Consider the following 72,089-nt stretch of genomic DNA (forward strand, 5'->3'; position numbering starts at 1 on the left):
TTTCGGCAGAAGACGCACACCGCAGAGCACTGTGAGCGGCAGAATCGTCTTTGCGCGAAGAAGCAGCTTCTTCGTCTCCGGGAGCCGGAGAGAGCTGCAGCTTCGCAAAGGTGATGAAACAAGCTGTACAACACTGCGATTGTGTGCGCAGCTTGCCAACTGAGAGAAAACAGTACCTGACCACTCTCCTGCCTTTTCTATTCACATGAACATTCGATTGCAAGCTGTTTTGGACAACTTTCTTTCTCTTCTTGCAAAACACTCGGCAGACCTCCGTGCAGCCTCTAGAACACGATGGGAGATGTTTTCTGTGCTGGCACAGTTTCTCCTTGCCAGACAGAGTGGAAAAGCTTTTTGCTAAGATGTAGATGAGAAGAGAGGCTAAAGACGAAGGTACGCTGCTCTGCAGAGCTAAGAACCGCTCCCGGACCTCTTTCGGCAGAAGACACACACTGCAGAGCACTGTGAGCGGCAGAATCGTCTTTGCGCGAGAAGCAGCTTCTTCGTCTCCGGGAGCCGGAGAGAGCGGCAACTTCGCAAAGGTGATGAAACAAGCTGTACAACACTGCGATTGTGTGCGCAGCTTGCCAACTGAGAGAAAACAGTACCTGACCACTCTCCTGCCTTTTCTATTCACATGAACATTCGATTGCAAGCTGTTTTGGACAACTTTCTTTCTCTTCTTGCAAAACACTCGGCAGACCTCCGTGCAGCCTCTAGAGCACGATGGGAGATGGTTTTTGTGCTGGCACAGTTTCTCCTTGCCAGTCAGATTGGAAAAGCTTTTTGCTAAGATGTAGATGAGAAGAGAGGCTAAAGACGAAGGTACGGTGCTCTGCAGAGCTAAGCACCGCTCCCGGGCCTCTTTCGGCAGAATACGCACACCGCAGAGCACTGTGAGCGGCAGAATCGTCTTTGCGCGAAGAAGCAGCTTCTTCGTCTCCGGGAGCCGGAGAGAGCGGCAGCTTCGCAAAGGTGATGAAACAAGCTGTACAACACTGCGATTGTGTGCGCAGTTTGCCAACTGAGAGAAAACAGTACCTGACAACTCTCCTGCCTTTTCTATTCACATGAACATTCGATTGCAAGCTGTTTTGGACAACTTTCTTTCTCTTCTTGCAAAACACTCGGCAGACCTCCGTGCAGCCTCTAGAACACGATGGGAGATTTTTTTTGTGCTGGCACAGTTTCTCCTTGCCAGACAGAGTGGAAAAGCCTTTTGCTAACATGTAGACGAGAAGAGAGGCTAAAGACGAAGGTACGGTGCTCTGCAGAGCTAAGCACCGTTCCCGGGCCTCTTTCGGCAGAAGACGCACACCGCAGAGCACTGTGAGCGGCAGAATCGTCTTTGCGCGAAGAAGCAGCTTCTTCGTCTCCGGGAGCCGGAGAGAGCGGCAACTTCGCAAAGGTGATGAAACAAGCTGTACAACACTGCGATTGTGTGCGCAGCTTGCCAACTGAGACAAAACAGTACCTGACCACTCTCCTGCCTTTTCTATTCACATGAACATTCGATTGCAAGCTGTTTTGGACAACTTTCTTTCTCTTCTTGCAAAACACTCGGCAGACCTCTGTGCAGCCTCTAGAACACGATGGGAGATGTTTTCTGTGCTGGCACAGTTTCTACTTGCCAGACAGAGTGGAAAAGCTTTTTGCTAAGATGTAGACGAGAAGAGAGGCTAAAGACGAAGGTACGGTGCTCTGCAGAGCTAAGCACCGCTCCCGGGCCTCTTTCGGCAGAAGGCGCACACCGCAGAGCACTGTGAGCGGCAGAATCGTCTTTGCGCGAAGAAGCAGCTTCTTCGTCTCCGGGAGCCGGAGAGAGCGGCAACTTCGCAAAGGTGATGAAACAAGCTGTACAACACTGCGATTGTGTGCGCAGCTTGCCAACTGAGAGAAAACAGTACCTGACCACTCTCCTGCCTTTTGTAATCACATGAACATTCGATTGGAAGCTGGTTTGGACAACTTTCTTTCTCTTCTTGCAAAACACTCGGCAGACCTCCGTGCAGCCTCTAGAACACGATGGGAGATGTTTTCTGTGCTGGCACAGTTTCTCCTTGCCAGACAGAGTGGAAAAGCTTTTTGCTAAGATGTAGACGAGAAGAGAGGCTAAAGACGAAGGTACGGTGCTCTGCAGAGCTAAGCACCGTTCCCGGGCCTCTTTCGGCAGAAGGCGCACACCGCAGAGCACTGTGAGCGGCAGAATCGTCTTTGCGCGAAGAAGCAGCTTCTTCGTCTCCGGGAGCCGGAGAGAGCGGCAACTTCGCAAAGGTGATGAAACAAGCTGTACAACACTGCGATTGTGTGCGCAGCTTGCCAACTGAGAGAAAACAGTACCTGACCACTCTCCTGCCTTTTCTATTCACATGAACATTCGATTGCAAGCTGTTTTGGACAACTTTCTTTCTCTTCTTGCAAAACACTCGGCAGACCTCCGTGCAGCCTCTAGAACACGATGGGAGATGTTTACTGTGCTGGCACAGTTTCTCCTTGCCAGACAGAGTGGAAAAGCTTTTTGCTAAGATGTAGACGAGAAGAGAGGCTAAAGACAAATGTACAGTGCTCTGCAGAGCTAAGCACCGCTCCCGGGCCTCTTTCAGCAGAAGGTGCACACCGCAGAGCACTGTGAGCGGCAGAATCGTCCTTGCGCGAAGAAGCAGCTTCTTCGTCTCCGGGAGCCGGAGAGAGCGGCAACTTCGCAAACGTGATGAAACAAGCAGTACAACACTGCGATTGTGTGCGCAGCATGACAACTGTGAGAAAACAGTACCTGACCACTCTCCTGCCTTTTCTATTCACATGAACATTCGATTGCAAGCTGTTTTGGACAACTTTCTTTCTCTTCTTGCAAAACACTCGGCAGACCTCCGTGCAGCCTCTAGAACACGATGGGAGATGTTTTCTGTGCTGGCACAGTTTCTCCTTGCCAGACAGAGTGGAAAAGCTTTTTGCTAAGATGTAGACGAGAAGAGAGGCTAAAGACGAAGGTACGGTGCTCTGCAGAGCTAAGCACCGCTCCCGGGCCTCTTTCGGCAGAAGGTGCACACCGCAGAGCACTGTGAGCGGCAGAATCGTCTTTGCGCGAAGAAGCAGCTTCTTCGTCTCCGGGAGCCGGAGAGAGCGGCAACTTCGCAAAGGTGATGAAACAAGCTGTACAACACTGCGATTGTGTGCGCAGTTTGCCAACTGAGAGAAAACAGTACCTGACCACTCTCCTGCCTTTTCTATTCACATGAACATTCGATTGCAAGCTGTTTTGGACAACTTTCTTTCTCTTCTTGCAAAACACTCGGCAGACCTCCGTGCAGCCTCTAGAACACGATGGGAGATGTTTTCTGTGCTGGCACAGTTTCTCCTTGCCAGACAGAGTGGAAAAGCTTTTTGCTAAGATGTAGACGAGAAGAGAGGCTAAAGACGAAGGTACGGTGCTCTGCAGAGCTAAGCACAGCTCCCGGGACTCTTTCGGCAGAAGACGCACACTGCAGAGCACTGTGAGCGGCAGAATCGTCTTTGCGCGAAGAAGCAGCTTCTTTGTCTCCGGGAGCCGGAGAGAGCGGCAGCTTCGCAAAGGTGATGAAACAAGCTGTACAACACTGCGATTGTGTGCTCAGCTTGCCAACTGAGAGAAAACAGTACCTGACCACTCTCCTGCCTTTTCTATTCACATGAACATTCGATTGCAAGCTGTTTTGGACAACTTTCTTTCTCTTCTTGCAAAACACTCGGCAGACCTCCGTGCAGCCTCTAGAACACGATGGGAGATGTTTTCTGTGCTGGCACAGTTTCTCCTTGCCAGACAGAGTGGAAAAGCTTTTTGCTAAGATGTAGATGAGAAGAGAGGCTAAAGACGAAGGTACGGTGCTGTGCAGAGCTAAGCACCGCTCCCGGACCTCTTTCGGCAGAAGGCGCACACCGCAGAGCACTGTGAGCGGCAGAATCGTCTTTGCGCGAAGAAGCAGCTTCTTCGTCTCCGGGAGCCGGAGAGAGCGGCAGCTTCGCAAAGGTGATGAAACAAGCTGTACAACACTGCGATTGTGTGCGCAGCATGACAACTATGAGAAAACAGTACCTGACCACTCTCCTGCATTTTCTATTCACATGAACATTCGATTGCAAGCTTTTTTGGACAACTTTCTTTCTCTTCTTGCAAAACACTCGGCAGACCTCCGTGCAGCCTCTAGAACACGATGGGAGATGTTTTCTGTGCTGGCACAGTTTCTCCTTGCCAGACAGAGTGGAAAAGCTTTTTGCTAAGATGTAGACGAGAAGAGAGGGTAAAGACGAAGGTACGGTTCTCTGCACAACTAAGCACCGCTCCCGAATCTCTTTCGGCAGAAGGCGCACACCGCAGAGCACTGTGAGCGGCAGAATCGTCTTTGCGTGAAGAAGCAGCTTCTTCGTCTCCGGGAGCCGGAGAGAGCGGCAACTTCGCAAAGGTGATGAAACAAGCTGTACAACACTGTGATTGTGTGCGCAGATTGCCAACTGAGAGAAAACAGTACCTGACCACTCTCCTGCCTTTTCTAATCACATGAACATTCGATTGCAAGCTGTTTTGGACAACTTTCTTTCTCTTCTTGCAAAACACTCGGCAGACCTCTGTGCAGCCTCTAGAACACGATGGGAGATGTTTTCTGTGCTGGCACAGTTTCTCCTTGCCAGACAGAGTGGAAAAGCTTTTTGCTAAGATGTAGACGAGAAGAGAGGCTAAAGACGAAGGTACGGTGCTCTGCAGAGCTAAGCACCGCTCCCGGGCCTCTTTCGGCAGAAGGCGCACACCGCAGAGCACTGTGAGCGGCAGAATCGTCTTTGCGCGAAGAAGCAGCTTCTTCGTCTCCGGGAGCCGGAGAGAGCGCCAGCTTCGCAAAGGTGATGAAACAAGCTGTACAACACTGCGATTGTGTGCGCAGTTTGCCAAGTGAGAGAAAACAGTACCTGACCACTCTCCTGCCTTTTCTATTCACATGAACATTCGATTGCAAGCTGTTTTGGACAACTTTCTTTCTCTTCTTGCAAAACACTCGGCAGACCTCCGTGCAGCCTCTAGAACACGATGGGAGATGTTTTTTGTGCTGGCACAGTTTCTCCTTGCCAGACAGAGTGGAAAAGCTTTTTGCTAAGATGTAGATGAGAAGAGAGGCTAAAGACGAAGGTACGGTGCTCTGCAGAGCTAAGCACAGCTCCCGGGCCTCTTTCTGCAGAAGACGCACACCGCAGAGCACTGTGAGCGGCAGAATCGTCTTTGCGCGAAGAAGCAGCTTCTTCGTCTCCGGGAGCCGGAGAGAGCGGCAGCTTCGCAAAGGTGATGAAAAAAGCTGTACAACACTGCGATTGTGTGCGCAGCTTGCCAACTGAGAGAAAACAGTACCTGACCACTCTCCTGCCTTTTCTATTCACATGAACATTCGATTGCAAGCTGTTTTGGACAACTTTCTTTCTCTTCTTGCAAAACACTCGGCAGACCTCCGTGCAGCCTCTAGAACACGATGGGAGATGTTTTCTGTGCTGGCACAGTTTCTCCTTGCCAGACAGAGTGGAAAAGCTTTTTGCTAAGATGTAGATGAGAAGAGAGGCTAAAGACGAAGGTACGCTGCTCTGCAGAGCTAAGAACCGCTCCCGGACCTCTTTCGGCAGAAGACACACACTGCAGAGCACTGTGAGCGGCAGAATCGTCTTTGCGCGAAGAAGCAGCTTCTTCGTCTCCGGGAGCCGGAGAGAGCGGCAACTTCGCAAAGGTGATGAAACAAGCTGTACAACACTGCGATTGTGTGCGCAGCTTGCCAACTGAGAGAAAACAGTACCTGACCACTCTCCTGCCTTTTCTATTCACATGAACATTCGATTGCAAGCTGTTTTGGACAACTTTCTTTCTCTTCTTGCAAAACACTCGGCAGACCTCCGTGCAGCCTCTAGAACACGATGGGAGATGTTTTCTGTGCTGTCACAGTTTCTCCTTGCCAGACAGAGTAGAAAAGCTTTTTGCTAACATGTAGACGAGAAGAGAGGCTAAAGACGAAGGTACGGTGCTCTGCAGAGCTAAGCACAGCTCCCGGGCCTCTTTCGGCAGAAGACACACACTGCAGAGCACTGTGAGCGGCAGAATCGTCTTTGCGCGAAGAAGCAGCTTCTTCGTCTCCGGGAGCCGGAGAGAGCGGCAACTTCGCAAAGGTGATGAAACAAGCTGTACAACACTGCGATTGTGTGCGCAGCTTGCCAACTGAGAGAAAACAGTACCTGACCACTCTCCTGCCTTTTCTATTTGCATGAACATTCGATTGCAAGCTGTTTTGGAAAACTTTTTTCTCTTCTTGCAAAACACTCGGCAGACCTCCGTGCAGCTTCTAGAACACGATGGGAGATGTTTTTTGTGCTGGCACAGTTTCTCCTTGCCAGACAGAGTGGAAAAGCTTTTTGCTAAGATGTAGACGAGAAGAGAGGCTAAAGACGAAGGTACGGTGCTCTGCAGAGCTAAGCACCGCTCCCGGACCTCTTTCGGCAGAAGGCGCACACCGCAGAGCACTGTGAGCGGCAGAATCGTCTTTGCGCGAAGAAGCAGCTTCTTCGTCTCCGGGAGCCGGAGAGAGCGGCAACTTCGCAAAGGTGATGAAACAAGCTGTACAACACTGCGATTGTGTGCGCAGCTTGCCAACTGAGAGAAAACAGTACCTGACCACTCTCCTGCCTTTTCTATTCACATGAACATTCGATTGCAAGCTGTTTTGGACAACTTTCTTTCTCTTCTTGCAAAACACTCGGCAGACCTCTGTGCAGCCTCTAGAACACGATGGGAGATGTTTTCTGTGCTGGCACAGTTTCTCCTTGCCAGACAGAGTGGAAAAGCTTTTTGCTAAGATGTAGACGAGAAGAGAGGCTAAAGACGAAGGTACGGTGCTCTGCAGAGCTAAGCACAGCTCCCGGGACTCTTTCGGCAGAAGACGCACACTGCAGAGCACTGTGAGCGGCAGAATCGTCTTTGCACGAAGAAGCAGCTTCTTCGTCTCCGGGAGCCGGAGAGAGCGGCAACTTCGCAAAGGTGATGAAACAAGCTGTACAACACTGCGATTGTGTGCGCAGCATGACAACTGTGAGAAAACAGTACCTGACCACTCTCCTGCATTTTCTATTCACATGAACATTCGATTCCAAGCTGTTTTGGACAACTTTCTTTCTCTTCTTGCAAAACACTCGGCAGACCTCCGTGCAGCCTCTAGAACACGATGGGAGATGTTTTTTGTGCTGGCACAGTTTCTCCTTGCCAGACAGAGTGGAAAAGCTTTTTGCTAAGATGTAGACGAGAAGAGAGGCTAAAGACGAAGGTACGGTTCTCTGCACAACTAAGCACCGCTCCCGAATCTCTTTCGGCAGAAGGCGCACACCGCAGAGCACTGTGAGCGGCAGAATCGTCTTTGCGTGAAGAAGCAGCTTCTTCGTCTCCGGGAGCCGGAGAGAGCGGCAGCTTCGCAAAGGTGATGAAACAAGCTGTACAACACTGTGATTGTGTGCGCAGATTGCCAACTGAGAGAAAACAGTACCTGACCACTCTCCTGCCTTTTCTAATCACATGAACATTCGATTGCAAGCTGTTTTGGACAACTTTCTTTCTCTTCTTGCAAAACACTCGGCAGACCTCTGTGCAGGCTCTAGAACACGATGGGAGATGTTTTCTGTGCTGGCACAGTTTCTCCTTGCCAGACAGAGTGGAAAAGCTTTTTGCTAAGATGTAGATGAGAAGAGAGGCTAAAGACGAAGGTACGGTGCTCTGCAGAGCTAAGCACCGCTCCCGGGCCTCTTTCGGCAGAAGGCGCACACCGCAGAGCACTGTGAGCGGCAGAATCGTCTTTGCGCGAAGAAGCAGCTTCTTCGTCTCCGGGAGCCGGAGAGAGCGGCAACTTCGCAAAGGTGATGAAACAAGCTGTACAACACTGCGATTGTGTGCGCAGTTTGCCAACTGAGAGAAAACAGTACCTGACCACTCTCCTGCCTTTTCTATTCACATGAACATTCGATTGCAAGCTGTTTTGGACAACTTTCTTTCTCTTCTTGCAAAACACTCGGCAGACCTCCGTGCAGCCTCTAGAGCACGATGGGAGATGGTTTCTGTGCTGGCACAGTTTCTCCTTGCCAGACAGAGTGGAAAAGCTTTTTGCTAACATGTAGACGAGAAGAGAGGCTAAAGACGAAGGTACGGTGCTCTGCAGAGCTAAGCACAGCTCCCGGGCCTCTTTCGGCAGAAGACACACACTGCAGAGCACTGTGAGCGGCAGAATCGTCTTTGCGCGAAGAAGCAGCTTCTTCGTCTCCGGGAGCCGGAGAGAGCGGCAACTTCGCAAAGGTGATGAAACAAGCTGTACAACACTGCGATTGTGTGCGCAGCTTGCCAACTGAGAGAAAACAGTACCTGACCACTCTCCTGCCTTTTCTATTTGCATGAACATTCGATTGCAAGCTGTTTTGGACAACTTTCTTTCTCTTCTTTCAAAACACTCGGCAGACCTCCGTGCAGCCTCTAGAACACAATGGGAGATGTTTTCTGTGCTGGCACAGTTTCTCCTTGCCAGACAGAGTGGAAAAGCTTTTTGCTAAGATGTAGACGAGAAGAGAGGCTAAAGACGAAGGTACGGTGCTCTGCAGAGCTAAGCACCGCTCCCGGACCTCTTTCGGCAGAAGGCGCACACTGCAGAGCACTGTGAGCGGCAGAATCGTCTTTGCGCGAAGAAGCAGCTTCTTCGTCTCCGGGAGCCGGAGAGAGCGGCAACTTCGCAAAGGTGATGAAACAAGCTGTACAACACTGCGATTGTGTGCGCAGCATGACAACTGTGAGAAAACAGTACCTGACCACTCTCCTGCATTTTCTATTCACATGAACATTCGATTGCAAGCTGTTTTGGACAACTTTCTTTCTCTTCTTGCAAAACACTCGGCAGACCTCCGTGCAGCCTCTAGAACACGATGGGAGATGTTTTTTGTGCTGGCACAGTTTCTCCTTGCCAGACAGAGTGGAAAAGCTTTTTGCTAAGATGTAGACGAGAAGAGAGGCTAAAGACGAAGGTACGGTTCTCTGCACAACTAAGCACCGCTCCCGAATCTCTTTCGGCAGAAGGCGCACACCGCAGAGCACTGTGAGCGGCAGAATCGTCTTTGCGTGAAGAAGCAGCTTCTTCGTCTCCGGGAGCCGGAGAGAGCGGCAACTTCGCAAAGGTGATGAAACAAGCTGTACAACACTGTGATTGTGTGCGCAGATTGCCAACTGAGAGAAAACAGTACCTGACCACTCTCCTGCCTTTTCTAATCACATGAACATTCGATTGCAAGGTGTTTTGGACAACTTTCTTTCTCTTCTTCCAAAACACTCGGCAGACCTCCGTGCAGCCTCTAGAACACGATGGGAGATGTTTTCTGTGCTGGCACAGTTTCTCCTTGCCAGACAGAGTGGAAAAGCTTTTTGCTAACATGTAGACGAGAAGAGAGGCTAAAGACGAAGGTACGGTGCTCTGCAGAGCTAAGCACAGCTCCCGGGCCTCTTTCGGCAGAAGACACACACTGGAGAGCACTGTGAGCGGCAGAATCGTCTTTGCGCGAAGAAGCAGCTTCTTCGTCTCCGGGAGCCGGAGAGAGCGGCAACTTCGCAAAGGTGATGAAACAAGCTGTACAACACTGCGATTGTGTGCGCAGCTTGCCAACTGAGAGAAAACAGTACCTGACCACTCTCCTGCCTTTTCTATTTGCATGAACATTCGATTGCAAGCTGTTTTGGACAACTTTTTTCTCTTCTTGCAAAACACTCGGCACACCTCCGTGCAGCTTCTAGAACACGATGGGAGATGTTTTTTGTGCTGGCACAGTTTCTCCTTGCCAGACACAGTGGAAAAGCTTTTTGCTAAGATGTAGACGAGAAGAGAGGCTAAAGACGAAGGTACGGTGCTCTGCAGAGCTAAGCACCGCTCCCGGACCTCTTTCGGCAGAAGGCGCACACCGCAGAGCACTGTGAGCGGCAGAATCGTCTTTGCGCGAAGAAGCAGCTTCTTCGTCTCCGGGAGCCGGAGAGAGCGGCAACTTCGCAATGGTGATGAAACAAGCTGTACAACACTGCGATTGTGTGCGCAGCTTGCCAACTGAGAGAAAACAGTACCTGACCACTCTCCTGCCTTTTCTATTCACATGAACATTCGATTGCAAGCTGTTTTGGACAACTTTCTTTCTCTTCTTGCAAAACACTCGGCAGACCTCTGTGCAGCCTCTAGAACACGATGGGAGATGTTTTCTGTGCTGGCACAGTTTCTCCTTGCCAGACAGTGTGGAAAAGCTTTTTGCTAACATGTAGACGAGAAGAGAGGCTAAAGACGAAGGTACGGTGCTCTGCAGAGCTAAGCACCGTTCCCGGGCCTCTTTCAGCAGAAGGCGCACACCGCAGAGCACTGTGAGCGGCAGAATCGTCTTTGCGCGAAGAAGCAGCTTCTTCGTCTCCGGGAGCCGGAGAGAGCGGCAACTTCGCAAAGGTGATGAAACAAGCTGTACAACACTGCGATTGTGTGTGCAGCATGACAACTGAGAGAAAACAGTACCTGACCACTCTCCTGCCTTTTCTATTCACATGAACATTCGATTGCAAGCTGTTTTGGACAACTTTCTTTCTCTTCTTGCAAAACACTCGGCAGACCTCCGTGCAGCTTCTAGAACACGATGGGAGATGTTTTCTGTGCTGGCACAGTTTCTCCTTGCCAGACAGAGTGGAAAAGCTTTTTGCTAAGATGTAGACGAGAAGAGAGGCTAAAGACGAAGGTACGGTGCTCTGCAGAGCTAAGCACCGCTCCCGGGCCTTTTTCGGCAGAAGGAGCACACCGCAGAGCACTGTGAGCGGCAGAATCGTCTTTGCGCGAAGAAGCAGCTTCTTCGTCTCCGGGAGCCGGAGAGAGCGGCAACTTCGCAAAGGTGATGAAACAAGCTGTACAACACTGCGATTGTGTGTGCAGCTTGCCAACTGAGAGAAAACAGTACCTGACCACTCTCCTGCCTTTTCTATTCACATGAATATTCGATTGCAAGCTGTTTTGGACAACTTTCTTTCTCTTCTTGCAAAACACTCGGCAGACCTCCGTGCAGCCTCTAGAACACGATGGGAGATGTTTTCTGTGCTGGCACAGTTTCTCCTTGCCAGACACAGTGGAAAAGCTTTTTGCTAAGATGTAGACGAGAAGAGAGGCTAAAGACGAAGGTACGGTGCTCTGCAGAGCTAAGCACAGCTCCCGGGCCTCTTTCGGCAGAAGGCGCACACTGCAGAGCACTGTGAGCGGCAGAATCGTCTTTGCGCGAAGAAACAGCTTCTTCGTCTCCGGGAGCCGGAGAGAGCGGTAGCTTCGCAAAGGTGATGAAACAAGCTGTACAACACTGCGATTGTGTGCGCAGCTTGCCAACTGAGAGAAAACAGTACCTGACCACTCTCCTGCCTTTTCTATTCACATGAACATTCGATTGCAAGCTGTTTTGGACAACTTTCTTTCTCTTCTTGCAAAATACTCGGCAGACCTGCGTGCAGCCTCTAGAACACGATGGGAGATGTTTTTTGTGCTGGCACAGTTTCTCCTTGCCAGACAGAGTGGAAAAGCTTTTTGCTAAGATGTAGACGAGAAGAGAAGCTAAAGAAGCAGGTACGGTGCTCTTCAGAGCTAAGCACAGCTCCCGGACCTCTTTCGGCAGAAGACACACACTGGAGAGCACTGTGAGCGGCAGAATCGTCTTTGCGCGAAGAAGCAGCTTCTTCGTCTCCGGGAGCCGGAGAGAGCGGCAACTTCGCAAAGGTGATGAAACAAGCTGTACAACACTGCGATTGTGTGCGCAGCATGACAACTAGAGAAAACAGTACCTGACCACTCTCCTGCATTTTCTAATCACATGAACATTCGATTGGAAGCTGTTTTGGACAACTTTCTTTCTCTTCTTGCAAAACACTCGGCAGACCTCCGTGCAGCTTCTAGAACTCGAGGGGAGATGTTTTTTGTGCTGGCACAGTTTCTCCTTGCCAGACAGAGTGGAAAAGCTTTTCGCTAAGATGTAGATGAGAAGAGAGGCTAAAGACGAAGGTACGGTGCTCTGCAGAGCTAAGCACCGCTCCCGGACCTCTTTCGGCAGAAGACACACACTGCAGAGCACTGTGAGCGGCAGAATCGTCTTTGCGCGAAGAAGCAGCTTCTTCGTCTCCGGGAGCCGGAGAGAGCGGCAACTTCGCAATGGTGATGAAACAAGCTGTACAACACTGCGATTGTGTGCGCAGTTTGCCAACTGAGAGAAAACAGTACCTGACCACTCTCCTGCCTTTTCTATTCACATGAACATTCGATTGCAAGCTGTTTTGGACAACTTTCTTTCTCTTCTTGCAAAACACTCGGCAGACCTCTGTGCAGCCTCTAGAACACGATGGGAGATGTTTTCTGTGCTGGCACAGTTTCTCCTTGCCAGACAGAGTGGAAAAGCTTTTTGCTAACATGTAGACGAGAAGAGAGGCTAAAGACGAAGGTACGGTGCTCTGCAGAGCTAAGCACCGCTCCCGGGCCTCTTTCGGCAGAAGGCGCACACCGCAGAGCACTGTGAGCGGCAGAATCGTCTTTGCGCGAAGAAGCAGCTTCTTCGTCTCCGGGAGCCGGAGAGAGCGGCAACTTCGCAAAGGTGATGAAACAAGCTGTACAACACTGCGATTGTGTGCGCAGCTTGCCAACTGAGAGAAAACAGTACCTGACCACTCTCCTGCCTTTTCTATTTGCATGAACATTCGATTGCAAGCTGTTTTGGACAACTTTTTTCTCTTCTTGCAAAACACTCGGCAGACCTCCGTGCAGCTTCTAGAACACGATGGGAGATGTTTTTTGTGTTGGCACAGTTTCTCCTTGCCAGACAGAGTGGAAAAGCTTTTCGCTAAGATGTAGACGAGAAGAGAGGCTAAAGACGAAGGTACGGTGCTCTGCAGAGCTAAGCACCGCTCCCGGACCTCTTTCGGCAGAAGGCGCACACCGCAGAGCACTGTGAGCGGCAGAATCGTCTTTGCGCGAAGAAGCAGCTTCTTTGTCTCCGGGAGCCGGAGAGAGCGGCAACTTCGCAAAGGTGATGAAACAAGCTGTACAACACTGCGATTGTGTGCGCAGCTTGCCAACTGAGAGAAAACAGTACCTGACCACTCTCCTGCCTTTTCTATTCACATGAACATTCGATTGCAAGCTGTTTTGGACAACTTTCTTTCTCTTCTTGCAAAACACTCGGCAGACCTCCGTGCAGCTTCTAGACCTCGAGGGGAGATGTTTTTTGTGCTGGCACAGTTTCTCCTTGCCAGACAGAGTGGAAAAGCTTTTTGCTAAGATGTAGATGAGAAGAGAGGCTAAAGACGAAGGTACGGTGCTCTGCAGAGCTAAGCACCGCTCCCGGACCTCTTTCGGCAGAAGACACACACTGCAGAGCACTGTGAGCGGCAGAATCGTCTTTGCGCGAAGAAGCAGCTTCTTCGTCTCCGGGAGCCGGAGAGAGCGGCAACTTCGCAATGGTGATGAAACAAGCTGTACAACACTGCGATTGTGTGCGCAGCTTGCCAACTGAGAGAAAACAGTACCTGACCACTCTCCTGCCTTTTCTATTCACATGAACATTCGATTGCAAGCTGTTTTGGACAACTTTCTTTCTCTTCTTGCAAAACACTCGGCAGACCTCTGTGCAGCCTCTAGAACACGATGGGAGATGTTTTCTGTGCTGGCACAGTTTCTCCTTGCCAGACAGTGTGGAAAAGCTTTTTGCTAACATGTAGACGAGAAGAGAGGCTAAAGACGAAGGTACGGTGCTCTGCAGAGCTAAGCACCATTCCCGGGCCTCTTTCGGCAGAAGGCGCACACCGCAGAGCACTGTGAGCGGCAGAATCGTCTTTGCGCGAAGAAGCAGCTTCTTCGTCTCCGGGAGCCGGAGAGAGCGGCAACTTCGCAAAGGTGATGAAACAAGCTGTACAACACTGCGATTGTGTGTGCAGCATGACAACTGAGAGAAAACAGTACCTGACCACTCTCCTGCCTTTTCTATTCACATTAACATTCGATTGCAAGCTGTTTTGGACAACTTTCTTTCTCTTCTTGCAAAACACTCGGCAGACCTCCGTGCAGCTTCTAGAACACGATGGGAGATGTTTTCTGTGCTGGCACAGTTTCTCCTTGCCAGACAGAGTGGAAAAGCTTTTTGCTAAGATGTAGACGAGAAGAGAGGCTAAAGACGAAGGTACGGTGCTCTGCAGAGCTAAGCACCGCTCCCGGGCCTTTTTCGGCAGAAGGAGCACACCGCAGAGCACTGTGAGCGGCAGAATCGTCTTTGCGCGAAGAAGCAGCTTCTTCGTCTCCGGGAGCCGGAGAGAGCGGCAACTTCGCAAAGGTGATGAAACAAGCTGTACAACACTGCGATTGTGTGTGCAGCTTGCCAACTGAGAGAAAACAGTACCTGACCACTCTCCTGCCTTTTCTATTCACATGAATATTCGATTGCAAGCTGTTTTGGACAACTTTCTTTCTCTTCTTGCAAAACACTCGGCAGACCTCCGTGCAGCCTCTAGAACACGATGGGAGATGTTTTCTGTGCTGGCACAGTTTCTCCTTGCCAGACACAGTGGAAAAGCTTTTTGCTAAGATGTAGACGAGAAGAGAGGCTAAAGACGAAGGTACGGTGCTCTGCAGAGCTAAGCACAGCTCCCGGGCCTCTTTCGGCAGAAGGCGCACACTGCAGAGCACTGTGAGCGGCAGAATCGTCTTTGCGCGAAGAAACAGCTTCTTCGTCTCCGGGAGCCGGAGAGAGCGGTAGCTTCGCAAAGGTGATGAAACAAGCTGTACAACACTGCGATTGTGTGCGCAGCTTGCCAACTGAGAGAAAACAGTACCTGACCACTCTCCTGCCTTTTCTATTCACATGAACATTCGATTGCAAGCTGTTTTGGACAACTTTCTTTCTCTTCTTGCAAAATACTCGGCAGACCTGCGTGCAGCCTCTAGAACACGATGGGAGATGTTTTTTGTGCTGGCACAGTTTCTCCTTGCCAGACAGAGTGGAAAAGCTTTTTGCTAAGATGTAGACGAGAAGAGAAGCTAAAGAAGCAGGTACGGTGCTCTTCAGAGCTAAGCACAGCTCCCGGACCTCTTTCGGCAGAAGACACACACTGCAGAGCACTGTGAGCGGCAGAATCGTCTTTGCGCGAAGAAGCAGCTTCTTCGTCTCCGGGAGCCGGAGAGAGCGGCAACTTCGCAAAGGTGATGAAACAAGCTGTACAACACTGCGATTGTGTGCGCAGCATGACAACTAGAGAAAACAGTACCTGACCACTCTCCTGCATTTTCTAATCACATGAACATTCGATTGGAAGCTGTTTTGGACAACTTTCTTTCTCTTCTTGCAAAACACTCGGCAGACCTCCGTGCAGCTTCTAGAAGACGATGGGAGATGTTTTCTGTGCTGGCACAGTTTCTCCTTGCCAGACAGAGTGGAAAAGCTTTTTGCTAAGATGTAGACGAGAAGAGAGGCTAAAGACGAAGGTACGGTGCTCTGCAGAGCTAAGCACAGCTCCCGTACCCCTTTCGGCAGAAGGCGCACACCGCAGAGCACTGTGAGCGGCAGAATCGTCTTTGCGCGAAGAAGCAGCTTCTTCGTCTCCGGGAGCCGGAGAGAGCGGCAGCTTCGCAAAGGTGATGAAACAAGCTGTACAACACTGCGATTGTGTGCGCAGTTTGCCAACTGAGACAAAACAGTACCTGACCACTCTCCTGCCTTTTCTATTCACATGAACATTCGATTGCAAGCTGTTTTGGACAACTTTCTTTCTCTTCTTGCAAAACACTCGGCAGACCTCCGTGCAGCCTCTAGAACACGATGGGAGATGGTTTTTGTGCTGGCACAGTTTCTCCTTGCCAGACAGAGTGGAAAAGCTTTTTGCTAAGATGTAGACGAGAAGAGAGGCTAAAGACGAAGGTACGGTGCTCTGCAGAGCTAAGCACAGCTCCCGGGCCTCTTTCGGCAGAAGACGCACACTGCAGAGCACTGTGAGCGGCAGAATCGTCTTTGCGCGAAGAAGCAGCTTCTTCGTCTCCGGGAGCTGGAGAGAGCGGCAGCTTCGCAAAGGTGATGAAACAAGCTGTACAACACTGCGATTGTGTGCGCAGCTTGCCAACTGAGAGAAAACAGTACCTGACCACTCTCCTGCCTTTTCTATTCACATGAACATTCGATTGCAAGCTGTTTTGGACAACTTTCTTTCTCTTCTTGCAAAACACTCGGCAGACCTCCGTGCAGCCTCTAGAACCCGATGGGAGATGTTTTCTGTGCTGGCACAGTTTCTCCTTGCCAGACAGATTGGAAAAGCTTTTTCCTAGCATGTAGACTAGAAGAGAGTGTTGCCTTCCGATGCAAGGCAGGCGACCTGGTTCAGACGAACAGCACGGCAGCCCTCTCACTAGGGCCACTCGGGCCAATGACACACGCAGACATCAATGTGATGGACAGTCAAAAGGCGTTTATTATGTCGTCTCTTGGGTTTTTATAGTCTAAGGGGTCTCTACGTCAGCATGGGTCTGTCTTTACCTTCTATGGTTAGTAAGAGGTGGACTGTTACTGGGTAGGGGATGGAAAGTTACTGGAATTTGGTTAGGCGGGTTACATTCCTATGTAAGTTTCTTATCTATGGGAGGCAGATGGTCTTATCTAAGGGGATCTGAGGGTCCTGGCTTTCCGTGACATCGCGAGATCTTCCGCAGCGCCTTTCCCTGTCTACCACATCTCCCCCCCCCTTTTCACAAATGGATGAGGTAGTCATGCCTATAGGTACTTAAGTGAGGTATAAGGTCGTAGCTTGACACGGGAAAAGGGTCTTGGGAGTCCTGAGTAAGCTTTTGTCAGACAAGCTCGGAGGATCTTGTGACTGACGGTGTTCCCTGATTGAATTCCCTGGTTGAATTCTCTGGTTGATTTCACAGCAATTGTCGTCGGCCTAAGAACAGGATGTTGGTCCGTTCCAGGCGGGTCTGAACGAACGAGACCAGTTTGTTCAGCAGGCATGGTCCGAAGGTGACTGTTAGAAACAGCATGGCCAATGGACCTATCAGGACAGAAATCAGAGTGGTTAGCCAAGGTGATTGATTGAACCAGGACTCGTACCAGCCCTGTTGGGCCTCCCTGTCTTTCTGTCTCTGAGCCAGTCGGTTCCGGAGTTCTGCCATGGAGTCCCTCACGACTCCCGTGTGATCTGCGTAGAAACAGCACTCCTCCTTCAAGGCGGCGCACAGGCCCCCTTGCTGCATGAACAGGAGGTCTAGGCCTCGCCTGTTCTGCAAGACCACTTCTGAGAGTGAGGAGACCGACTTCTCTAGAAAGGAGATGGATTTCTCGATCCTTTGCAGGTCCTCGTCAATTGTTGCTTGCAGCTGTGACAGTCCTTGGTGCTGGGTCGCTAGGGCTGAGACTCCTGTGGCCGTTCCGGCTGCTCCCAGGCCGAGCAGCATTGCGATAGTTATACCTGTCAATATTTCTCTTTTGTGGATCCGGCCGGGTCCCTCAAGAAGATGGTACATTTCTTCGTCTGAGTGGTACAGGATCCTAGGAACAATCAGAACTTGGACACAGAAGTCGTTAGGAGTCATTGAATTTGGGAAGGAACACACAAGGACTCACTCCGGATCGCTGGCAAACCCACATCCCAGATGCGGCTGGGACTGCCCATTTATTTTTTTTCCTGTTAGGCTTGACGATTTTGGTGCAGACGTTGCCTTTCCGCCTAGCTAGGGTTGCATTGCCAAAGCATCTGCCTCGGCCTGTGACTTGACTCAGGGTGATTCCCTTGCGAGGGGTGTCCCATCTGCACTGGTGAGGGGCGTCGGCTGAGGAGTAACTGAAGGGAGTGTTTAGAGCGACTCCTTCGAAAAAGGGGGGTTTGACATCGTAACAAAGCCAGCAGGATTCGGTTAGGTTAGGGTTGGATTCGTTCAGGGATACAAAGGTAGCTTCTAACATGCGAAGGATTGGGTCTGCGTCTGACTCGGTTAAGCGGCTCATCTGAAAGGTCTCCGCTTGACTGGTCGGGACTTTGCTGACCCCTGTGGGTAAGGTTTTGGGGTAGGTTACGTTTCTCCCTTTCGGCACGCTTTTAATCGCTTTGTTGGGTCCGACTGCTCGGGGTGCTGACGGTTGAAGCCTGATAATTTGCACATTCGCCCTCTCTTTTGACCCTTGAAGGACTACTGTCCACGTTCTGCCTGTGGCCCAGCTAGGGTGATCTGGCTGCAAGACCGTCATGTTGTACTCAGTGCATGCCCGAAATCTAGGGATTTTATGTTGGTTTCGATGGAAGTTCCCATGAAAGAAGAGGGGTATTTTGCAACCGATGGGTGCCCAGGTGAACTGTAGGAATTTGTCTGGCTCTTGTGGATCCCACCCAGGCCCCGATGGCCTGGCATCTGTAACTATAGTTTCGCAACCCCAGTGCCCACAGTATCCCCACCCTGGGTGATTGCAGTAACTTTTCCCAGGGTTTGAAGCTGGGCACCAGTAGGATAGGTACGAGTGTGTGACGTGTGGGGAATAGGGGTGTACCTTTGGCTGTCCTGGAAACAGGTCGGTGATGCGGAGCACGAAGGATGGGGTGTTCGGTGTGGTGATTTGTCTGAGCGCTTTGCCCCTACTAAGGTGTCGCATGACCCACCTGAAGGGCTGATGGGGGTAGTGGTCTGGGCTGGCTTGCCCCTTGGCAACAAGCCCCAACAGCAAAATCGCACAGAAACACCCTTGGTGCTTGGGTCTCACCCGTGCGGGTCTCTCGGGTGCTGCTTGGCGGCTTGGTGGTCTGTCGCTTTCGTCCGGAACTGGAAAGTACGCGTCACGAGGACGTCCCACGAGCAGGTCCTGTAAACAGATACTCGCAATTCTCGTCAGTCTCATTCTGCTCGCCCTGAAGGTCCGGTTTAATCGACTTAAGTGGACACCATCTGATTTTGCCGTCCTTTTTGACCGCTGCGTACCCTTGCCCTGTGAGCACCAGCCTCCAACCCTGTTCCCACTCGCCTAGCTCGTTTCTGATTACCACCTGCGGGCCCTCTTCTAGCGTTCGAGTAACCCAGTGTTTTTGAACGGGACTGTTTGTTTCATCTCCCCTAGGGAATTGATTCAGTGCCAGCAAGGCGGTTGCCAGCATACGTGCCTGATCTCCTGGGGGAATGGCGTTGGCAAAGCCCTCTGCTTTTGCCAACACTTCTATCTTGGTTTTCAGGGTCTGGTTTGCTCTCTGTACTATGGCCTGTCCGGTACTGTTATGTGGGATGCCGTGCACTAGCGTGATACCCCATTTCGAGGCGAATTCCTGTACTTGTTTGGATTTGAAGTTGGAGCCGTTGTCCGTTTTGATCTGCTTGGGGATGCCAAGCCAGGCCATGGCTGTCAGCCAGTGCTGAATTGTGGCTTTGGAATTGGTTTTGGGGTGCTGTGTAGCTACGATCGCTCCGCTATAAGTGTCTACTGTCACTGCAAGCCAAGCTCGGGGCCTTAGTATTTCGCACCAGGTGAAGTCCGACTGCCAGATTTCTGAGGGCTTGAGGCCTCTCGGGTTGACTCCGTAGGACCAAAGGGGTGACTTCTGGCAATGAGGGCAAGTGGCTACCACATGTTTGGCGTCCGCCGTCGAGATTCCGCATCTCTTCGCCAGTGCTTTGACTCCGATGTGGAGCGACTCGTGCAGTTGACGAGCTCTTTGCAAGGTCCAAACGCCTTTCGCTGCGGCGTCTGCTTTGTCGTTGCCGATCTGAAAGTAACCTTTGACTGGGTCATGGCTGTTGATGTGGATGACTGACACGGTGCCCTGTCGCGAGGAGAGTGCTTCTTCCAGCATTAGGGCTGCTGCTGATGTTGACACTTCGATGAAGTCGAGGGAGCTCTTTGCTTGCTGTGTCAGCTTCTTGGGTTCCCAGGGGTGCTTTCCTTTCAGGAGGTCGTACAGAGGGTCCATGATCTCGGGAGGAATCAGGACGATGTTGCGAAGCCACTGCAGCGATCCCACCAGGCGTTGCACGTCGTGGAGCGTCTCGATGTCTCGGTTGATCTTCATCTCGGGGGGTGTCACGTAGGAGCTTGTGATGCCTACTCCCAGGAAGGTCACGCAGGGTCCTCTCTTGATCTTTGCGCTCGCGATCTTGAAGCCGTTGGCTTGAAGGGTTTCCGTGACTGTGGACACCAGGTGATCCACTTGGCTTGTCGATGGTGCTGCGACCAGGATGTCGTCCATGTACTGGATGATGGTTGCGGTGGGGTATGAGTGTCGGACTGGCGTCAGTGCTTTGTCCACAGTGATTTGGCATATGGTGGGACTGTCGACCAGGCCTTGCGGAAGTACTCTCCATTGGAAGCGAAGGTTGGGCCTCTCGCCGTTCCGAAATGCCCCGGAAAAGGCGAATCGTTCTCTGTCCTCAGGGTGCAGGGGTATTGAAAAGAAGCAGTCCTTGATGTCCAGTACTGCACACGGCTGCCCTGTGGGGACGGCTGAGTTCGTGGGAAGCAGTGTCTGGACTGGACCCATGGGTCGAATCGTCTTGTTCACTTCTCTCAGGTCGTGGACGAGACGATAGCCTTGTCCGGACCTTTTGGGGACTACGAATACCGGGGTGTTCCATGGGCTGGTGGAGGGTTCTATGTGACCCTTTTCCAGTTCTCGATCGACCAGTTCCAGCAAGGCTGCCTGTCGGAGGAAGGAGACCCAGACACCAATTGGTTCATCCAAGTCCAATTTATTGATCGAATACGGCGGGTTAAATATGGTTCTTAATAAGCTTCATACATATTGCAAAAGTTGAGCTCAGGATTGGTTAGTTACATATCAGCAACTACACCTACTTCTACATTCTTGTGCTTATTCTTCTGTTACATTCTGCAGATATTCAGGACTAATCTCACCTCCCTTTCCTCATGTTGCAGCAAGGCCATCCGGCATTCTTGCCTGTCAGCAGTCACTGAATCAGAGACTGCTGACCTCCCTTTCAAGCTTAACCAGCGGCATTAAATCAGTATGGCCTTTCTCAATTAACCAACTCTTAATAAAATCCTCCACATTTCCCCCGCTTTCTTCTTGAGCAAGGAGATTAGTTTGCCAGGTTTTTGCTATCATACGGCTAACCATGTTTTGAATACAAGTAAAAATACAAGGCAAAATAAGCAAAAACATTAAGATCACACCCAGTAAGCCGATAGCATATGTCACAATGTTCCTTAGCCATGGTCCAAGCCCTAAGCCTTTAAGCCATTCGTCAATTCCTAAACCTTCTTCTTCTTTGAGATTGTGAAGTCCCTGTTGTAGTTCTTTTATCTTAGTATGAATGGACACCGAATGATCAGACAAATTCATACAACACATTCCCTCAAATTCTTCACATCCATGCCCTTGTGCTAAGAGCAAAAAATCTACAGCAGCTCTATTTTGTAAAACAGCATGGTTAACACTTTGCACATCTGCAGTCATCATGTCCAGAATTTGGGATGTCTGGTTCAGCTCATTTCTTGTCCAGCATCCTAATTGTTTTGCTAAATTCATAGCCTTATTGGCAGATCCTCCTGGTAAGATAGTTGAAACTACTACTTGTCTGAATGTACCCCAAAACTTTGGATCTCCAATCTGGCTGCAGTCCAAGTCATGTATACTACGCCTTTTCCTGTTTGATGTTTGACTGAGCTGCATTAGCAAGGATACATTAGGGTGAAACAAGGACAATTTTCCCAAATAACAGGGTCCACCCTGTGGCTTAGCTGGTACACCATTCCACGCCCTGTCTCCACAAATTAGAAATATTCCTGTAGGTAATTTCATTGGTGCCGTAATGTTTGTGCCGTTACATTGACTGTAATGCTGTGGAGAGAATTCACTCAAATTCAGGGATGAATCCAAGGTGGCCCATGTGTCTTTAGGTTGATTTAAATTCTGGACATCCAAGGGTTTGAAACTAAACCATCCGCCAGCTGTGGTGTTAGACATACTGGCATTTGCACTTCCAAAAAGATCTAATTCTTCAGGAGGAGAACGCAAGGAAGTGTTAAGTGATTGGATTAGTAAACATTGGCGATAGCCATCACTCTGACCTGCAGTATATCCTTGCTGTGCTGGCAATGTGATGTTAGACATGTTACGCATGCATAAGGTTCGATTATTTATTAAACTGCAAAATTCTCCAGGAGACCACACTGGAAGTCCTACCAAGCATGTTCGAAATGGATTAGTAACCCCTCCAAGACTAAGACAAAGTGATGATTGATTAGTTTGATTAGCAAGTGTTACCCATAGATTTTCTCTTGGCTGACTGAAGTGTGTTATTCCTACTGCTTTAACTGCTACAGCGTTAAGCAGTATAATAAAAACAAACTTCATTTTTCTTTCCTTTTTGCCTGTTTTTTCTTCCTCTGCTGTCTTTTACTTGACTTGTTAGGCTGATTAAAATGGACCTGAGTCAGTCTTTGAATACACTGATCTAACCCCAAATCAGCATCCTTGCTCACAGGTATAGCATATGGCAAGTTTAAAGGCAAATCAGCTTTACAGCGAGCTGCTATAATGCGTGAGGCACTAGTAACTTCAAGCTCTCTAAGTGCTTGCTGCAACTTCCATCTAATATATGCTATAACCACTTGTTCTGCACTCTCAAAAAGCTCCAATCCTGCCCTTCCTGGCAGACCAGTATTTTGTTCAAGAGCTCTAACCCAGACAAAATCTTGAATCCACTTCCCGAAACAAGGTCCACACCATAAATTTGCTATTGTCTTTTGTGAGTACCAATAAATCTTATTACAACCTGCACAAAGCAAAGCTATCCATGCATAGCACTTATCAGCATCCCTTTTGCAAACATAACAAGGAAGTGAATGTAAGTAGGGACCAGTATAAAAATCTGTCTCTTCGACCCAATGCAACCAATTTAATGGTGGTGATTGCAAAGCCTCTTCACCTTTCTTACTATATAAGGCTAATAGTTCAAGCTCTTTCTTTAGCGCAAGGCGTATTTTATTTCGTAATCGTTGTTCCTGCTCGTTATCTTCTTCAATAACTGTATCCTCCCGAGGGTCCCACAAATGTAAAATTGTCCTAATCATAGAAAACTAATTAGCCTTATTTAGAAGAGGTTGCTCCCTTTCTAGCCTTCTTTTTCTTATCAGTTTTCAGTTTTGCTGCTCCTAATTTCACTGGTCCCGTCACTTTCAAACTTAATTTTTGTAATTTTTCAATGCAATGATCTAATGCTCTTTCAGGATTCCCCCTGAAGGGCCCTACAATAGAACGTTGTGTTAAAGGTACTAATTTTCTACACCTTACAGAGATTATACGTGATTTACTTTGAACCTTAATTCTACTTACAACACATTGTACTTCCCAACGATAATAAGCAAGAATTTTTTGTTCAGGAGACTCATAAAGATTTAAAGCGACATACGCATTTAGTCCCGTTTGTCTCCTTAATTCATCTTGCCAGTTTTTACCCCACGTGTGCTCGTGCTCACAAGTATGACACCATAAATCCCGTAATAATGATTGTTCTATCCAAAAAGTATTATCACAGCCCCCACAACGTAGAGCTATCCAGGCAGCACAATGTGGATCATAACAGTCAAGGCAATGTTCCTTTGCTGGATTTGTTAAACGAAAAGTTGATAATGAGTCAGTAAAACCAATCAACTCCTGGGCCGTCCGATAGTGACATGTCAGTGCTCTGTCCAACACTTTCGAGTGTCCCTTCAGCTGTAGCAGCAGCGGTTGTAGGACTAGAGGCAGTTTCTCCCTCAGTCGCTCCCTGTCCTCCTCTGTGAGGCGATCCACTAGAGGCTGCATCAAAAACAGGTTTAGTCCACTTAGCAGGCACCCACAAAGGTCCTGTAGGTGAAGAAACACAAAGATACCCCCGACCCCAATATAATACTTTCGCAGGTTTTTCCCATAATCCTGTACTCGGGTTCTTATACCTAACCCAGACCTCTGTCTCCTCAGTATTTTTCTGACCTGACCTTGGATGATGTTTAATCGCAGGAGGGGTATCATCTTCTCCAAAAATACATAAATGATTGATCACATACAGAACCTTGGCCAAACATGATTGTGGGTCTGTTAAGTCTTGATGCTTCTCAATATACCGTTTAAGGGTACCGTTTGCTCTTTCCACTATTGCCTGTCCAGTAGAAGAGTGTGGAATACCTGTCACATGCTTAATGGACCACCGATTTAAGAATTTCTGGACCCTAGCACACACATAAGCTCGACCATTATCTGTTTTGATGCTTCTTGGAACTCCCATAACAGCAAAGCAACTTAACAGGTGCCTAATAACATGTGTAGTTTTTGTCCTGCCTGAGCCGTAGCCCATATGTAGTGACTATATGTATCTACAGTGACATGCACGTACTTAACTTTACCAAATCTAGGTACCTGTGTAACATCCATTTGCCATTTTTCATTTATTTCCAAACCTCGAGGATTAACTCCCACGCCTAAACCTATTCCTTCATTATGATAACTACATATTGGACATGCTCTAACAATGGCTTTAGCTTCTGATAAACTCAGTTCAAAATGTTTTGCAAGCCCTCTTGCATTTTGATGATATCTGCTATGTGCTTCTCTGGCCAATGTATGCTTGTCAATAGGACAAGAGTTATCAATGGGTAAAGTAACCAATTTGTCTGCACGTTCATTCCCTTCTCCTAAACCTTCAGACCATTTATGGCTCCTAATATGAATCACAGAATACGCTGCACTTCTTTCTCGTAAAGCTTTCCTTAATTGTATCAATAGTTCATACAATCGTTTATTATTCACTTCCTTAATTGCTGCTTCCTCTATTCGTCTGGCTACTCCGGCAACATACATAGAGTCTGTGACCACATTTAAAGGCTCCTGTAAATTAGACACTGCCCATACTACTGCCAACAATTCCAAAGTTTGTAAACTATCTGCAGGATCTGCTGTAAGAAGTTGATGCTTCCATTGTCCTTTTTCTTGCCAGGTGACAGCAGCACGCCTTGATTTCTTTCCCGCATCTGTAAAAGCTGTAATAGCTCCTTCTATAGGGCGTTCTTCCCTCAATGGTCGAGTAATCCAGTTCCATTCTGTCATCCATTGCAAAACTTTAGGCACTAATTTGCTGGTTTCTACTTTAGCAGGTGATGCTAATAATGCTTCCTGCAAGTTCTTTGAATTAATCAAGTACCAGTCTAAAGTCTCTTTCTCCATAGGCAATCTAATGGTAGCAGGTTCTCGACCATCCACTTCAATAATTCTGAGACGCCCTTTTTTGACTAACACAGCCAATTGTTCAATTTTTGAGAATATTGTTCTCTTATGTTGTAGTGATGGTGACAACCATTCCAGAACTCGTATCTCCCCCGTTTTCTCCTGTTGTTGAGAGAGAGCACCAAGCAAATGGCAAGGACTATTCCAAATAGTAAGGTCAATAGGGCAGTCGAGTTGTCGACGAGACACATATCCCTGTTGTACACAATTACTAATTTGTTGCAAGGCAAGATAGTGCTCCTTTGTCAGGTGTACAGGAGTAGTAGGATCAATACCCTTTAACAAAGGCCGCAGGGTTTCTAATAAATGATTTGGTATTCCCACAATAGGTTTTAACCACTGTAAATCTCCCAGCAACTTCTGTGCATCATGCAAAGTTTTAATGTCCAATTGTAATTCCAATTTTTGAGGTATTACTTTTTGATCTGTTAAAGTCCATCCCAGATATTTCCACGGTGTGGTGGTCTGAATTTTCTCAGCAGCAATAACAAGCGAATATGCTGAAAGAGTATCTCTAATACTGTCAATCTGCAGAGAGGAGAATGGTTGTTGCTGGGCAAACAAAATGTCGTCCATGTAATGATATATTATAGTTGCTGGCCACTTACGACGTAGTGGCTGTAATGCAGCATCAACATAAAGCTGACACAACATCGGGGAATTACGCATGCCTTGCGGAAGAGTCGTCCATTCAAATCTTTTATCTGGCTCTCCACGATTTATTGCCGGTAAAGTAAAAGCAAATCTCTTCATATCATCAGGATGCAGCCCAATAGTGAAAAAACAATCCTTTAGATCAATAATTAAAAGTGGCCAGTGTTCTGGGATCATAGCTGGATTTGGAAGACCAGGCTGTAAGGCCCCCATTGATTCCATCTGTTCATTTACAGCCCGTAAATCATGTATCAAACGATATTTCCCTGATTTCTTCTTGATAACAAAAATAGGTGTATTCCAAGGGCTCGTAGAAAGTCGTAAGTGTCCCTGTGAATATTGTTCCTTTACCAATTCATGGGCATGCATAAGACTCTCCCCTTTTAATGGCCATTGCTTAACCATCACCGGTGTATCCGTTTTCCAGGTGAGTGGAATGGGGAAAGTCCAAGCAATGGCAATTACCCCAAAGGGTGATGATTAGTTAACACCACTCCCAATTGTGTTAAAATATCCCTTCCAATTAAACAAGAAACTGTAGGTGGTAATTGAACAACTGAAAACACAGCAGATACTTGTTGATCATCAATACACACTAACAAAAGTGGTGATCTACTTGCTAATGTAAATCCTCCTACTCCGGTGAGCATATTTGATGATGGGAACAGAGGCCAATGTTGTGGCCATGCTTCTGGAGAGATAATGCTGGTATCTGCTCCTGTATCCAATAATCCATAAAGGGTTATGCTTTGATGTCCATGGGTAATTTCCACCTTTTGTTTTGGTCTATTTTGTAAATCCACAGTTAAAAGTGTAACACCAGTAGAGCCAAAACCCTTTTCATCCCGCGTTTGTCCAGTAAATGATGGTATACCAGATGTCATTTGACATAGTGGTATTAATTGTGCAATGCGTTGTCCTTTTGTTATTTTAATAGGAGGATAAAGGGTGTAAACCATAATTTGTATTCCCCCTGTATAATCTGCATCGATAACACCAGGCAATACAAATAATCCGAGCATAGTTATTGAAGAACGTCCTAATAACAATGCTCCACATTTTTGTTCATTCAAAATGAGAGGACCCTTTACTCCAGTTGGTATCCTCTCAGGCCGATTCGTCATTAATGTGACGTCTACTGCTGCTGATAAGTCCAAGCCGAGGCTGCCTTCTGTGGCTGGTTGCAGACAGGGGGTGGCAGCGATGTTGCGTCGGCAGCTGGTGTTTCCGATGTCACGGCGGCTACTTGTGTCTGGGCGCGGCTCGCCTGCTGCGCGCTCCTGGGATAGTTTCCCGACCGGCGCCTACAAGCTGTAGAGTTGTGGGAACTGGATCGGCAGTTGTGACACCATATCCCGGTTGCTTGACATGTTCGTCGCGTGTGTCCCTCACTGCCGCATCTGTAGCACTTGAGGAATGGTCTCGAGCTCTGCGTGACCGCCAGTGAGCCATTTCGGAGAGGAGCAAGAGCAGCTAACACCTGACTTTGAGTAGACTCTGCTTGCTTTTGTAATCCTAACCCTAGCTCCTTTATTGCATCTACTATAAATGCCTGTGAAGCTGTTGGCATTAATGCCATTCGCTCTAATGCTTCCTCAATGGTCCAATTTGCCCCCAAAGTAGCTAACACTCTTTGTGTTGCTGGATTGCTATTTTGAAGAGCACACTGCTTCAATAGCGCCCCCTTCATGTAGTCTGCGACACCAGCCCGATCTATAGCAGTAGCTGCCCTGTCTATAAAATTCCCAAATGATTCTTCTCTACCTTGTTTAATGCCCATATAAGCCGGTAACCCTCCTGGTTCTTTAACCATATCTATTGCAGCACGCACTAACCGCATAGACTCTCTAAGCTTATCTGCTCCCGATATCATCTGTGCCTCTGTACGCAAAAATGCCCCTAAGCCCATAAGCTCAGCTACTGTCACTCCATGTAATGGATCTCCTTGAGCTCGCTGTACAGCAACTGACTCATTTACCAAAGCGTGCCAATGTGCATTAAACAGTAACTGCTGATGCTGAGTAAATATCAACCGAACTATTCCTCTTAAATCATTTGGGCATAAAATCTGAGTATTAAAAAGATAATCTAACATTTGCCTAACAGGTTCACTTTTTACTCCAAACTGACTAACTGTAGAACGTAACTGAGCTAGCAGCTTCCAGTCTAAGGGCTCATAGGCTGCTATATTATGCGTAAGGTTCCCCTGTGCATCATATTGTGGTGTATATGTAACCGGACATGCAAGACTAGAGACTACTTCCATCGCCTCGCCATCCCCCATTTGCATTACTTCTTTTGCCACAGCAGCCCAAGCTTCCCTTCTCTGCTTAGCCATCTCCCCCCATAGGTCACTGTGTGCCCCCGGGATAGGATCTGACTCTTTAAGGGTGCTATGCGGCTGGCATTTCGGTACCGAGACCGAGGTTTCCGGCGGGGGATTCAGCCCCCCAGCCGGAGCTGACTCATACTGGGGAAGTGGCGGAAGCAAAGCCGGTGAAACCGGAGCTGGCTCGCGCGGGGGAAGCGGCCCCCCCCCTACCGAAGTCGAGGGTAAAACCGGAGCCGGCTCACGCGGGGGAAGCGGCCCCCCCCCCACCGAAGCCGAGGGTGAAGCCGGAGCTGGCTCGCGCGGGGGAAGCGGCCCCCCCCCCCCCACCGAAGCCGACTCTCGCGGGGGAAGTGGCGGAGGCAAAGCTGGAGACGGAGGTGAAGCTGGCTTGCTCCCACCCCCACCATCCAACCTGCCTGAAGCTGGCGGCGGAGGCGAGCTCTTACCTCCACCATCCAGCCTGCCCTCCTCCCCCAACAGTAAAGGTGCAGACGGTTCCACACTATTTATAGGAAAATCCTGCACACCACTCTGCTGGGGACTCTTAGGCATAAGTATCTGAGTTACAGAAGGTGCCAGGGGATCATCCTCACGACCATACCCTATATTCTTCTTATAAGCTTCTGTTGCCCTTTCTGCTGCCTTTCTCTCAGAAACCTGCTGAAGCAACGTATTATACACCACCCGCCATAACTTGCCAAATTTCTTTGCTGACTTATCATCATCTAACACTGCATCCCACAGGATATCCCCAAACTTTTTCCACTCTGCTATCTCATGAACTGTATGTGGGTTAGCAAAAATCCCTTTAGAATGACCATAAGCTAATAACCCTGGTAACTCCTTTTTTAAATCTACCCCTTTTACTCCTCGCTTTTCTAAATATGAGGAGAATAGGTCGTATGTCGCTTGCCTATCCATACCTATATATCAGCGCGCGCTGTTGCAGCTCTTCCAGGCTCCTGCGACATGTAGAGACTTGAGATACCATTGTAATCCTCAAGGGTGCTATTAAAATCTGGCACCGTCCCGGCTGCAAGGACTCTCACCCAACTTCCTCGACCGTGGCGAATTTATAATCCAAAAGAGCGAACGTTCAGAATGCTGCCTTTGCCCGCATTCTCCACCATTTGTCGGAGGAAGGAGACCCAGACACCAATTGGTTCATCCAAGTCCAATTTATTGATCGAATACGGCGGGTTAAATATGGTTCTTAATAAGCTTCATACATATTGCAAAAGTTGAGCTCAGGATTGGTTAGTTACATATCAGCAACTACACCTACTTCTACATTCTTATGCTTATTCTTCTGTTACATTCTGCAGATATTCAGGACTAATCTCACCTCCCTTTCCTCATGTTGCAGCAAGGCCATCCGGCATTCTTGCCTGTCAGCAGTCACTGAATCGGAGACTGCTGACCTCCCTTTCAAGCTTAACCAGCGGCATTAAGTCAGTATGGCCTTTCTCAGCTAACCAACTCTTAATAAAATCCTCCACAGAACTCAGGTAAACCAGTTTTGTGCCTCTCTGTCTCTTGGAATAGACTTAACACTGAATGATAGGAAACATTCAGGTATGGGTGAAGGGAAAAATAAGAATATTGATGCCTGCAAAAAGAGACTTGGAAGTGGCAGAGACATTATAAACAGGGTTTTAATACGATGTGAATTACAAGCACTTGATACAGAGGGGATGATATATTGATTTTCCTCATTCTGAACTATGCCTGTCACTAAGATCAATGGAAGTCACAAACCTATATCAAGGAAATTATAATATGTGGAATTATTTATAGAATGGCTGCTCCAGGTACACATCAATTGCAGCATCATAATGGCCCGACTTATGACTGAGGACAAAGCCATCTATTACATATTGTAAATGAGAAAGTGTGCATTGCCATCATTGCTTCATTTTCCACATTTTTCATAAGTGAAAGGAAGAACTAATAGAAGCATTCTTGTACAGCCTTTTTTTATAAAGAAGCAACAAACATTGTAGAGTTTATCACTAAACGACAACAATTCCACTTACAAACTAAGTCATTAAAAGAACAGCTACAGGCAGTATTTTCCAAAACAGAGTTATGCAATGTACACCAAGGCAAATACGCTGAAACTTTGGGAATCACTTCTGGATTGCTCAAAATTCTGGGCACCCTGAAGAAGCTGAAAAGCAGCAGCACACAGGAGGGCAGCATCTCCAAGCTGCTGGTGGCAAGGAAGCATGAACCTGTAAACGCATGCTTCCCTTTTCCACTGCAAAAGCTCTGTCACCACTGGCAGACAAAGAAAAAGTCTAATGGCTACACAGGCAGGCACCTTTATAATTTTCATATCTCAAAATTATGGCATTTCCAATAAAGTCTGCTTTTGAATCACCATTTACTTCTACAGTTCACTTAGTTTCACAGCAGTCTCTACCTCCCACTGTTAACTCTTAAAAGAAGCCTTTCAAAGGTCAACCCAAACTGTTAGGATTCTAGATGGTAAAACTGAATTTTTCATGTCTACTTGTTCTTCTGAAAGGCTTAAAAGCAATTTGTGGCAATCAGCACAAAGGGATTTGATTGACAAACTTTAACAAAGTGATCTAGAGAAGATTCATTGGGAAAAAAACTGCTAAAATTGCAAATTAAATGGCAAATAGTTTTTCTCTGTCTGCCCTTGAAGGAAAATAGGTTCTCTTCTTAGACGTGAAAATTTTGAATTCGGGAGGGAAAAAGAGGAATTTGGCTGGGTTTTTTTTGTATTTTATTTTTAAACCTCTAGTATTGTGTTAGACTGATAGCAACCAGCATAGTTAGAAGATTTATTTCTTTACTATCCTGATGGTGCAAATTATTTTGTATGCTACTGCCACTACTGCAAAGCCTTTGCTTTAGTCCTCAGACAATCCTATTACCCAAGTCAAAGTAACTCATTTTTCACCTACTTTAAGTCAGTTCTGAAATTCATATACAGGGCAAGAGCAGGATAAAGCTTTTGTCTGTTTGAAAGTACAGCATAACTGATAGATTTTACATTTTTGTAATGGTGCTTCAACCTCATATACCCATTTGCTTGTTTAATTTTTAAGTATTATTCTGATTTTTTTGCCTTTACAACATTCTTCTGTGACTTCAAATTACTGTTGCCTGCAAATATAACTAATGTTATATATATAACTAATGTTAATCTTCTCAACTTTCAAATCACTCACATGACATAAACCCACTCAAAACCATTTATATTTTGATCTACAAAAACCTACTACATTTTTTTACTAACAAGTTCAGGTTTTTTAAAATTATATTTATGTCTGTGAAAATTTTCCAATCTCCTACTCTACTCAAAGCTATTCTAACATTATGGCGATTTTATGTAATTAAATTATTTTCCTGTCTGGTAACTTACTGTAGTTTACATACTTTTGTATTTATTGGAGACATACCAGAAAAAAAAAAAAAGCATTTGAAATGCCAACAAACAAAATTTAACACAGAAAACTCAGAATTCATTAATGATAAAATATGTAGTTATGAAAGACTGCACAAAACTCATTCACTCACTGAATCACTACAGAGACTGAGGGATTTATGCAAGGTGCAATACATCCAAAACAATACAGCTCAGTTCAACACACCACATCTCACTGCATTAGTAGCACTTGTAAACTAAACCTACAGCTAAGCCATCTCAGCTCATTTACTCTTTATAAAATTACCTTTTCTCTTCAGAGCAGCTATCTTTGCCAAAGGACAAAGGGTTTATGTGGGCAAACCTACAGTATTAATCTACACATTAAGCACCTATTCTGGCAATAATAAATATGAAGGTCCAGAATTACCCATTACAGACCGTAAACATGCTTGTTTACTTATTAGGATCTTTATAAAGCCACCATACAAACAATTTGTGTTTAAGAAAAGTCCAAGATATGATTCAGTTACTTCTTTGCAGGCTGACCAAAATATTTTCTATTAGTTTTGCAGTGACCTTTGTTATATGTTATTCTAGTGTCGGGGATACACATTTTAAAACTCCTCTTGACAATGTGATTAGAACTGTTACTATATGATTAAAACTATATGATTAAGCTCATTAAAACCAATGATGAAAGTTTCTTTAGATAATCTAGCATGTGGATTAATTTTATGATTGACATTTGTTTGCTCAAGAAGGTTTTTTTATTCATCAAAGACTCAGGTAATGAAAAATCTTTACATCTTTTAATTACACATTCCTGATAATATCAGCCTCAATTTCTGCATAGTTGCAATTTAGAATAAAACATGTTTTAATTCACTTCTTCTAAAGCGCAGTAAAGATTTCATCAGGTATTAGTGGCAAACACCACCAGTCCAAACCTACTTGGATGTTTCTTTTCAATAACGTGACTAGTAAGAATTGCCATGCGTAACAAATTTTTCTTTTGCTTTCTCAGTGTTTGTGTAGATGTCGAACAAAAAATTTAATGACTGCGCAAATGGTTTTTAAAATACCCTCAAAATTGAAAGATAACTTTTTTTAAAAGCAACTGCTGCTCAGACTACTGCTCATATTCTACACTCGGTGAGCTGACCCTTGCAAGATTTCACATATCTGTCTCACAAACTGTTAATGACAGATAAAACACACCGCTGCAAAGAGCCTGCCCTGAGGTGACCCAGCAGCAGTCAGGCTGCTGCTCAGGCAGGCCTGGGCTCTGCTGGGCACTCAGAACCAGCCTCAGACCCTGTGCAGGCAGGCCTGGGCTCTGCTGGGCACTCAGAACCAGCCTCAGACCCTGTGCAGGCAGGCCTGGGCTCTGCTGGGCACTCAGAACCAGCCTCAGACCCTGTGCAGGCAGGCCTGGGCTCTGCTGGGCCCTCAGAACCAGCCTCAGACCCTGTGTGCCCGTGGCCCTGGGCTCTGCTGGGCACTCAGAACCAGCCTGGGCTCTGCTGGGCACTCAAAACCAGCCTGGGCTCTGCTGGGCACTCAGAACCAGCCTCAGACCCTGTGTGCCCGTGGCCCTGGGCTCTGCTGGGCACTCAGAACCAGCCTCAGGCTCTGCTGGGCACTCAGAACCAGCCTCAGACCCTGTGTGCCCGTGGCCCTGGGCTCTGCTGGGCACTCAGAACCTGCCTCAGGCTGTGCTGGGCCCTCAGAACCAGCCTCAGGCCCTGTTCGCTGGCAGCCCTGGCCTGGCTCAGAGTTCCATGGAGCCCCACGTACCTCCTCATGCAATCCAGCGCCCGGATGAAGAAGTCTTTGTGCAGCTGGTGCCTGTCCCTCAGGATGGAGCACTGCTCCAGCGTCACTGACATGGATGTCCTGTCTTTGGCACTCTTGCAGCAGGTGAAGCGCACTCCGTTCAGCTTGCGGCAAATCTGAAACACGGGCAGGCCCCACAGGTCAGCCCTTCCTTCCTACCAGGCTGCGCAGCCCTACAGCTCTGCAAGCCCAGCGAGGGCTTCCAGACAGCTACAGCACTTCTCAAGAAGAAAACACCTTCTGGAAGTTAGTACCAGTACACTGAATTCCTGAATTTGACATGGGACTTTCATAACTATAAAAGAAACAGTTCCTTCACCGTTTCCTCACTGAATGCAGCAGCTGCCCTGTTCAATGAAAGCTAAATTGTCTGAATATCTGATGAATGAAGATATGGTGAGTCTTAACTCACAAACATGAATGTAGCAGACTAACTTCTTGTGAAGGTATGGAGTCAGACACATCTAACTTACATAGTTTTTATTTTCAACAGGTGAACTGTTCAATGTATGGCTCACAATTAATAAAGTTTAACAAATTGCTGCCATGGATTGTCTACTTTCACTTATACTTTGAAAAAGTTATAACACATAAAGGAAACATGACATTTTGGAGGATGATTCTTCCTCTTAGGAATCAATCTGTGGTTGTATCATTCCATTAGTTTATACTATGGTTTCAAATGATATTTTACTAGAAAAAGAAAAATTGAAGGAGAGCTTCTGTGCCCAAATCTACCATTTCCCAGATATAACCTGTCCTGAGAAAAGGTAATACTTTGCTTACACCTATCCCTGGGGAATCACAGGTGTAATGGTACAAAACCTCAAAATGTTTGTGAGAATGCAGCAAGGCAATAAACTACAGCAGGAATCACAAAAAGAAACTTCCCGCATTGGCTATCATGGGAGAGCTCGCAGGATGAACTGGAACATGAACTGAAACATGACCAGTGTCAGTCCAGCAAATAAGTGTTTCTTCATCTAATGCTAATTGCATTCTTAGAAATTCTATTAAACAATAAATACTATTAAATTCTATAAAAATCAAAAAATACTTAGAGCCTTTAAGTTCTTTGTGATACCATGGTGAGGACAATCTCAAAAGTTTAATTTAGGGAACCAATTAAGGGAATCTTACTTAGAATCCAAAGAGGTACAGGATAGTGAAGGAGAACCTATGAGTGTTTCTTCCATCATATAATTGAAAATTTTAAAAGTTAAATCTGTTTAAAAATTTGAACAGTTGCACTGGGATTTAAAACAAGTACTATATGATAATCTGCTTAAATAATTATGTGAAAGAACTGTTTCATTGAAGAGATTAATTCTCTTTGCACTAGTATCTTTGGAAGCCCCCGATTCATTGGGGCTATTCGATGTGAATGAGTCCTAAAAAAATTTTAAAATATTAAAAAATCATTTATAAAATAAAGTAAAAAAATCCCAGGTAATTATTCTGGATGAGTGATGGGCTCATATGTGGAATCTTGTACTTCCACTGCAATAAAAAAGTGATATTGCACAGCTACTGCACTGACAAAGTTTTCTTCTTACATCTTTTTCAATAAATAAATGGAATATAGAATAACAGTGTGTAGATCACTAGGACCAGAAATACACATTTCAGAAAGTTAAAGTAAGGGAACCAAGCAATCATGTCCCACATCATACCTCAAGGACACTAAAAAATTATTTTGAGTAATTTTATATTATCAAAGAATGGATATCAAACAAATCACTCAAATTCTAGCAGGTTCTACCAGTTTAAAAAGTGAGAAAAAGAAATTGTCTGCAAAAAACTATTACAGCACATCTGCCTCCTTTAACCAGTGAGTTTTCCAGTCATTTCCTTAAAATCCATTGCAGTTACAAAGTCAGCAAGCTTATGAAAATGAGTTTATGGTTAGTTCATCAATTTCTTTGAAACAAGAGAGCTCACCGTTGCAGCCAGCCACATGATTTCTACATTCTTTCTCTTTTTGGCCTGGATATTTTGATGAAGACTTTCTAGCAATCCCTTTAAATCATTTTGTTCTTGAAAATGTGGTAAACCTGGGAAAAAAGGACGAAAAAAGTTGCTCATTTTGATAAGGTTGGTCATATGATTGTCCCGACTAAAGAATGCTCATGGTAAAGAACAGGTCTATTATTTACAGCCTTGTTTTGGAACACAGGATAGAAATTACCAGCTAAATATTTAAGGAATAAGCAAACCTTATGTCTTTTGAGTATTGCCTTGTCCTCCCTAAGATCTTCACGTGGAAATTTGAAGTATCTTCAACCTTTATCTTATAAATGGATGGTGAAAAACAAAACCAAATCTCTGCTGTAGTTCTGTTCATCAGCTATTACAGACAATTAAAAGGAATCAGAAAAATAAAAAAAAAACTGAGTGTATTACAACCTGCTTTGATGGGATGATTATTTTTTAAAATTAAAGTAAAAAATTAGGGTTTTGTTTTCAAATTGAAACATCTAGTTTTTGTTTTAAAATATGCCTTAGATTTTTCTATAATGTAAGATAAGGGTTAAACAGCACTTAGTATCCCCTCTAAAAAGTAACAAAGTATATTTCTCCTGAAATTAAGTGGGGCTTTATTTTGAAGTAGAAAATAATTTCAAGTTTGCTTAAAATCCAAAAATTTACCTGCTTGTTCTGGGTATGGAATTTAAGTTGAAGTTTAATTTATCCTACATCTCCAGCAAAAATTCAAGAGTAGGCAATTTAATTTCCCCCTCTGTTTCATATGTATATAGAGGAGGGATTTTTCTAATGTTGCATTTATCCTTGCTAGTTCTGAAAATCAATAAAAACATGCAGAATCTGTTTTTTGAAATTATTTCTTCTCATGGTGGCAAAGTAAAAAGAATTTAAATCATAGTTATCACCAAATAAAGGGGCCAGAATCAAGTGGAACAAAGTGAAACTAAATTGATCAATGGATTTCTTCAAGCAGAGAAAGTAAATTATCCATCCAGTGAGGGGAAAAAACCCCACAACCCAAGCCCCAAACCCAAGCCCAAAAATTTATACTCAATTGGAAGAAAAAAAATGAGGGAAGTATTAATGAAGGTCAATATCCATTCTCCTAACGTGATCCAAGTTGGAATGATCCCTCTCATCAACAGGCTTTTACCTTTTACATCTAATAAATTCTGTAGTTTCCCTTATCCATGATTCATAGTAAGAAGTACTTTAAATCTATTCAAAAAGAACTAAGTTGCTCCACTCATACTGTGCTGTCTAAAAAAACTCACAAACAAACAAGAAAAAAAGAAAAAGGGAGGAAAACATACATCCAGAATCTGTTTTGCAATAATTTTAATGTGGATTGTTTTACCTCTGTATCACAAGCTCTGATTGTACATTAGATAATGTAGAGCACATAAAACCACATCACACTCTGCTAGACTATTACACTTATGGGTGCATCTGTTTCTTTAAAACAGAGAGCACAAAATGGCAAAGATGCTTTGAGATGATGCAAATGTATCACTAAACATTCTATTGCTCCCAGTAGCTTTCCTTTGGGTCACAGCAGAAAACGTGACATCTCAGAGGGATGACTTCAGCACAGGTACAGCAAGAGTCTCCTAATTCACAGTACTGCCAAAGGGGTTGCACCTTGACTGGAAATGATCAATGGCCTAAACTCCTTGGGTCCCCCACAGTACCAAACCACCAAATCAGGCTGATAAGGGGGAGAAGCCTGGAAATACCAAACAGCCTTTTTGTTTTCAGGTACTTACGTACTACTAAACAACTATCTTACGTTTTTGGACCCTTACTGTCTTAGTATTTCTATAAAAGCAGTACCATTTTGAGCTATATTTGGTCAGCATTTTTGGTAGGAACCTTGCTGGAAACATGCTCTTATTTTCAGTTTCTGCTAAAAGAATTTAAGAAGTTAACAAATGGGTAAATGACAAAGTGTATGTTCATCCTAAAGACAGAAAGTCAGTGGATGCTTAGTTACAAGCAAGACTATTATTGCCAAGGAGAAATACAGACACAAGAGGAAAACTAACAGCGAAGGTGGCAATACCTTTCAGGGAGTGGGAAATTGAATTCTTTGAAAGGGAATATATGAATGAGGCATCAGGCCAGGGAGGCTGCCAAGGGTGGATCCAACAGCCTGGCAAATAGGGCTGCAAATGCTCAAATTCTGTTGGGCTTTTTGAGCACTGTTTGGAACTGACAGCTTTGGGAACACAGTCCTGCATTGATTTTGTAGCACAGATTTGGCATTATAGGAAATTATCTGGATAGGTGGGACAAAACCATCAAAAAGCCATCAATATTGAATGCCTCTCATGTGGCCCCAGCACCAGGGTTGCTGCCAGCCTTGTATGGAGGTTTGTCTTCCAGACGAGGGGGAACAGGAGTGGGATTAAGTCCTGCCACAAATGAACAAGTTTGAGAGCTTCCCTTTTTTCCCAGGGGGCTGGTTTAAAAGGCACATTTCTCCAAGGCAAAAGACTGACTCTGTATACTGGCAGGGAGCTACTGGGAAGGGCAGTGGAACCAAAAGATGCTTTATGTTCCACAAAAAATTGTATAAAGAAGAGACTGAGTTCTTAAAGGTAAAGAAAAAAAGCAAGAAAGTTATAATAACCAGAAAATACACGATGAACTAGACACAATTAGTTCTCAAAAGCCTTCACAGTCTGAAAGAAGTCCAGGAACTGTGTGGCTCACTAATAATCCTTCAGGAAGGCAGTACAAGTTTAAATTGTGTTAATGAAAAGTAGCCAATACTGTCTGCATGCAAATTTTTGCTTTTATAAAATAAAATCCATTTATGAGGTAGCAGATCTACCTTAGTCCTAACCTGCATGAGGTTAGTTTTTCGAGGATGTTTTCTTAGCAAGATTCCCCTCAATTAATCACCCAACTTATTGTATGAGTTTCTCTGTAGACATCCTGGAAATAAATACTAGGTCTGTGGGGGGATGGATGGGCATCCTGCCCATCATTTAGGAAGGGCTTTTGTTTCTGTCAAAATGATTAACAAATTAAAATCATCCTGATATAAGAGATAAACATGTATACATACGCATGTGATGTATTAAAGTTTTACATAGCATTTAAACATCAGGCAGTTAAATCTCCCACATTTGGGACTATAGTTTGGGCATTAAAACTAACAGGATTCGATTGATGCAGATGTTTTCTTCAGTCCTTGCTTCTGGCAATCAGAGTAACAGCATAGTAATGCTTATGTTTATAATACAGAAGTTCTATAGAAGTGGAATACAGGGCCTATTCCAATGAAACCTTGTCGTTCATATAATGATGATGTGGCTCATTGCTTGTGTTTGATCTGCAGATTTCTCCATGGTTCACCAAACCTCAACATATTTTCAGAATAAGAACAGAGGGTATGACTGAAGCTGATGAAATTGCCCACCAAGTATTTATGTAAAAATACAGTAGGTACAGACTGTCCTCTACATGAAATATTAACAAACTTATTATTTTAATAACTTAAAATAGCTGTTCAGTTCATCATTCCTCTGTTTCATTTTCTCTGTAGTTTCTGCTGTGGCACAAGGCCTGAAATCACTCCTGAGACCAGCAGGGTCATGTACAGGTACAAAATGTTTAAATTTATGGAACAAGTTATGGGATTCTGCTAATATTACTGTCTTATAACCTTCTACCTACTCAAAGCTTTTCAAACCGATTTGGACATTGCATTATTTTGTACTCACAATCAGGAGGCATTTTTTCTGTAAATAACTTGTAATATTCTTTGAGAAGCTCTAAGTTTTCCTGGTTAATGTTTTCCTGCAAAGTGGTATCTCCAAACCTATGAAAATACACAATAAATTATGAAAAAAACCCAAAACCCACAAACAACAACAAAAGATAAATTATCCTTCATAGTTATTTCTTTGCATAAAGAAATAACTTTGGTGCTAAATGCATTAGATTTTGTCAAACATGCAGTAGTTAAGTTCTTGTATGCTTTGGAATTAATTTTTGGAAATGAGATCATCGCTGATGCATACTTCTTCCAAAACTTTATTAACAAAGCAATCTATTTACAAACATGCAATAAGGCACTTATTCTTTTCCCCTCACAAATCGTGAATAAATGGAAAGGCACTTTGGGGGAATTCCAATTCCAAAAATTGGGTACCACAGGCAGAGAACACCAACTCTCCATCTCTTAGAGTTGGATGCTTGGAAATTGGTATGCTTAAGCAGTAGCTTAAGCATACCAATTAAGCATAAGTAGCTTATGCTTAAGCATACCAATTTCTGTAAGAGCTGGATAATATGGAAGTGACACAAGATGGAAGAGAAGCTTATCTACAAAATAACTGTAGCTATAAAAACAAATATCTTTCTCTCTGAGACCAAGATTTCTACAACAGCCACATTTCACATGCCAAGAAACTAGATCTCACGGTACTACAGGAGATATGATTGTAAAGACACGAATGTCCCCATGACAATTAGGGCCAAAGTTTTGAAATTCATCTTCAGAATAGATTTGAAAAGGGAATGGAGGAGTACAGGAAGAGAGGCATGGGCAGATAAGTGAGAAACTCAGAGAGAAGGGGACACAGATCAGAAGATACCAAATATGCTGCTAAATTGGGAACAAGGGAAGCAAATATTTCAACAGGCCACAGGGAGAAGATGTAACTACTTCCTTAGTAGCCATTGCTGCACTGTCACATGAGAACATTTCTTTTAAATCGGAAACATTCTCAAGTGTATTCTATCAAAAAACAAATTAAAAGATTTTTTTTCTAATACAGTAACATTTCCTAGAAATTTGCCACGAAAGTGTTTTTATATTCTCAGGTTCTTTATCCCACAAACCCCTCCATGTTTTTAGCCATAAATCGTGTGTGGTGTTTTCAGTCTCAAAAACAAATGTACAACTTTAGGAGTTAAGCAGCATTTTGAATTAAGACAAAAGCAGACTGTAACTGCATGCATTAAAGCTGCTTCTGCATTGAACTTATTTTCTTGGCAGATATTAGTACATATCCATATTTATAAATATGCAGTTATTTTGTTTTCTCCTATGGCTTTCTTTGCACACAATGTAAAATGACCACTGGGAACAACACTTCCTGCCACTTCACTTGCAAGCCAGGCATCTTTTCATACCAACTCCTCTACAAGCCCCCAGGTAATCAGGCTATTTCTAAATGTTGTCAAATTTTTCCTCAGACTATTCATAACTCAGTCCTTCCTGCCTATCTCACTCGTGTAAGCTCCCACCAGCCTGCTTCTTGCTTACCACATCATGTCTTACCTCTTATTTTTTGAGTGTCCCACTCAGAACTGTCATGACTGATTTTGTTGGTTTTGCACATTATGAGTTTGGCCACGTCACTCCTCTCAGCACTTTTCTCTTTATGTCATCAGAATAACCTATTTTCATTTTCAAGAAGTTTCCAAGTTCTCTAACCAGCTATCCAGCTCTTTCACAGTAAAATGCCAGATTTTACTGTCTTTAGATTCAGTCTATGTCTCCCATTTCAACTTTCTGCCTAAATTTTCTCACATACCACCACTCAACTTGGAGAAGTGTCCCATAAACATTCACAAAGCTACCTGATGACATTCTTTAGTAGACTTCTTTAAAAGACTGGGTTTACTTGGCTGTCTACAGTGAACAGGAGATAAAATCCTGTGGTGTTTAACTTCTTGCCTATTACCCAGGTTAAGGATTTTCACTGTCTCCCTCCATTACTCCAGCTACAGCTTTGCTATAAGCTTTTGGCTTAGAGCAAATGCAACCTCAAGATAAGCATTAGGTATTTTGGACGCTCTGTTAATAAAAGCAGCTAAAAGAAAAGAAGTTTTAACAAAGTAGCTGTCTGTATTGACATCTTGACTTCTACTTTGCAGTTTTAGCCCTGCACAAATGTGGTAATTTAACATGACTGACAGATACCCTTCTCTTGGAAGAGAAAATTAATACGTTGGTGAATCCATGACTATTATTATACTAATTAATTAGTTTCCAGCAATCTGTTGCAGAGGAGTACTAATTTCTCTAGCTTATCACTTGTTTGGTCTCTTCAAACCCATCTTCAAGATGTAAGAATTTTGAATTTTCAAACTTGTGTGAGAATTTCAGAGTACTGCATACAACCAAAATTCTGCATCTGAAATAGAAATCCATTTTGCACCTGTATCCAAGAGAAACATGGCACCAACTCTGTGAAACGGAGCCCTGCTTATGATCTTATCTTCATCTGGACTTTTTCACTGTTCTACATTGCTTCATAGCTTGTGTTTATTTCCTTTAATACCTTTGAAAATACACACTGAGTCAATGTGAGATTGTCTAAGAGCAAATAACAAAGAAGATTTGTTTCTAATCCTGAGAGATAGCCTGTACCAGCATGGAGTACTTGGACAGAAAATGCAACGTGACTTTTCCTTACCTCTCTGCCAGTGTTTGCTGCTCATTGATTCCAACATTAAAGAGCACTGGATACATGCGAAGCAGCTTTCCCTCTTTAATCTCTTGTGGCAGCAGCTCAAACATCTTTGCTGGGAGCTGGACCTCTATAATGTAATGTTCACTAGGAACAATGAAAACAAGAGTGAGGATGGGGTTCTTGAATGTCAGGAAAAGTTTCTTCAGCCAGAGAATGGTTGAGCAGGTTGAACTGGCTTCCCTGGGAAGTGTCACAGCACCAAGCCTCACAGAGTTCAAGAAGCATCTGAACTCTCAGGCACGGGGTGTGATTCTTGGGAAGCCCTGTGCAAGGCCAGGAGTTGCACTTGATGATGCATATGGGTCCCTTCTAACTCAAAATATTCTGTGATTCTGTAAAGAATGTTCCAAAAGCGCCTCTAATAAAAGAATGGCCTCTAATAAAAGCATGTGAGCTCCTGAACAGAATTTCACCTCCCCTGGGTGGCTGGTGTCTACCACCCACACCAGATGATCAGTGCACTGCTAGACAGTGCCACACACTTTGGATTGATTTGTTTGTGCACACAGAATGTCAGGTTTAAGCACTTTCCTAGAAAAAACAATTACAAGTAAATATGCTGACTCTTCAAGATAAGAATTTGTAGTTTGATTTTTCTGTCTTGCATTTCTACAGTCTTTCACTCTCATTTATTGAGCCATACCATATAACAACCAAAATAAAAATGGAGGGTTTCTAAAAAAATTATTAGAAAATAACTAGATTTTCACCTTTTCATCTTTTCTTTTTACGGTTCACTTCCAATGCTGTTTGATAGGAGCAGTCTTATCACAGCTCTAAGAGGAATGGCACTCCTCCACATAAACCTTGTAGATTTTATTTTTAAAATTTTTTTAATTTTAATTATTCCCAATGTATTGCCTATCATATTCCAGCCTTCCTGTTATTTATTCAATCCCTTCTCAGAAAGCCCATATGATGAGAGTGAATCATCCAGATTAATTAAGTAAATCAGTGGTGAAAGCCCCCTTCAGAGGAAACATATATTTTCTAAAAGTTCCTGCTTTTAGCTGAATTTAATTTACAGTCATCTTAAGAGCAATGATACTATTAAGGAAGTGATTTTTGCAAAATAAAACTATTTGGAGCTTCAGACTAGAATAATAATAAAGATGAAAAATCCATTCCAATCTTGTTAACCCTCAAATAGCCAAAATAAACGGAGTATTGCAGTTTATGTCCTGACATTCAGCAGTACTCACGTGAGATTCATAAAGGATAAGTGATTTTGTGCAAGGATTTCTGAGACTGCCTATGTCCTGTGTGATTTTCAGCAGCTAAAAAAGGCTTCCATTTTTAAAAGTGACTACTAAGTTTTTAATACTAAGTGGCATCGGAGTTTTTTGGTTTCCATCTTAAAAACAATCAAGGCCTAACTCTTGGAACTGCAGTTTCATTTCTCATGCTGAAATACAAATTCAGGACATTCAAAAGCAAAGTTTCTCAGTTAGAGACCACATTTGTAAACAATGGCCTTGTCACTTGTCCAGGGTTCAGTATCCATGTGTGAATAATGCACCAGCAGCTCTGCACAACACAGACGCTGCTCAGATTAATCTGTATTAGTAACTGGAACTTCAGCTTTTTATCAGGAGAGTAACCCAGAGCCTACTGGCTTTTAGAATCCCTACTAACTCACCTTCTAAAAAGTAAAACAATGCACTTTCAATAAAACAGAACTCAGCAACAAGAAAACCATTAGACGGGTTTCATGGGCTACAGATTAAAACTGCAGCTCAGTTTCCTGGGCTCCAAGAAACAAAGTTCTTACCGCCTTCCACTTATAATAGGCAAAAAATCTTCTGACTTGGCTTCAATTACTCTAAACATTACTTTCTGCAAATCTGAAATGCCCACAGCCATGTCTTCGAGCATCCCTGCTTCTTCACCTACATGAAAAGATTAAAGAGACTATTAACAGAGTTGGCAGATCAGTCACTGTATAGGTCAGGGCAAAGCAATATATTTTCCAGTCTGTGCATCTAAAAATCACAGTTCTAAATCCACATTACAGTAACCTACATAAAACCAGACTCATTTCTTGAACTGCTGACAATTCTGTGCCCTAAATGGTAACCATGAGTATTAAGCAATTCTGAAAATCAGCCTGCTCTATATAGACATAAAATAACCTCAGAAAAGCCATTTTTGTCTATTCTGAAAGTTTTCAAAAGGCTTTCCTGCTGATGGAGGACAAAGGTTTTGAGAATAAAAACAAGCATCATGTAAAATGGAGAAGACAGCTATCTCCAAATGAGCAACTGCATAATAAAGCTGCACAAATGCTAAATTCCTCTACTTTAGTCAAAATCTCTGATTCAGGGAATGATTCCAATAGATCTAGTTCAAAGTTTGAAACATAAGGCAATTTCTCCCTCCAAATTTCCTTTTTAATGCATATCAAATAATGGCATGTGTAACAAACTATGAAACTGTTTTCAGGCTATCTTCACATTATCAGCACTGGGGATCAGGGCCGAGGCTGATAAAAGCAGTAAGTGTTTAAATCTTCCGTTTGCATTAGTTTTATAAACCTGCTATTTTGGGTCAGGTCTGCATGGAACAATAAGCAGGCCGTGTTCTCTGAGGAACTCAGAATGAAACAGATTAATAACTTTTGCTGCAGAATTAACAACACAGTGTCAATGACTTCAGCTGTGCTATTATGTGCAAGTCTACTGTCTTGTAAGGACAAGATTTGATTCAGCAAGCCAAATAAGAGGCTTGCTGAGGTTAAAATAAGAACTTCCTGGGTAACTTCTGGGCAGGGAACATAAGGAACTTTGTCCAAGAGCAATACTTACTGTATGTGCTAAGGAGTCCTTCATACTGCACCAGCAATCCAACAGTGTGAAGCTGTTGTAAAAATCCTTGATCATGTAAACCTGTGTGCAATTTGATTGCAAAACCACAGACCAATCCAGCGAGTTGTAAAGATAATTAAAACATGTGCAAGAGTGTTACAAGACAAACAGATACAAGACATTTCAACTGTTACAAGACAAACAGTTAAAATGAGGCTTGCCATCATTATACACAACAGAGGTAGCACCTACATATTTGAGAAATCAGCATAGGTATTTCTGTTTAGTGACTAAGTACATGATTTCATAATAATGTATTTTGATGGGTTTTTTGGGGGTGTATAAAGTAGTGAAATATTCTGTTAAGGTATATTAGATAAGCTTAATTTGTTTTGTATCATTGTGTGTTATTTACACTGACATAAATAAGACCAGAACCTCACTTGTCAGGCTTCAAACATGCAAGACTGTGAATTAAACATGTGAATTCTGATGGATTTGAAAGTGGTTCAACATCTAATGTAACTGAATCTCCTAGGCAGCTGCCAACTTAAGAGAGAAATTAAGTGAAATGTTTAGAAAAAAATCTATCTGAAAAAAACATGATATACAGGAGAAGACATAAAGAGCTTCAGTTATTTGCCAAGAAAAGACAGTTCTAAGGAAAGACATGCTAATAGTATTTAAACACTTAAAACACTGCCACAAACTGAAAACAAATTGTCTTCTCCCTATTTCCAAGGTGACCAGGAGAAAAAAATCTCCCTGGCTTGGATGCTGCCTAGCCAGTACCATGGATTTCTACTTCCTATTTAATTTCTTACCACATTATAAATTATTTAGGTGAATATAATGGAAAATAAATGAAAAAGCTGTATCAAATTGTAAGGGAAAAAAAAAAAAACAATGAGAAAGAAACCCACAAACACTGGCATGAAGAGTATGCTTATAATTAGAGCAAGAGAAGGAAGTGAGCGACACAAGACAACCTACTGCTTGGCTGAAGACGATGTCTCTCCTCAGGGTCAGCATCAGGCACTGGGGCAAGCCACAGGCAAGTTCCTGGAGCAGGACAAAGGCCATGGACTGCTTGGCCCTGGTCACCACCTCTGCCATGCAGGCCTTCAGCGTGACCACCTGCGGGTACAGCTGCTCGTACCAGTCACCTACAACACGACAGGTCATCTGCTCCAGACTGGAAAACTCGCAGTGAAAAACCCTTCTTCACTAGGAAGGATGGCAGGAGCAGCTGTGCACATCACCCTTCCCTTTAAAACAACCCCTGCAGCTCTCCCCAGACCACTGTGGGACCACAAATGCCACTGGAGAACATATTTATAAGCAGGATTCCATCTTACCACTGGGAATGGGGTTAAATCCCTGGCCTGAATCCAACTGCACTCTGAAACAATGGCCTTTTCCAACAGTCCCAGCATCCCTGTAAAACTGGTATTCAAGTGTCACAAACAGAGTACACAGGGAAACACATAAAACCTCATTTAGCACACAGAGATTAATACAGTGGCGATGGAGTCTCCTTTCAGGACTCAGAACTGGCTATGTAAGAAATGAAATAGCATCAAAAATGCAAAACCAGAGAGAATAACCAAATATTTAAGAAAAGGTGGGTGCTGGAGGGTAAAACACAATAACAAATAGGTATCTGGAAGGGTATCACCTACTTAATCTACAGGCTGGAAATATAAAAAGCTTCAGACCATATTCCTTTTTTTTTAGATTCTATGTTGTTCTCTTTAAACATTTAGACATTTTGAACTCATTTTAGCTATTTCTATCAGAGAGATGCAGAGTATTTTGAAACATGTTTTTCTCTATGAAAATACACACTAGGCATATTAAAAAAAACACTCATGAAATGATTGAAAAATGTGATTCCTTAATACATTACAAATGAAACAGTGATAACTAGGAATGGAGGAGAATTGGAACACCTTACACAAACTTGCCCAATAATCCCAGCTACTCCTGAATTTTATATGATTTAATAAAATCAGACCTGCCTTGTAGTTGCATATGGCTTTGCCTACCCCTAAGTTGAGCAAATAATAAAAACAAATAAATAAATCCCCCTCCTTCAGAATCTACATCTCAGTTTGATTGTACAGTTTGAAATGAGGGAAATCAACACTCTAGAAGAATCTATATAAAAGTTGGGAATGCAACTGACAATGCAACAGTCTATAATTGGCTCATATTTTCTGTAGGTCAGTGTAATTAAGAATCAATGATAATTAAAATCTGTTGTAATTAGGTGCAAGACAGCAGCGTGTTGTTTCAGGTAACATTCTGAGTCAGGCCAGTAAAACCTCATTAGAACTGAGGAAGTTCTTGAGGCAGAAGACAGCTGCCTGTTGCCAGTCAATTTGGCTGAGCTCCAGAAAAACACACAAATTAATAAAACTGCAGCCAAGAAGACTGCAGAGAGCTTTGAAAGCTGGGAGAAATTAGAGAAAGCAAGGAGCAGGAAAGGGGAACAAGGACAGAGCATGCACAGAGAATCGGATGAGCTCTTTGTTAACTTTGTGGTCAGACAACATGAGTTTTACCACAGTCATACATATTTAACCATGAGTAAGTAACACAGACTGAGGAAGCATTCCCTGGAAAAAAGCAGTTCTGAAGCGAGTGTCATCCTGACAAAACAGACCATGAGCCACCCCCAGGCACAAGCTCCAGGTGATTTTATACATGTCATTGGCTAACAGAGTGATGACACGCTGTGTGCCAAACGCTGGTGTACACGTTTTAGAGAGGCTGCTGGAAAAATGGAGAGCTTGCAGCGCAGAGCTACCAAGATTTAATCTCCTTAAGCTGATGAAAAAGACTGAGCAGCAACTTGATTTCCCCTCTTCCTGAGGAGAAAATAACAAGAACTAACTGTGGTGTTTATTCCAGGGAATAAAAGCAAAAGAACAACCAGAGGCTGCTGCAAAACACAGACGAGTTTAGAAATAAGGTAGACAAAAAAGTGTAATGTACTGGAAGCCAGTGTAGACAGATCAGGCAATCTAAAGTCTCAGTCAAATTACAATCCTTTATTAATTTAAGCAATATACATATGCCAATAAAAGCATCAGCAGCAAAGTAAGCTCAAAGTCTAAAGTCTAAGAGTTCTCTTAGAGTGACTCAGTAAATCATATTGTATACATTTTAGAATAAGATATTTTTCAGAATACCTTTGTAGAATCACTTCAGGAAAGGAATAATACAAATGATTGCTTTTAACACATTCATGGACTCACACACATTGAGCCTTCGGATCTCAACTTTCTTTTAAATTAAAATCACAGCGGAAAATTGTTTGAAGAAGGGGTGAAGAATTAACTGAATGAGTGACCATCTAAAAAAAGGAGATTAGAAGCAAGAACAGAAGCGACAAGGAGACTCCGGGATGACTGGCAGGTTGCTAAAATGACATGGGCAGCCTGTCAGTTTGGAACACTTAGCATCCAGAAGAACTGTCAGAGTCTCCGGATAAAGCAAAGAAACTCAGCACAAAAATAGAGCTAGTCAGCCACGGGAAACTAAAACAAGGCATGAAAACCAAACATATTAAATTAAAAAATTAAAGGATGAAACTAAAAGGACAGTACCACCGCTATGCAGTTAGAATGAGATTAAAACAAAAGTGCATGTTCCACAAAGCACTGAGTAAATATTCCATGTTCATTGCCAAGAGAGTGATGGCAGCTCAGTCTGTGACAGGATTTGCCCTTTGGTTACTGGAAAACGCCCTTCAGCCCCATGTTCCTGTAATCAACAGGCTGTGCAGGCAAATGACCTGCTTAGCACCCAGCTAGTCAGTTCTGCGTGCTCATATCCAAGTTGCAATATGTCAAACCACATGTTAAATTTTATAAACTTTGGCAGAAAAGCAAGCTTCTGGTCTTTTCAAAGTCAGGCCCACTGAAATGCTCATTAAAATATGCTGGTAACCAAAAAGGATGCTTCAGCATAGTACTCCTATCTCCTTTAGCCCTAGCAACAGATTAAAAAAGCCAATTTTGTCACTGCTATTTGTGCCACCTAAAATCCATAAATTGCTTTAAGTCACTTCAAAACTTGAATGGTATGAAGTTAAAAAACCAAACCTTAAAGAAAAAGCAGAAGAATGCATAATGTTGTGCCCTTAAAGCAAAGGGGGGCACTACAGCCACACAAATGTAAGAAATACAAATATAAATGTGACGTATAAATGTAACAGCAGATACCCACGAGGTAACGTTTCACTTAAATTAATCACTCGCTACCTGATCATAAAAATATTCCATGACAGAATTGAAATAATTAGAGGTAAAAAAACATAAATGAGTTGTCTTTATGTCACAAAGTGATCATTAGACAAACTCTGTTTTAATGAAAAAGGCAGGCAAATCAAACCAACCAACCAACACAGCAGCAGTAAATCCCTAAAATCAGCATGAAATAATTAACCCAGAATTTGATTTTACTGACTTAGGAAAGGAACAGTCTTTGAATTAATGTTTTTTTTTTTTTTAAAGGGAGGTTTAAAAAGACAGAAGATTGCACATATTCAACTTTGCACCATAAAAAGGTCAGTGCCTTATTTCTTTATTTTGCCACGCAGCTCTTGGAGCTCAGCTGAACTGCAGCTGAGGGCTAAGCTCTTTGAAAAAGGAGGAGGCTTTGTACTCATAATGCTGCAGCAGTTCTTGCAGGAACAATAAAAACCTGAATAAGATTTCCTGGTGTTCCTGCACTTGAAGGTAGCAGTTTGCTTTGCACAGTTTGGGTGTCCAGAAATTTGGAATTCTTGGGATTTATTATTCCACTGCAACCATCCAAGATTTTCTCCACTGTCACATGGATTAATAGCTAAACCCAAAACCATCCAATAATACCTACATGAGCATCTCAGCATGCTTAGTCAGAGTGAAAACAGAAAGAGAGGACAAAGGTAATAAAAGACAAAGCTAAGAAAATCTAATACACTTTAAGCATAGGAAGGTTCTGTGAATGCTGTGCAACTAAATATTCTTATATCTTGTTTTAGTTTGTTGATTCAGTTAAACAGTCTTTCCCTTACATATTTTTCAGCTTCTGTTTTTAGCCAAAGTACTTAGAGAAAGTACTGCTGAAGGGGATTGTCTTGTATTCCTGGGCTACATTCAGCCCAGATAAGGATCCTATCAAAAAGAAAAGGATGACACAGAAGAGAGGGGAAAAGGGGAAAAAAAAGCATAAGTAAAACTTTTGTAAATACAAGCTTCAAAGAAAAGGAAGGAAAAATGTGAGGAAGAGGAAGGAAAGAGAAAGCTTTTCACATGTGACTGCTCTAAATAAATTATGTCTGCTGCTCAAGGACACAGACCACAGAAAAATTTTTCATCTTCATGACTAAACAATATTTTATAATAAAAGCTTTTCTGAAGATTCCAATAAAACTAGAGCACGGCTTTATTTCCCACAGAACATAGCTTTATTTCCCACTTCTACCAGCCTGCATTGGAAGGGATGCAACGAAAGATGTAGTCCCCATCCCCAGGGCAATGAAAGTCCGAAATTTTGAATCTAAACTTATATAGTCCCCAACAGGTATGAGATAATACAAGAAAAATAAACCCACATATGTCTGTAGCAATGTGAGTATGAACAGAGGTCTCCTGTAATTCCAGCTAGGAAATGTGGCAATGTTCCCCAGGTGCTCTTTGCAAACCTATGCTGAAGGTTATCAAGGGCCAGTTCACGGAGCTCATGATTCCATAATTCACTTAAAGGCAAAATCCAGGTGCAATCACACTGGCAACTCAAATTGTTTGTGATGCTAGGTGGATCCTGTGTGTATCAAATGGGGGAGTCCTCACGCAGAGGCAGCGAGGGAACGGCTGGGTGGGAGCTCTGACAGGAGGCACGAGCAGCAGACAGAAACAGCAGCCACATGCAGCAGCCAAGCACAGACATCTGTCGGGGCTGTGCCAGCACCAGAGCCAACGCTGTGTTCCACTGGCACCTCTAATGCTGCAGGACAGGCTTTCACATCACAACTCTCACGGAAAACGAAAAGGCAAAAGTGAAAAGAATTTAATGTTGTCACATATTTCTCCAAGGCAAACCAGACTAGAGTCAGAAGAACAACAAAAAAGCCCTCTCCTTAAAAATCCTTCTACTCTTCCTGATTTATCCTGCAGAGGATTCATAATCCTGCGACTGATGAAACCATAGCATGTTACCTTGGTAACTGTAACTCAAATTCAGTCTTTAGAATACACTCAAAGGTCAGACTGCATGAAAAGTTAAGGCTAAGGAAGGTATAATTCACATTGAAAGGCAGAGTACAGCAAAAAAAAGTGCTCCAGTATCTCCAATTACAAAGATTCCAAACAACAAATATAAACATGTTTGAAAAAAGAGAGTAAGACCACACAATGCCATAGTCACTGAGACTGCAAATATCAACCTACTTTAGGAAACTCTGAATATATGTTACAACAATATCTAAATTTATATGAAAATGCTATTGCATCAAAATATTGTCATAATATTTTCTATCATCTAAAATGAACAGATGTGCATTTTTTGAAAGGTCTTTCATTGCTATATGCTACAAAAAACCAGTCAGGTTCACTAAATAAGCAAAAATTTAATCTCATACTTCAAGGCTTATTTGTTATTATTTTGTTCAAAACTCTGCATTCTTTTTCTTACAAAAGCAGCCCAATTTCTCTGAGTATCAACTAAAAGCAGTTTCAGACTTAAAGATCAACCTGTGCCATATATTTGCAGTATTAATGAAATACATTATGCTCAAATATGCTCAAATTATGTATAATATATAAGCAAGATGTGGCAAGCTTTTCATTTATGTCACGTTTGTGAATTTTAAGTAGTGCAAAAGTCTGTTATTTTAGAAATGTATCTATGGGTGTACACAGTGTGATTTTGTATCTAGGAAAATGCTGTGAACTCATAATCAGGCTTCAAGTTTAAAATGAAGCAGAATTAAAGCCAAATTTGTAACTGTAAACTTGGAATCTCAACCTCTGTGTAGTTGCTTCACAGTGCAGCCTTAGGGTTTCACGTTAAATTTCAGAGAGGGAGATGCAGAGAAAAACAAACATCTACACCCACACTCTCATAGAGAAGTCAAGCATGAAAAATTCTGGCCCCAAAGTTTTGAAAATCATTAGGGAACCAACTTTGGCACACACCTGGAAAGCTCTTCGGAAAGCTCCATCTTTCAAGTTAGTCCTATAAAAGAAAGCAATTTTAAAACGTCTCCATCTCTATGTGACCTTGAAAGTCCTATAAACTGTCCAAGGCATTCCTAAAACGATGTCTTACTCAAAAAGGACATGAAAACACAGCAGTTTGCCCCACAGATCTCTGCAGCTCTCATGCGAGGGAGTGTTAGAGAACTTTCAGGACAGCTCAACAAAAGCACTGCTCTCACTGAAGGACACCTGTACTTATTCAAGAGAAATAGGGATGGCTCTGAAATGAAGAAAAAAGCAAGGATTTATTCCAGCATCATAGCAGTTGGATATTTTTTGTGTCTTTGGCCCACCAGCTCCAGAAGACAACCTCTCAGCTGGATGAAGCTCATCTAAAATTTTCTAACCATCACTATTATCATTATTGCTAAGCAAGAGCTACCTTTCATTCTACTTGATGACTTGATGGCTGCCTTATTACAGTACTTTAAATGATGCAACTTTGCTTTTTCCTTTTTTGTTTTTGGCTTGTGACCTAAAAGTTGTAACCAATATTTCATTTGCCTGTGCTGGTTAAATCCATAACACGGCGTATAGCAGAGGAGATACTCAGGGGGTTGAAGAGAGTGAAGGAAATTAGGAAAAAGTCTGTAAAAGTCTGTAAAAGGCCCACCATCTAAGGATTCTCCCAAGTTCAAAACTACACCTACCTAGCTGTTGAATATTTGTACTTTCTCTGAGGAAGGCGGGAAAGGTGTAGAAAGCTGTGTTGATATTTTTCACCTGCAAGCCTTCACTAGAGAGCAGAGATTATATCACCCTCCTGTCTAACATTACATGCCTGGTAGACAGAAACTTAGAGAACCAAACAGATAAGGAATAAGCTGCTCTCTGAACAAATCACACAAAATCAAGTCCAACACATCTTGCACTGAAAACAAGGATGCCAGGACTCCAGCATAAACCTCTCACACTGGTAAAATGCAGATGTTACAGCTGCATTAAAAATCAATACTACAACCAGAATTCACAGATCTCACCAGTACTACACAAATGACATAAAACTTTAAAAGTGATTTTAATTCTTGTTGTGTAAGAAATAAATTACAAGTGAGTACTGATAACTTTAAAAGTCTTTATATAAAATGATGTAATTAAATTCCGTGGAGAACATGTAAGGGAAGACACAGGATAAAATGCACAATGAAAAAAAAGAAAATTGAAACTATACAAAACTGTACAAAATAAAGCAGTTGTGTTGGTTTGTTGTTTTGTATGGGGAGTTGATTTATTTAGCCAAAGAGTGGCACAAAGGTTGGCTCTGATGTCCTTCCATTAGGACTACTACCACCATCACTAAGGATCTGTTTCATTTATTGCAACACACTTTCAGACTAGAAAATCCCATTAGACTTATTAAGCAGATATAATCTATGCATCAAGAATGCAAACATGAATCATAGGAGAAGATCAGAAGAAGATCAGAAGATGAGAAGGAGAAGATCAGAAGGTGACAAGGACCCTTGTCACAAAATTTTCTTTACATCATCCCACTGAATTATTCCATTTGACCTTTTGACACAGGCTGACAGGTATATCCAGGTAAACATGAATTTTATCAAATCAGAAAATAAAAATCAGTATATCACCTCAGAAAAGCAGAAGCATTTGCAGGAGAATGACACTGATTCAGAATGTTCACCTTTCCTTACAAATTTTCTATGGGGTAAGACACAGTCCAATTTTTTTTTTCCTCAAAATACTACACGCAAGTAAAATCTAGAGTAAATTAAATTACATCAGCCTACAAAAAGAAAAGACTGTAGTTTCAAAAGGTTTACACTCTAGCACAAACAACTGCACATGGCAAGCAGTCTGAGCACACATTAAAGCTGTACTTTGATAAATAACCTCCCACAAATGTGTAAACCTTGCCATTAGCACTCTCATCAAAGATACTATGGAGTCTTCTCTAGATGACTTTTCTGTAGCTGTGCAAATTTTTCTTTACTCTTGTCAATGACTAAAAAAAAAAAAATTAGGGGAGGTTGCTTACCGCCTGTATGCAACACCTTGCAATCTTCTGCTGAAGGCTCATTTTCACCCTCTTTGATGTTGCTGATGTTGTCCTTTTCAAGCAGCCTGTCCACTATGGCAATAAGGCACTTCAAACTCTTTGCCACGTTGGCCCAGACCCTGTCCTGAAAAGACCAGAATTATCACTGCATGTTACTGCAGAAAAAAAAACAAAAAGGGACAATAGTAAGTTATTCATGATGTTAGCATACGACTGCTCCTCTCATCCTTCAGCCTATTACCAACCTGAGCCTTTTTCATGGAGATTCTCTTGCAGCGTAAATGAACCCAAACTTTTATGGTTTTAGACACTGTGCACAAGCGCTTCAAACTTGACATAATGCAGACAAAGTTTCAGGTCTAATAGCAAGGAACTGAGCAGCTTGTCTATTTAAATGATACCTTAAGAGTACAGACACACTCAAAGCTTGACAAATGAAACCTTGTGTGGGCCAGTTTTGTCACAGTGTTTAATAACCTCTTTTTGATAATTTAACATATCCTGTATTTTATCACATCAGTTACTCTGCTGAAGAAAATGTTAATTCAAGGACTAAAATGAGAAACTTGCTGTCATGGCATATTTATTAGCTAACACAATTTCAGTTTTGTTCCTCACCTCTCACACAAACTGCAACCGTCACACTTAACTGAGTTTACAATAGGAGAATTAGGGAAGTAATAGAGAGGTACAAAAAGTTCTGTACAAGCAGAGAGGAAAAGAAATCATGTGGAGCATAAGAAAGAGCTGTTATGGATCAGAGATATAGGGAGGGTCCTTCAGGTGCTGGATGCTGCAGAAATCAAAGCTTTTGCACCTACTTTTGCAGCACTGAATAAGAAGGAAGAAACCAAGCCATACAAGTAATGAGGCTGTTCACAAGACAAGCAATCAGACTAAAACCAAACCATAACAAACCCACAGAAACCACCCTTCCCTCTCCAAGTATATGTTTCAATGCTGAGTCATTCTGAAAGTATTGCAGAGCAACCAGAGTTTCCTTGAGGGTTAAAAATGGGAATTTAACATCACTGCTTTGTTTTGTATTTTACAGAGCCAGAAGCATTATGTATTTGTCAGGTCTTCAGGCAGAAAAATGAAGTTGCAAAAATACCAAGAGAGAAGGTTAAAGAAAACTGAGAACTCAGAGAAATAGCATAGTTCCATTTAAATGGCAACCCTTGGATTTTGAGTGGAGGCAAATCTAGAGCCACTGCTAAGGCAAACATTTAAATCTAATGTCGCTTTTCAACTATATGCCTCGCTTCAGCCTGACTAGAGGGATCTTATCTTATGCCCTGCTCCCTCCTCCTGAGGACACAAAAGACTGAGGGCAGGTATAGATTCCTTCAAAAGTTTCCTCCTCTATGCACTTCAAGCAATCCTGAAAAAACATTTACAATATGTGTGAAACTACTGATTTTTACCGCCCACAAGCATAATTCTGGGGAGAAGGATTCTATGAAGAATCCTCCAGAGTATAAGGGAGCTTCAGAGCTTTCAGTCACTGAAGTTGCTGAGGAATATGCAAGTGAGGTTGCTCAGAGAAGTTGGAGCAATCTAATTTCCCTTTTCTTTTGTGTGATGGGGGAACTTAATTCCTGCACAAAAAAAGCATTAAGCTCTTAAAGAGCATCTGGAGTTATTGCACAAGCAACACAAATATGAGCCCTTGTTTCACATTGGAAAGAGCACTTTTTTCAAACCAACTATTAACCCAGCATTGAGATGATTTCTATACAACATTCCCACAAACGTTCCCTGAGGGTTTAGAAGCGAAATTCATAAACATCTGTTGACAGAAAGCTCACTCTTATTATCATGTATCTGGCTTTTTTATATACAAGCAACTGAGAGGGAGCAAGGGCCTGTTTCACAGCCCCTTTTCTCCACACAGGAGGCTCCTGGGATTGTGGGCAGATAGAAAATGTAGAGGCATCTATTTATCATTCATTGAGATGTTATTCTGTCTGCACCAAAGGCAGTCATATTTATCTAAGAAGGCTGTTGAAATTCTGCAGTTTGGCAGGAACAATTTTCAAGTAAAACTGCAGTTTCCCATCACTGAAAATCAAGTGGCTTCTATGATTCTCCATGAGAAGAAATTAATCCGTTTCTTTGTTGGAGAATTTTGCTCAGACATGGCTTGAAGGAAAAAAGGCCATGAAAATATACAGCTGATTGAAAAGTAAAAGGCAGCTGTAAACAGCAAAGTTCTCAGGCTTGTTTTTAATAACAAGTAAATACCTTGTCCTTGGGTAGTGATGGGAAAGCAGTGACAAACATGGAGGCCTTGAGAACAGTTAATAACAGGATGAGAAACACAAGTTTTGGTCTCAATAACAAACCACAGGTATTGAAAACAAGAGGAGGGGTTGCTGTGTAATCTGTAGCCAATGATGAGCTCAGGTTTTGCAATATGTATGAACTTAATTAACACGGTTATAAAAATGTGCATGTTGGATCAATAAATTGGAGTTCGATGCTGATCAATTAAGATGGGCCGTCTCCCTTCACTTCGTCACTTCTTATTGTCATCTTTTACTACTTCCAGAATATTTTCCTGTAGCCTAGCACTGACCTTTCATCTTCTTAAGCAGATGAAAAGATGGAAAGGCAGGCCTTGGCATCAGTGAAAGCTGGGCACCTCTCCTAGGACAATTAAAAATGAGCCTGTAAAATAATTCTCTTTCATTCATCCAACTGAAAAAATTGTAATTAAGTTCCATCTGATCAGAAAGTATCATTAAAAACTAAGACACCTTCCTCATTTCAGAGAGCAGGAATGGACACTCCTTTCTGTCACTGCACCTGACTGGATGTCTTCCTTCTAAACACTGCCAGCCAGTGGAGTCCCAGAGGCTGTTTCTGTTTTTAAAGGATTCTCAGCCTTTCCGAATTCACCACAGAGCTCCTCAGTCACTTCTTGTCCCTCCATACACACCACTTCAGCTGTGTGCTTTGCTTGTGCCATGTATGGCACAGCATCTGCACGTCCAAGCACTCTGAAGATGCTGTGTCGCCTTCATTTCAGTGGATATTCAGATAATTCCTTAAGGCCTTTTTGAGCTCTGCTCAGAGATTAACACCCTCGTGGGCTGCTTCAAGGGTCAGCTTAAAGAGTTGTTTAAGGATGTAGATTTCAGGCAAAACTAAAGTTCCAACTGCAAAATGTAACACTAGTACTTATAATAGTACTTACAACACTTAGTACTGATAATAGTGAGGAAAAAACCTACAACAGCAAAGGAGGATAGAGCATTGTGCATACAAAGCAACATATATTAAAGTTTTTCCCTTTATAGTTGTGTTTCACAGTGGATTAAGTGTTTTTTCAAATTTTACATGCCTTTATTCTTTCTCTTTCCATCGTGCTAATCACAATTTGATTATTAAAACTCATATCACCTCTACTGACAGAAATAACTGAAAAGTTTAACCATTCAAATCCAGAAAAAAATCACAAAATTTCTCCAAAATTTATACTGTCTCAAGTTTGACAATGACTCTGACTCAGCTCAATTCAGAAAACAGTGAAAGATACATTTAATTTGAATCAAGATTACTAATTCAGCAGAAAAAAATGAATGCTGTTTAAAATGACCCACTTGTGCAGTTTAATAGGTGAGGACCAAGCACCTGGCGGCTTTTAGTTATGAATTACAGCAAAGCTATCTTCTCTTCAGAGATGCTGAACTGCAGTACTAAATTAAAATGCAGCTTTCACAAATGCCACTTTTTCCAGTGCAAAATTTATCTCTTTTACAAAAACTATTGTGTTATTTATATCTCTAAATGTTTCAACAGCTAAAAACAAACATTTTGGCTTTAGTTCAAGCAAAGAGCACCATTCCAGCCCCTCAGGTTGTTGAGAAAACAAGAAAAAGTGAATTAAAGGCTCTAAAACTGGAGGACAAATGAAATAATGAGTTATTTATTGTTTAAATCTCACGAATACTTAATGCATGGGGCTGGAAATAATTGCCTTTCTTCTAGAAGAAATATATTCTTCTTCCTTTATTTTTGGTGTGGAAAAAATTACAGGTTAGGTGGAATACCATAGCTCACACAAGTTATTAATTATTTACAATAGAGATGAATATGCTGACATCCTTTACGTCTATGAGAATACAGTGATGAACTCAAAGCATGAGCCTGGACTGAATAAAAATAGCTTGAGTACGTATGAAATAAAGTAACAGACCTATTAAAGAAGACATCCACCAAAATAATTGATTTATAACATTTCAGCCATATAAATAATACATATCTTTGAAAGATATGCTAAGAATGTTAAAATCCAAACACTGTATTTAATTCTTTTACAGAACCTCAGACAGTTTCTAAGAACAGAGTCTAGGGGCAATGGGCTGAGGGTTAATTCAGTGTATTTAAAATGATTACAGCCTGAGGGCTGGAGAGGGGTGTTGCAGGGGGTGGGGAACAAAAAAACCATTTCCCTGTGAACAGCATATACTGTTCCAGTCCTTAAATCTGCCCAACTAGCAAAACCAACCCAAGTAAGAACAAAGACTATTCTTGTGTCTGGGCAAGAATACACTCAACACCTTCACTGTTCTATGCACAACTAGGCAGTCTCAGAGCAGCACACTGTACTTAGGCAAAGCCTTGCAATTTAGCTTCAAAATCTGCATATCTGCGATGCATCTGAGAAGCACAATTTTACAGTTTTGCACCCCTTTGCCCCCTGCAACAGCATGTGACAAGGACACTGAGGGCTTGAGGTGGCTTATGCTAATTTGTAGGGTTTCACTGGCCAAGGGTTTCTGTCCACTTACCCACTCCTCCTCATCATACTCAGAATGATGGGGTATGGAGTCCTGCCTTTTGACGTGAGCAGGATGGTCCTGGTGCTGTGCATCAGCCCCTTCCTCTGCACTGCTCCTGGGCACAGCTGGTTTCTTGAGCACACAGCCAGGCCGGGCCGTGTACAGCGCTAGAAGGGCACTTCTCACCAGCTGGTCCTTGAACGTGTGCACAAATAACTCCGTCTAGGGAAAAAACCAAACCAATGGAAAGGTTAGAGCAAAGAATGTGGTATGGCAGCAAAGCTGTGTAACACTGAATTATCCTTAGGCAGAGCGGCTATTTGTTTCAGGCCTGCCTGGGAGGCAGAAAACAAAGTAGGCCAACAAATAATGAGGAAAATTTCAAGAGTTTTAGAGATCACATTCTACAATCCCAGTGTTCTAAGCATTAACACAGGAGCACATTATCTGTCAGAGATCACAATCTTTTCACATTTTATTTGAATTCCAAATTTCACCTCAGAGGCAAGCCTCAACAAGAACCACTTCCAAGAGTAACCAACCACAGCACAATGATTTCTGAATAAGTGTAAGATAAAACACAATTAACCAGTTCAATAATCTCTCTAAATAAAACCCACCACTCTACAATGCTGAAATAGCAGTATCTGCAAAAGCAGTATTTCCACAGATAAATTTTACTACTGGTAGGTGTCAACCCAGATATCATGGTAGGTGACACCTGATTTCAAGCTTGATTTTTTTGTATATTTTAAAGAAAGGAAACTCTGAAGTTGTCTTCTCGGGTCTTCTGAAGATGCTATTCAATCTCTGCATCATTTTTCTATGTTGACTGTTACAGCTGGCATTTTACCGTATTTTTTAAATCCTTCAACCTCCCTGCATTATTCATCTCCCTTCCACCTCAACAAGGAAAGTATGCCTTTATGCAGACAATCTTAATTAAACAGGGATGTGGGAAGGTATGTAGATAAGAGTCAGAGGATCCAGCCTCAACCAGCAGGAAATGCCAAAAATGAGGGCTGCCCAGCCAAGCTCTCTTCAGCCCTTATGTGCTGCTTATGCAAAAACTGGAGGGAAAAGTAGCCAAAAAAACCCCAAAACAAACAAGTGCCAAGTGCCAGCACCTCCCTGGAACTCCTGAGAAGATTCCTGGAAGTCTTTTCTCCCAGTTTCTGCATTTCTTATCCTATCCCTTTCTTCATGCTACCTGTTCCTCTTTTGCACCCACTCCTACTCAACTTCTTTTTCTTGCCTTCCTGTCTCAAGACCCTCTCAAAAGTTTACAGATATTTAAGACAGAAAGGCTCTAAAAAATTAATGGTTTTCTTAAGACTCCAGCTGCTAGGTGAGGTACTTAAATGAGAAGTTTCTGTCTTTCCCATTTTCATTATGTTTACCAAAAAAATGCTTTCTGAATTGTTTCACATGGACGGGCTGAAAATTTTACTCCAAATAAATCTCTACAGTTCTAAAAATAAGAACTGCAGGCACATCTAAGAAAAATTATTGATTTTTTAAAACCAAAATCAGACCTGACTTGGGATTCTTTAGACTTGGCAACGCTACTCATCTCCCTGGCGATATTACCAGACCCATTCCTTCTCCTCATTACCAACTTGGTGCCTGAGGGAAAGGCCATTTTTTAACAGTTTTCTCAGGACTGTCTCCTCGTTGTCCTGAATTGCTCTGCAGGACAATTGCAGTTTTCTACATTTCCAACCCAGATGGTGCATGCCTGGAGAATGACTTAGTCTCTGGGGAATAGTGCTATCACACCCCACCATTCTTTGCCTTACCATGGCACAATGAGATTTGAGGGGTTGTGTGGTAACAGCAAAGCTCCTCTTCAACACTTCTACAGTTCCATAGCAAGAGAGTTGAAACTCCATTACTTGTCTACCCTTAAAAACAGCAATATCATGGTTTTGCTGAGGTTTAATATCTACCTTCCCCACAATGTCTGTTTGAGAAAATTTCACGTTTCTGGTTCAGAATAACGCTCAAAAAAACTTTACATATCAAAAAATTAGGAGAATTGGATAGCTTGATGTAAATAATGCCCACTAGGACTGCAAAGTTTAAGTAATATAATTGAATAGAAATATTTTATAGGGAAATTTAGTTTTTAAAAGAAAATCAGTACAGAAGTGCGACTCCATTTTTCATGCAGCAACTAAAATAATTCTGTAATTAAATTCCATTCAGAGATCCCATTGGTTTTACAGCAGTCTATGTTTTAACTTCACTTTCTAACAGCTCAGTACAGCTAAATTTGCAGAACATCACTATTTATGAAACTGCACTGAAATCACAAAACCAGTCTATACAAAGAAATAAAAACTCTGCAAATTCTTTCAGATACTCTACTAAAGAGTATTTCTGCAAACAAAGATAGGCATAGCTGGAAAATTAATTTATCAAGCCTGCTGCAAGCTGCAAATGCTGATACACTTGTCGATAGCTAAAGGCTTCCTTAATCAACTAACAAAAAGGGATGATAAAAGGTTAGTCTCAGGAAAACACTACAGGAAACTGTAAATTATATATGGAGATGCTTAACAGGAGAAAATAAGCTCCTTTTAAGAAGCAGCAGTGGAATTATTTGATTTAATTTTCCACTTTCAATCCATGCAGCCAGTCCTTCCATTTCCAACATGAACACTTTAATGTAATTCACATTATTGATAATTCAGATTTACTCACTGCTACCTAATAATTATAGAAAGAATTCTTATATATACCAAGTGATATGTTTTTTAATAAACTTGCAGAATTTAATCACCAGGCAAATAATTTTTATGGCTTCAAACAGATGTTTACTTTCTAAATATCTATCCAGTTAAAACATCAGAGCATTTATTTTTTACATACAAAAAGTGCAGGAAAGATGGAATAGCAAAGCACTACATATGCCTCAGGAGCACAAGCAGATATCATGTCATTATACTCAGCAGAGCATGTGCTACTCTGTGTTAAATGCAAGCAGGAACACTCTGGTAGTCTTGGTTCTCCAGTACTGTACCAGACTATACAGACAGAATATTTCAAGACAGCAATATAAGGCTTTGAATTAACCATGAGGGATCTAATTTCAGTATTGTGTGGGTTCACTGAGTTTAGGGCTTTGAAATTGTATTTCTCTTTCCTGAAGCTGTTTCTTGGTCTCTCTTCCCCATCTCTCCTCCCCTCTTTACAAGCAGCTGTCCCAGCACACTTGCTTCCTCAGCAATCCACCCTATTTCTCTATTGTCCACCTTTTCCTAGGAGTGCATTTGGTAATAGACAGGGAAGCAGGTATTGAACCACTCCTGCTGCAGTTGTTCAGACAACTGGATTTGTCTCTTCCAAGCAAAAGGTGGAGGCTAGACAGACATCCAAGGAGTACATGGGGTGAGACTCCTTCTTCTGGGAACCTGAGCTCATGCACTAACAGCAATTTAATCCTGGTCCTGAAAAGCTGATATGAACACACTCAACTAAGCCACCAGCTATAAATGTAAAATACCTAAGGCTTTAGCAAACTGAATGAATTGTCTTTTTTGTCCCCTTTTTATAGCCAGAGTCTCTAGCGAGCCATGGTTCAAGCAGTACTTTAGTACCATGGCTCCTGCCTCTGAAATCATCCCCTCCTCCTGTCCAGAGGCCAATGGCAGAGAAAATGCACATTGCTCAGCAACCACCCCTTGGATCTTCAGAACAAACCCTTCTTTGCCTGATTGGCTTTGCCTGTGCATACAGATTTCTTTGAACTAACCTCTAACAGAGCAGCTTCACTCTTCTATGCACAGCTAAAAATGCCCTCCTGCATCCAGAGGTACACCATAATCACTACAGTCCCCCTCCTTAAATTCCTCTGTTTCATTTCCAGGCTGAATTCTGCCTTCTTCCATCACCCCTGACGCTCAGAGCGACTCCACATTCTCAGAGCGAGTGTGGATTCACACATCTGCCGCTGAGAGCGATGTTCCTCTCCCTAGTGCTCTTCTGGAATGCCTTCCCAGCAAGTGGCCAAGCTCAATATCAATATTTGAAACCCTCCTATGGCACGAGGAGCTGCTGGGGTAATGGTGCTCAACAGACCAACAGGGCTGTCACTTCCCAATAGCTGAAGATGCATGGAAATGGTTACTGATCGTGTTATTGAGCCATACTGGGATCATACTGCTGAAGGGATGGCCCGTGGAGAAATGGGAAACTCTTCACAAGCTCTCAGGTCACAGGGTTCATATTGTTATTCATATAAGGGCTCATATTTTTATAGGGTAACATATGCTGGGAAGCACTACAGGCTTCAGCTAATCTCCATTATCAGTCTGTGAGACCAGCGGCGAACATTATCTTCTCTAATTTAGAACTAAAGGAACTAAAATGAGGAAGAGGTTACAGCTACAGACAGATATAATAGGAAAAAGAGAAATAAACTTTGAGATCTCCTAGAGCAAATTTCCCAGCTTCTCCTTCCAGGCTGCATCACCATTTCTGATCATGCTGTTATTCTAAACCTTATACACCAACCTGGCTTGAACTACCTCCCATAACCAGCAGCTTGAAATATCATAGAAAGAGAATGAAAAAAAAAGACTTCTCATACTACAAAATTATTTATAATTGTTGATATTTTCATAAACTCCAGTATGTAGCCACTAGAGGATGAAGAAGCTACATGAAATTAAATTAATTACACTTTTTAATAAAGCAATCTTTATAGATTTCATTAATTTTCTATACGGAAGGCCTACAGAAATGCTAAATAACATTATTTTTCTAATAACAACATTTTGATGCTTATTTTAGCTGAGTTTATTTAACATTTCCTGATGCTGTGAAAGTCAAATGATGCAGAAACCCCCCCCCCCTTCCTCCCCAGCAGTTAGAGAGACTTGGTTAGTCCATTTTCCATTGCAGTGAGGATTTGAATCTTACTTTTTCTGAAAGCATCTTTAAAGAGTTCTTCAAGCTGTCTGGAGAACGCTGGCTTGCAGAACTGAGCAGCAGGTCTGCATGGCTTGATATGAGAGGCTGCAGATGACTGATGTTGCTGAGAACTTCTTTTGCCTTGGCTGTGTTTTCAGGTGAATAGTAAATACACTGGTATCCAGTGCTGTGATAACAGAGAGTCACATCATGTCAAATTCATTTCTGCCATTAACAGCAATGCTTATGGTGCTAAAAATCTTACCACTACTTTTGCAAAAAAAAAAAAAGCCAGATGCCTGAACTTCACAGACACCACTGATCCTGCATTTAAGGGTAAAAACAAACCTTTCCTTGAACAGTAAAAGCATAAACGGCATGAAACAGCCCACCACCACATGCTCCAAGTAATACAGTGCAAAATTCCTTTGAGTGGGTGATCTGAACATAAACCCCCATGTTTTTATGTGTTTCTTTTAAACACTGTAATTCTAGAGACAGAAAATATTTGACAAAGTCAGGTAATAATATCAAAGAGCATAAGGCTCCTTATTCTTCCAACTGAGCTCCCCAAAAGAGAATTGACTGCCTCACCGAGTCTTTCCAAGTGGGCCATTAATGTTGAATTGATCAGTGGCCCACACTGTGTTTTGATTGGCCTCAATGATGTCCAGGAAGAGACGATAAACAGAGTTATCTCCAATAAAGAACAGGCATCTGATTTGCAAGAAGAGACCCAGCAATGGGTGCGGAAGTGAATTACTTCAAAACCACACAAATGCACACTGCAAACTTCCTACTGTCCACTGTTCAAACTACTGCAATTATTTTGCAGGACTTCTCCTATCCCTCTTTCTTCTTTTCCTCCCTACAAATTATGCAATATCCTCTTACACCACTGTTCTCAAACACCACTTCAGACAGCATGCACACACCCACTGGCTCTTGCCTGCAGCCCACAGCTCCTCACCTGAACCTCTGGTACGTAACCCTTCCTTTTATAAAGCCCTGGTTTAGTCTTTCAGAGAAACTAACCAAAATCTTCTGCAGCTTCAGATTAAAACAGGAAAAAAAGAACCCAAGCCCCTCCTGGCACATCACCAATGCCAGAGGAATGTACATGCTACTCCCAGCTGGTACTGTTTGTATCTCCCTTCTCTCCTTTTTGTCTGAAGTATTTCAGTCCCTTCAGCCATTTCACCACTTTCTTTCTTTCTTAATTTGGCATACCAAGACCAAATACTGACACTTGTTCAATCCTCTGAACTTTATGCATTCGCTTTCATTTCTGTCTTTGTCCAGATCTCTTCCCTACCCCCAGTTCCCCTTTGTGCCTTTTATTGAGTGAATTCTAGTTCCTTCTCTTTAGTTTTCTACAAATTAGAAACTAAATCTTGATCAGTCCCTTCCAATTCAGCATTTTCTATGATTCTGGCAAATAAGGATAGCTTCAAGCAGTTTTAAAATGAAGGCTCTTGCTTACATATTTTGCTGAGGTATACTCTCAATACCCAATTCTAATTTTCTATTCCCCAATATCCATTCTATTTTTCTGTCTTTCACCAATGTCTTCATTCCTAGATACAATTCTTTGTAGAAGCAATCAGGATTAATGGCATATAGCTGCCATTACTACCAGCCACATCTAAATTGCGACGCATCTCCAACTTACATGAGCTACTCATGTCTACTAGACCCATGTCTAGTAGAAGTCATAATTCTGAGTATTTCAGCAAAGTGAATAATATAAACTGTCCCTCCTAATGAATTAGGAAAAACAAGCAAACCTCTGTCCCTCTGAGTAATCAAGAAACTGCCACAGTTCTGCCTTTGAGGTGGAGAGCCTGTTAGTGAGATGACTTCCAGAGTCAGATCTGGCACTACATCCACTGGAACCCTCAAGCAGCAGGCTCAGTGGATAGGGCAGGGACAAAGAGCAATAGTCTATGTTAATTGCAGTGAAGACATAGTCTTAAAAGTCTTGACACTTCTCTAATTCCCCATCAGGCTTTTCCCTCCCTTTATCAAAAAGTCCTTTTTGCAGGCTGAATCTGGCTAATGCTGTTATCAAGTTCACTCCTTTCTGGGATTTCCCTCAGTCTTTAAATCCTAGATAGTTTTCACTGATCTCCCACAGCTCTAGGCTTCACTGAATATTGCAGCAGAAAAGCTACAGACACCACTTGTAAGAAAGAGGGCAGTGACACCAAAGGTGTGGGCAGTTCTCATTGCAATTAAGTAAATCATAGCTTTTAAGTAAAGGAATTAGTGAAGAGAGAATGACTCTTCAGAATGAAGTGCACTACCAGACTGGTAATTATTTGGACAATTTAAACATTTTCAGAACCCTAGAAAGCACGACACAACTTCAAATATTTAGTTCCTCTCATAATTTGAGAGCAACTTTCTCAATCCCCCTAGAAGAATGTGTAATTATTTTTCAGAAACAACACGTTTGAAGTTTCTAACTGTTGTGTTCACACTGCTGCATGTATGACTAGCTGAGGTTTTCTCTGGCCTTAGCCTTCACAAACAGATATTCCCACTCACAAGTAAGCGACATTCCCTCCTCTGCAGCTACTTTTAAAGCTTAGTGCTGCATGCAGCTCTGGTATGTAAGCACTGTTAGGCAGAAGAGAAACTTTTCACAGGTGTCCTAAGGCACAAACTGCATGAAACTTCTGCATTAGGGTAAAGGCCGCATGGGTAGGTCCAGTGCAGAATAGCAGCAGCATAATGAAAACATACCTCTCATATGTAAATTATGACTCAGGTACCTTTTGAAAACTGTATTATAATGCTTTCTGGGAAAAGTTTGAAAGCTTTCACTAAGCATATAAAACCACACTTGACCATTTCCATATATTGGCGCCATCATTAACCATAACCACATGACTGTCAGCGGTCATTTCAGTCCTAAACTTGCTTTATGGACATTCTTCAGATCACATACCAGAAACTTTTCACTTAAAAGAAAAGCCTTTCTTGCTCTCATTTCAGGTCCTATTTTTTTTTTATAATGTGCCTTTTATAAAAATTGGATATGACATTCCTGATGGTAATAAATGAGAGAAGAATTGCAAAGCCACTGCATTTTTGTAAATATTATTATACAGGACTTTCCCTTTGTGTCTGCACAAAGATTGATATTCTGTGTAATAGAAAAGACGCCAGAACTATCTTCACATACACATTTTCCACATTCTTCTGCTTGATAAACTTTCACAAAACATATGTCTCAGTCTTGTTTTTGTTTTGCAACTGCAAATGCTACCAGATAACTGTTTCTCTTTGTCTGCAAATTCCACAAGTCTAAGACTGCGCAAGAAATATATTGCAATATGCTGACACTGTTGAATATTTTGATAAACTGCTCTAATAATCAGACTGAAGGTCAAAAACACGCAAGGCAATTCTGTCACATCTTGACAGCTGCTAGGATTGGCTGAGAACTAGTCTCTTCCCACGTCCTGCATTAGGTCTTCAGCTCAGTTAGCCTAGAGAAAACGGCTGCTGAATCTGCATTTTTCCTGTTCGTTCTGTATTCTGACTGATATCGCAAGGTGTCACTTCTTCCTTCAACAAAATCTTCAGAAAATCTAGCCCCATCATAAAACAGGAAATTCAAATTGCAGAAGGTGCCCCGGGGGACACAAGGTGTCCTCAAAACACCTTTATCCAGCAAAATAAACAGGTGCATGCAAAGTAGCACTGTTGTCGCCAGAGTGAAATAAATTTGTCCATTATAAGATTGAGAATGTAGTAAGAAATGGTTCATTTTCTGAAAGGTGAGCACTGTGAGAACTGTAATGCTACTTTATATCATATAACTTTAAAGGATTATGTCTATTATATTATTTATATCTAGCGGCTTCAGTTATAAATTTTTATGATAAAAACCCACAAATCACTATTGCAACTGCATTAATCAGATAGTAAAGGAGAAGATACTTTAAGAAGTGTCTTCAGACATTTTCTTCAACAGAAAACATGTACTTTCTAGGCCCTCATATGATGGGGATGAGGCTGCCCATACCAGTTTGCTGACAGCAGAATATTAACACCGAGTTTCTCGATGCGTCTTATGTGATCAACATGATGTACGTGTTTCATTGGCAGGTTTCAGCATCAGAGGTGGTCAGGGAAATGAAAGCTTTTTGAAGATTTAACAGGGTAGGGCAAGCAAGACCCCCTCAATAATACAGCTTTCAAAGCAACTAGATCTGCTGGGTTTTGTTTGATGTTAATATTAATGCCAGCTCCTATTCAACCTAGAAGTCAACAGAAGAACTGAATAATTTCCCTTTTATTCTCTATGATATTTTATCCATGAAACTTTTTTGAGCATTGACTATAATGGAATTAATTTGCTGTGGACTGTCATGGTAATTTAGATCAGAGCACTCCCTCCCTGCTTTCCCTTTGGAATGCTGTAACACTGCAGTTGGCACCATCAGCTGGAGCACTGAGCAGTCACAACTACTGAAAAAATCTGAACAGCCACAGCAACAAACACAAATACATCCAATTCTTAGGAAAAGATGTGACTAACACTTTGGCGCATGTTCAACAGTGAACAAAGCATTTGAGCTCCACAATAAACTGAAACCTTTATTTTTGATTAGTCTTATTTTGGCTTTCTGAAGAATAAGAGTAGTTTGTTTTTTCACAGCGTACTAAAAATACTTCTACCTTAGCATACACCCAGGCCTGTCAGAAATAAAGCTGCTACCTTAAGTTACAATTTCTGTATTTAAAAATTGTCTACAGATACATTCCTCTTAGCACAAGAATTGCCAAAGAGATCGCTCATTCTGAACAGCAGGTTTTCAAGTACTGATATACCTCCAGCTTCCTAAAATACAAGGAAAAAAAATCATAATTTTGAACCATTAAGGTTGCAGAGGACCTCCAAGATCATCGAGTCCAACCTTTGACAGAACAACCCCCATATCAACTAAACCGCAGCACCGAGTGCCGAGTCCTGCCTTTTCTTGAGCACTTCCAGGGATGATGACTCCACCACAAGTCCCAATGCACAAAAACCCTTTACATGAAGAAATCCTCCCAACCTGAACACGCTGCAGCACAGCTTGAGGTAATTTCCTGTGTTTACTCAAAATTGGTCTTAACACAAGAAGTAGAGCGTGTTTCAATTTTCATCAAAGCAGGGGAAAAAAGGGGAATATTTTATGAATGCAGTGTTCAATCCTACCAGATTTTAATCTTCCATTCATTCAGCAGGATAAACTGTTTTGTTATTCAGTGAGCTTATAGCATTTTAATGCAACCTTAATGGTATTTTCCCAGCTGCTGGAAAGAATACTTACTTTCGTCTTTCAGCCTCAAATTTACTCAGCAGTTTCCGGAGACCACCATTCTTAAATCCTTGGAAATGTGCTGCTGGGGCTCCCACAGTGATAACATCATACAGAGCATCTGGAATGGGAACAGAGGAACACAGACATCTGAATGCTTCTATCCCTAAATCATGGAAACACTATGACATCTATTCCACAAAAAGTAAGGACAAGTCTATATAATTTCCAGGGAATAATTGATAATCCATGTCCCAAGAAGGCCCAAGAGCTAATCAATCTTTCTATACAGCCACTGCACACTTGAAAAAGTTCATTTGATTTATGGCTATATGTAAATTATGTGCCACTGAGTAGAAGAATATTCCAGCTCTGCAGTTTACAAAGCTGACAAGTAAATTGGCCCATTGCGTATTCCACTCTATTGCCCCTTTCATTATTTAACTTGTAGTCATGTTCAAGCATTTTAGAGTCAAAAGAGACCATTTTGATGGAATAGTCTGACTGAATAATAGAGACTACTGAATCACAGCTAATAATTCCTGCATCAAGCTTGTCTCTTGGTTGAGTGAAGGCATCTCTTTGTTTAGGCATCTAATCTTGATTAAAAGATTTCAAATGACAACAAACTCACTGCATTCCCAGAGAAGTCAATTAGGCTAGTAAAAATCCCTATTCCTTTTCTAGCTTGAATTTGTTCGGATGTAATGCTACTGTACTTTCAGATATAATGGTGTTTAATGCTGAATTGGTGAGCCCTGCTCTAGGATATACACTTCTTATATATGTTTATAAACACAAAGTCAGTTGAGAAGCTACCAGAATAGGAAATAAATCATACTAATGAAATGCTTGCTGAGAAAACAATCTGTTGTCTCTTTCTGTATATACCTGGTGCCTTATGACATAGGGGATGAATTCTTTTTGTGGATATATGCTTACAGAACTGGAGGTGAAACATCATTTTTCAAAGAGCTCGTGATTGATTCTCAGGGTGGAGATGAAGATTTAATTACATCCCACACCACATAACTATTTTTTTCTAAGTTTAAAAATTTACATTTACAGTAAGTACCTGTTTTGTACCTGAACTTACTGGAGGTACAAAAGTGCAGTTCCAAATGCCTCATCTTTAAAATGCATTTCTAAAGGAAACGTTACAGGATGTTTTTTGAGAACTGTTTTATTCCTCAAAGAAGTTTCCCATGTAAATTAAAATCTAGACCTCTCCTAAAATAGAACTTGCATTGTGATGATAAATATGCCCAGAAGCATGAGCACTGTACAAATGATTCACAGTTAATGAACTATGCCTTACTTCCTGAGCTGAATCTCAGAACACATTTGCTCAAATTGATTTGAGCTCTAATGAGTTGGTGACTCTTCAATATCCACTTAAAAGGAGAAGTGACATAATTTCATTTGCCTAAGGTGAGCCTCAAGGTTCTTAAATAGCCCATTCTTTTAGGTCTTTATACAGATTATCACTAATACATATTCTTCAGCTATTAGGACTCCACTGATACTTGACAATAAGGAGGAGGAGGAGGCAGTCAGTGTCTTAAACTGGCCAGATGCAAAACAAAAACCACTTCAGTTCACCAAATCTATTTAAAACAAGCACATATTGCAAACAGAAACAAAAGCAAAGCTATGTCAATATACAGATTTAAGTTCTCTAGTATGATGAACAGAGCACAATGTGGGGTTTATCAAATGGATAAGGATACCATTGACCCATAGGAAAACAGTATTTTTCCTCAAAGCTACTCCTACTGAAAGCTTAAGCACACTTTCTCTTCCATTTCAGTACTCAATGACAACCCAAACAAAAGTTCAGGAAAAGCAAACCTATTATTATACATGTCAAACACAAAAAAACCCACATACCAATGTGTATATACAATAGATGGGATAAAAACCTATCTTGCATTCCCAAAATTAAGATATCTGATAGTGTAAGGGCTAATGACACCTCCATGGATCATTAGCTTGTTTAAATGCCACCTCCATGAATTTTTATTCTTCCCCTTCCAGTATCATTCTCCTGGTTATATTCCAGGTGTCCTTTGATATATGCCAAGCAAAGCATGAGCTGAGAAAGACCAACTTCATATCGAAGTGCTGCCTATTCCAGATCAATTAGCAATTGCTGCAAACTGCTTAGCCTGCATATATCTAATACAAGACACAGGGAAGAACATCAGTTAACTAACAGAGGCAGAGTTTTATAATTTGAAGATCCAAATTTGGAAGACAACTAGAACAATTCTAACATTTATCTCTTCCTGTACTCTTTTTGATTATCAATTAATGATGTGTGCAAAGCAAAATGGTTTTGGAGAAGAAGGGAGAAAATTCATTAAAAAGCAAAACAAAACTCCAGTACTGTAAAAGTTGTGGGTGCTTAAGTAAGTCACAGATTTCACTCAAATTCTCTTTTTATTTAGCAAATAGAACAGTGTCCTGTTCACAAAGAGGTTTTGTTGAAAAGACAACGTTAAGCTTCTGGCCCCCATTACAAACCTAAAAATCCTTTTCAGTTAATTAATTAACTTGAAAACATTAAATTAAAATCTGTGTTATCACATTATGTCACTATAAATCCCCATCTTGTTGAAATATTTGGAGGCACAGTTTTTTAGTAAAACAAATAACAAAATATTGAACCAACAAGTATCTAACTAAGATAATTGGAAGCCCCTGTGTCCCAATTTAGAAGTGGATGTATACTCACACAGTACAAAACAGGAAATTTACCACTGTTTTTATTTCCTGTTTTACAATCTTAGATGCAGAGTGTATTAATAAGGCAAAAACCATATCAGAATGTAATTTCTGTGTTTGTAGTTACAGCAAATTTATCAGATCTCAATTGATCAACAAATTATTCACTGTGCCATTTGGTCATATATATGTATCAATATGATCTTTGATCTGTAAAGGAAGCTGCTAAAATCATATGCAAGTGGCAACAACAGA

The 72,089-nt window shown here is 42.6% G+C and overlaps 2 long non-coding RNA genes across 2 annotated transcripts; both read right to left on the reverse strand.

The window, feature by feature from the left end:
- Positions 1 to 33,588: 33,588 nt before the first annotated feature.
- Positions 33,589 to 39,301, reverse strand: LOC128948892 (uncharacterized). The gene is made up of 3 exons (XR_008484167.1): positions 39,246 to 39,301; positions 35,470 to 35,582; positions 33,589 to 33,644 (listed from the first exon to the last, which is right to left on the reverse strand). It is a non-coding gene; the product is annotated as an uncharacterized LOC128948892 (long non-coding RNA).
- LOC128948893 (uncharacterized) lies at positions 39,297 to 43,872 on the reverse strand. The gene is made up of 3 exons (XR_008484168.1): positions 43,780 to 43,872; positions 41,952 to 42,092; positions 39,297 to 39,343 (listed from the first exon to the last, which is right to left on the reverse strand). It is a non-coding gene; the product is annotated as an uncharacterized LOC128948893 (long non-coding RNA).
- Positions 43,873 to 72,089: the final 28,217 nt, after the last annotated feature.

Source organism: Melozone crissalis, unplaced genomic scaffold (genome assembly GCF_028551555.1).
Source record: "Melozone crissalis strain CALT ecotype California unplaced genomic scaffold, PUWL_Pcris_2 ptg000171l_1, whole genome shotgun sequence".
Classification (NCBI taxonomy): Eukaryota; Metazoa; Chordata; class Aves; order Passeriformes; family Passerellidae; genus Melozone; species Melozone crissalis.